Source organism: Oncorhynchus kisutch, linkage group LG30, assembly GCF_002021735.2.
Source record: "Oncorhynchus kisutch isolate 150728-3 linkage group LG30, Okis_V2, whole genome shotgun sequence".
Lineage (NCBI taxonomy): Eukaryota > Metazoa > Chordata > Actinopteri > Salmoniformes > Salmonidae > Oncorhynchus > Oncorhynchus kisutch.
The window spans coordinates 1,233,931-1,306,019 of NC_034203.2; the positions used below are offsets into that span (position 1 = coordinate 1,233,931).

Consider the following 72,089-nt stretch of genomic DNA (forward strand, 5'->3'; position numbering starts at 1 on the left):
TCCTGTAAAATGTAGGGTAGGTGAAACATAAGAAAATAATTAAGGGTTTGAGTGAGAGTACTAACTGGTGTCTCCAAGTGGGACACACACCTCAAGTGTGCACAATTCCTAAGTCATAAAAGTGGATTGAAATTACTTGAGTCTTCAACTATTTGGTGCTTTTTTGAACTCTCCTAGCTGTGCCGTTGAAATAGAGCAAGCACACATGCAGTTGTTTTGTTTGGGCAACGACCCTGCATCACAATTACTGTTATTTTCGCAATCGAAAAACGGTGCCTTATAAATCCAGTCTGGGACAGGTGGGCATCATATGAAAGCTTGTTCTATTGCCAACATTACCAACAAATGTATAAAATACAATATTACTGTTACATGCTGACTAGACTGGACACGTTGCGTGCGCGAGTGTCGCAAAATACATTTAGGAATCCATGTTATTTAATTTTTGCACCCACACTACTCGCGCGCGCCAACAAGCATCTGCGATGCCAAGGGCTAAAATAGAAGTCATTCCTATTTGACGCAGATCGCGCTGCAAGTCCTGCCTCTCCCATCTCCTCATTGGTTTCTAGAAGCGGGTACCCACGTGCCATCTCATTGGTTATACCCACGTGGGGTGATTGAAAGAAAATGTTTTGCCGGTTGTCAAGGTTATGCTATGAAAGTGTAGATGTCAATCACCATAGGTTCAAAGATGAAAAAGCCTGGGAGGAGAGATGACTTGAAACGTTTCAGTTGGCTGTTTTATGTGTAGATCAATTGTCGGAGTAGCGGACCTTGTGCATTTCAGGTAAAATAACAACTCAATGTTTATATCCCAGGACAAATTAGCCGGCAAGTGCAAGTTAACTAGCTAAATTGCCATACATGTTAGATGCTTTTCGACCTGTCCCCAAATTAATGTAATTGGTTTTCAGAGTTTGTTTTGATATTTTAACCTGCGTGTCGTGATCATGTTTGGTGTGGGGGGACAAAATAAAAGTATGCACGATAGTGCACACGCGCATCCGGTTTGGGTTCCATGTGTGCATAGGAGTCATGAGTGCGTGTGCTGTGTTCAGAACAACCCAGGGCATAGGACCATGTCCATCAGTTCAGAGTTACTGGGTTAAAGTTCATGTTTAGGGATAGTATCCCTGATTTCTGGATCCACTCATTTGCCTTTCACCTTTGAAACCCTCTCCTTTCGCTTCTTCACGTGTTTTGGTACTTAGTTTTTTCCTCTTGCCATTTTCTCATTTTCCTAAAATGCCTAAACAAGTTTGGATATAGCTAGAATATTAGATTAAAGATGTGTGTGATTTAAGGTAACCCAAGTTCAGCCTGGAAGAAATCCAAATATTTTGGACATTTGAATGATAAATGCTGAACATTTTTCAAATTAGTTTAATTTCGTATAGACCATGTTATAACCTAAGACAGTAGAGGCCAGTCCTATTAAAATGTATTCAGATTACAGTCACAATATCCACTGGAGGTCAATTTGTCTATTTTCATTTCATCCAAAGTGATACTTATCCCTCCAAAGCAATAACATAAAAGGTCTGTTAAATAGCAGTTAAATATTGCAAGATTAATTGACAAACGCATTCTTGTCGTTAACAGTCACAACCCTAATGGAAACGTACCTTCTTGGCGATCTGCTCGTTCCTTGCATCAGATTGGCTCTGGACTTGAGGGCAGCATGCAGCCTGGAAGACGGGGTTGCCTGTCAGGCGTTGTTCATGGCTTAAATGTCCCACGAGCGCTGCAGGCCAGGTACTTCTGTGCATGCTCAGGCGCACAAGCTCCCTCAACATTAATTTCATATGGCTGCAGGGGCAGTTGAGGAGCTTGGATGAATAAGGTGCCAAGAGTAAACGGCCTGCTCCTCAGTCACAGTTGCTAATATATGCATATTATTAGTACATTTGGATAGAAAAAACTCAAGTTTCTAAAACTGTTTGAATGATGTCAGTGAGTATAACAGAACTCATATGGCAGGCAAAAACCAAACGAAGTGGGAAATCTGAGGTTTGTCGTTTTTGGACTCAGCACCTATCGAATACACAGTGGGATATTAGTTGTTGCACTTCCTAGGGCTTTCACTAGATGTCAACCGTCTTTTAGAAAATGTAATGAGGCTTCTACTGTGGTGTAGGGCCGGATGAGAGCTCTTTGAGTCAGTGGTCTGGCAGAGAGCCAGGTCCTGGTCACGCGCATTTCACATGAGACCGACCTGCGTTCCATGGCTTTTCTACAGACAATGGAATTCTCCTGTTGCAACGTTATTGAAGATTAATGATAAAAACATCCTAAAGATTGATTCTATACTTAGTATGAAATGTTTCTACGACCTGTAATATAACTTTTTGAACTTTTCGTCCGACGACCTGCACGAGCCTTTGGATTTGTGTACTAAACGCCCTAACCAAAGTAGCTACTTGGACATAAATAATGGACATTATCGAACAAATCAAACATTTGTGGAATTAGGATTCCTGGGAGTGCATTCTGATGAAGATCATCAAAGGTAAGGGAATATTTATAATGTTCTGATTTATGTTGAATCCAACATGGCGGATAATTATTTTTTCTTTTCTTAGGGCCATTCTCAGATTGCATGGTTTGCTTTTTCCGAAATCTGACACAGCGGTTGCATTGAGAGGTATATCTATAATTCCATGTGGAACACTTGTATTTATCAATATTTCTGTAAAATTGATGTGGCTATTCAAAATCACTGGATGTTTTTGGAACTAGTGAACGTAACACGCCAATGTAAACTCAGATTTTCTTTACATAAATATGAACTTTATCAAACAAAACATACATCTATTGTGTAACATGAAGTCCTATGAGTGTCATCTGATGAAGATCAAAGGTTAGTGATTCATTTCTCTAGTTGTGCTTTTTGTGACTCGTCTTTGGCTGGAAAAATGTCTGTTTTTCTGTGGCTTGGTGGTGACCTAACATAATCGTTTGTGGTGCTTTCGCTGTAAAGCCTATTTGAAATCGTACACTGGTGGGATTAACAACAATATTACCTTTAAAACGGTATAAGATACATGTATGTTTGAGGAATTTTAATTATGAGATTTCTGTTTTAAATTTGGCGCCCTGCACTTTCACTGGCTGTTGTCATATCGATCCTGTTAACGAGATTGCAGCCCCAAGTTTTAACAAGACAGAGAAACCAGACATGCTCGAAGGTTTCCGTTTTTGGAGGTCTCTCGGTTGGCCGGGCACGGTGGCGTGTGCCCTGTAATCCAAGTCACTGGCAGGCTGAGGTTGGTTTTAGTCTATTCAGATGTGGGTCGAAGTTCCAGAGTTTAGAATGTTGAGATGTGGGTAGAGGTTATGTTAGAATTTAGACGAGTATCGTATCAAATAATGTAATGCAGATCGGCTGTGAATGGCCTCACACACCAGTACGATAGGTGGTGGTGTATGCACCTAAAAATTGGATGCGCTCAGACAACCAAATCCCAAAGAAGAAGACTCACTCATTGCTCACATGGAGCACTCCAAACATAAGACTATGAAAAAAATGTCATAACTCATAAATGGTTATGAAATAAACCAAAACTTGTTTTTCACAAGTGTAGCAAGTTGTGAATTCTGCAAAAAAACATTCCCACCCCGAAACTGAGAACAGTAATAGAGTTGAGTCTAAAGAGTCTACCGTGCCGGAAGCAACTTCAGCATACATTTTCAGGACCCAGGTTCACTCAAACATCTTTACTCTTGACAGTTGCAGCTGATTTCAGGATTGTATATTGATTCGTTAAATAGTTATCATCTTATGTATTAGTTTGCCTCTGAATTGTTTGATTGAACTTTGCCACAAGTTCCTGATATCAGAGCATAAAAACGAGTTTGTCGTGAATTAGTCCAGGGTGCATGTGCGCCCAGCTATATCCTGTCCCTGGCTAAAAGGGCAAGCTCATTGCCAAACTACTTAAATACTGCACCCTCAACTTAAACTCCTTTGCTCGTTATACAATCATGTAACTAAGAAATTCGCTGTAAAGAAACTTGAAAATTAGTTATTGTTTTGTTGAAGTCATGACTAGTTCGAGCAATATGTAGTGGCATAAAACAACGGTGGCGAAGGATATCATTGCTACTTAACGCGGATCCAAGTTCAGTTTTGAGATCCACCGGTGTCACTGGCGTAGGGTTAGCTGGATGTTTCTAACTGGTTTTGGAACAGTGAAAACGGGCCACCTCTCCCCGCTTGGCTGGATGGGATATGTAGTGATTTTGCCAACACAGCCAGAAACAATAACTTCTCCCTTGTTTAATGCTTCTCTCATGCAGAAAGCTGGTGATGTTTGTTGTTTAGTCAGCAGCCAGCTTCCTTTCGACATGTCTATCCAGAGCCCCAAACACCAGTGAGCCAAGCCCTGCTGCTGCCCGAAGACATCTACTCACTGCTGAAGGAACTGGGGTAAGTTCACGTTCTGCAACATATCTGAATGTATCCGTCAAACAAAAGGCAGTATTTGTAATTCAATTTTGGTGAGACAAAAAAAGTTGTCCGAAAAGGGAGAACAATACCGATAGTACAATGAGTGCAAATTTATACACTTGACCCCTAAAACACCATCTTAATTATCTGATTTAGTGAAGACATTTAGCAAAGTCCCAGGTCATCATTGACAGCGTCCTACAGAGTTCGAACCTGCAAAGCCGCACAGTCTAGGGACAGCAGTCTACGACTTGATAACATTTGTGGTCTCTGAATAAAGCTCGTCTCTGAATTAAGCTTGTCAACTGTATTGCACCAAAAATTGCTCTTTTGGTTTTGTTCAGTGTTTGGAAATTCACTTATATGAAATATATTTTTCAAAAATCAAGTCTTAAATATATACTCATTTACTCTGGTCTTAGGCGGTACTTTGACGAGCCCAAATTCACATGCTGGCTGTCTCTGATTGCGCACAGCTTCAGGGACAGTCTCGTTTCCTGGAGACACAGAACACAGGTTCCACAAGGGAGGCAAGAACTTTTATAATCTCATCCTCTTCAAAAACCTGCTGCACATGGGAACAGGCTCCCATGATGACTTGTTTTCAGATTCGTTTTATACGTTTGGAGAAGGTATTGTCCAAAACAGTTCACAAAATGGAGTTCTCCATATTTTTTTAAATTTAAAAAGTCATTTACGTGATCTTTTTCCTCTCATCTTGAATAAAACAATTGAATCCCACTGAAGTACTCATAGTATAATATACATTTTAGGAAACAAGACCACTGCAGACACCAACACTAGAGTAAATTAAATTAAGGGATTAAATTGAAATTCAATTAAGGAGTAGAGAATTGCTTGTTATGTTTATGGTAGATATGTCCTGAAAAGACTGACCCCAACTCCGACTAACACACAATAAAAGGGATTAACAAGTTCTAACAGTTTATTTTCATAGCGAGTATAGATTTCAGCATCTATATAAAAACAACTTTACAGATAGTAAATATTATACTTACTGTACAACAAAATAGGTCCCTTGTACTGTATGCAAAAATACTGTACCAGGATTTCAGTCTAAAGGCAGTTCACACAGTACATACTGTAGTTCTTCAGCCTGAAAAATTGGAAGGGTGAGGGTTATACAATTCAGACTTAGTAAAATATTTTGCTGCTGTACCAAAATAGGGTCAATTTCAACAGAGTGAATTCTGTGTGACTAGACAAGCCTCTTGGCATCATGCTGTGTTAACATAAGACACATTGTTTAAATAATCTCTTGCACTTTTTGTCAACAAGAAAAATGCTTAAAACTTTGGGTTGAGGAGGTGCAGTATGGGTGATCTTATGTATACATTAACTAAGCTACTCTGGTCCAAGTGTTAAATGGCTGCTAATATTTCTAATCAGCCTTCAGTGATACAAATGTTTAATGAAACAAGATAAAACAAGGAGATGACATGCTTATCAGGCACAATATTTGGGGGCAGATTGCATCTTTCCTGGAGAGGGTATAGGTCAAAGACAAAAAAAAAAACAAGTCTCTTTAAATGTTATCCAGCCCTTAATCTGTAATGTGAATGAAATGTGCAGTGGTAACAATCGGATACCTCTACAGTGCATTCGGAAAGTATTCAGACCCCTTGACTTTTTCCACATTTTGTTACTTTACAGCCTTATTCTCAAATTGATGAAATACATTGTTCTTCCTCAATCTACACACAATACCCCATAATGAGACAAAGCAAAAACAGTTTTTTTAGAAATGTTTGCAAATGTATTAAAAGGAGTAAAGGACAAATATTCAGACCCTTTGCTACGAGACTCGAAATTGAGCACAGGTGCATCCTGTTTCCATTGATCATCCTTGAGAAGTTTCTACAACTTGATTGGTGCCCACCTGTGGTAAATTCAATTGATTCAACATGATTTGGAAAGGCACAAACATGTCTATATAAGGTCCCACAGTTGACAGTGCATGTCAGAGCAAAAACCAAGCCATAAGGTCAAAGGAATGGTCCGTAGAGGCCAGAGACAGGAAGGATTGTGTCAAGTCACAGATCTGTGGAAGGGTACCAAAAAATCATTCTTAAATGAAGTTTGGAACCACCAAGACTCTTCCTAAAGCTGAAAAACATCCCCACAGCATGATGCTGCCACCACTATGCTTCACCGTAGGGATGGTGCATTCAGGCCAAAGTATTCATTCTTGGTTTCATCAGACCAGAGAATATGATATTTATCATGATCAGAGTCCTTTAAGTGCCTTTTGGCAAACTCCAAGTGGGCTGTCGTGCCTTTTACTGAGTGGTTCTATCGGGCCACTCTACCATAAAGGCCTGATTGGTGGAGTGCTGCTGAGATGGTTGTCGTTCTGGAAGATCTTCCCATCTCCACAGAGGAACTCTGGAGCTCTGTCAGTGACCAGCAGGTTCACCTTCTAACAGGACAAACACCTCAAGCACCCAGCCAAGACAACGCAGGAGTGGCTTCATGACAAGTCTCAATGTCCTTGAGTGGCCCGGTATTGAACAAATTCTTATTTTCAATGACGGCCTAGGAACAGTGGGTTAACTGCCTGTTCAGGGGCAGAACGACAGATTTGTACCTTGTCAGCTCGGGGGTTTGAACTTGCAACCTTCCGGTTACTAGTCCACCGCTCTAACCACTAGGCTACCCTGCCGCCCCAAAATGGTTGTGCATCGACACTCCCCATCCAACCTGACAAGAGCTTGAGGATCTGCAGAGAAGAATGGGAGAAACTCCCCAAATACAGGTGTGCCAAGCTAGTAGCGTCAGAACCAAGACTCAAGGTTGTAAACGCTGCCAAAGGTGCTTCAACAGTCTGAATACTTATGTAAATGTGAATTATGTTTATTTGTAATAAATTAAGAAATTCTAAACCTGTTTTTGCTTTTTCATTATGAGGTGTGTAGATTGGGGGGGACTTTTAAATGCATTTTAGAACAAGGCTGTAATGTAACAAATGTGGAGAAAGTCAAGGTCTGATTACCCTTGGAGTGCACAGTATGTATGAATGCCAAAACTGAATTCTGACGTGGATAGTGAGACTGACCCAAGAAGATATATTTTTTTTTAAATGTGAAGTAACAGCAATTACAAACCATGAGCAATGACTCAAAAACAAACTACTTTGTCCAAACCAGCTGCACTTTAAATATTTAAATACTTCATATACTTTCAGACAATATAAATAATTACATTTTCCACCATTTTAAAATCAGTACCATGAATATTAACTATCCAAAAGGCTCACATGCCAAGACATGTTTAACAACTACATCAGGGTCATGTGCCTGATGTAGTTATGGTACTATATTCATGGTACTGAGAAATGACATGTTTTCCCTGATGTATTTATTAAACATGTCTTAGCATGGGCCTTTTTTTGGATAATTTTCATAAACTATCACATCACACTGCATTGGCCCGATTTCACTGCAATAACATTAGGCTATTCTCACTGATAATCGCGTCAGATCAGAACCCACAATTTGTGAAGTCATGGAAAAATAAGTAAAGGACAAGGCACTGCTTTGGAGCTTAGCTAGAGCCTTAATGTGTATCCTAGCCTCATCACAACTGCATACAAATATTGCATTAGAATCTTGTAATTGTCTCTCCCTTGCGGGCATGTTTCATGGAAGGAATAATTCAGAAGCTGCAGAATATTTAATTATAATATTCTAATAAAAGTCTTAACTTAAAACAAAATAATTTACCATAGAAACTGTTTGGTAGCACATACCGTCCCCAAAGCCAAATAAGATAAATAAAAAGACTACCTGGGTGAAATATCTAGAGACTATATCAGTTAGACAAACCTAAATACAGTCGAGAGCTTTAAAAGTTCGTCTGAGACAGACTTTGGACCGGATTCAATTAAAAGGCGTGTTGTTAAGGCACTACACTGTTGACAAACTTCCCTGACGTTCGAAGATCGCTCAGGCGTAAATTACCTTCAAAAGTGAAGTGCTCTACGCTTATCAACAACGGGCCTTTGATTGAATCCTAGGCGCTATTCAACTTAATAGCAATAAGTCCTGTTTTGTATGGAAAGTCTTACAGGAGTCTAAAGAAAAAAGTTAATGTAGAGAATCCAATAAGCCATCAATCCACTGGGCTACACTGTTTTCCCAAGAGTTAGTTCCAACACAGCTTAATTGAGTTCAGAGCATCACATGTTAGTGCAAAGCTCCACAATGGAAGTCGCTTGGGTTTTTGTTGAATGTTTACATTTGCTCTTTCGTTACGTCATAAATAAATGCTGATCCATGTTGATACAACATCCAACCCAAATCAATCCCGAGCTGAGTAGGACAGATACCCTGCTATGTAAGACACATTGTGTATTCAATGTCTTCTCCTCCTCCAATCCCTTCAATTTAGTTGAACCTGTAATGCAGCATGGGAAATTGTATTTCGTAAGTCAGGGTTATTGGGTAAAGGGTCAACACAAGGTTATCAGGATGCTAGGAAGGCGGGATTTAAAGGTCTAGCAGGAACGTCTACAAATGTTATTTTTAGCTGGTCCCCTTCAATGTGTGCACATACAATTCATTACATACAGTTCCTTCTGAAAATATTTAGACCCCTTGACTTTCCACATTTTGTTACAGCCTTATTCTAAAAATTGATTAAATAAAATGTTTCTCAGCAATCGACAATACCCCATAATGACGAAGCAAAAACAGGTTTAGAAATGTTTACATTTATTCAAAATAAAAATCGGATTTACATAAGTATTCAGACCTTTTGCTATGAGACTCAATTGAGCTCAGGTGCATCCCGTTTCCATTGATAATCCTTGAGATGTTTCTTCAACTTGGAGTCCACCGGTTGTAAGTTCACTCGATTGGACATGATTTGGAAAGGCACACCCGTCTATATAAAAGGTCCTACAGTTGACAGTGCATGTCAGAGCAAAAGCCAAGCCATGAGGTCGAAGGAATTGTCCGTTGAGCTCAGAGACAGGATTGTGTCTAGGCACAGATTAGGGGAAGGGTACCAAAACATTTCTGCAGCATTTTTTTTATTTTATTTAACTAGGCAAGTCAGTTAAGAATACATTCTTATTTACAATGTCTGCCTACCCCGGCCAAACCTGGACCAATTGTGCGCTGCCCTATGAGACTCCCAATCACAGCCAGTTGTGATATAGCCTGGAATCAAACCAGGGTCTGTAGTGACGCCTCTAGCTCGGAGAAGCAGAGAACCCATTGAAGGTCCAAGAACATAGTGGCCGCCATCATTCTTAAATGGAAGAAGTTTGGAACCACCAAGACTCTTCCTAAAGCTGGCCACCCGGCCAACCTGAGCAATCGGGAGAGAAGGGCCTTGGTCAGGGAGGTGACCAAGAACACAATGTTCACTGACAGAGCTCCACAGTTCCTCTGTGAAGCTGGGAGAACCTTTCAGAAGGACAGCCATCACTGCACTACTCCACCAATCAGACCTTTATGGTAGAGTGGCCAGACAGAAGCCACTCCTCAGTAAAAGGCACACGACAGCCTGCTATGGAGTTTGCTAAAAGGCACCTAGACTCTCAGACCATGAGAAACAATATTCTATGGTCTGATGAAACCAAGGTTTAACTCTTTGGCCTGAATTCCAAGCATCACATCTGGAAAGTACTGAGTAAAGGGTCTGAATACTTACGTAAATGGGATATTTCAGTAGTTTATTTGTAATAAATGTGCAAAAATGTCTAAACTAGTTTTTGCTTTGTGGTTATGGGGTATTGTTTGTAGATTGAGGATTTTTTTATTTTTAAATCGATGTATTTTAGAATAAGGTTGTAACGTAACAAAACGTGGAAAAGGTCAAGGGGTCTGAATACTTTCCGAATGCACTGTACTCTCATACATGCAAGAGGGATGGTGGGATATTGAGAGGCTACAGATTGAACGCCATGCACTGCTAGTGCCATGTTTTTCTGGTTATTTGGGAACGTAGGGGGAATACGTGCTTTCCTTAAAACTCATCAATCTTCTTCTGCAGGTATTTGAGGATGGAGTCCACCCCTTGCGAAGAGCCCCACACTCTCTTCAGCGCCTCGCACTCACGTTCATTGGCCTGCTCCAGGGCGGCCCGGTTTGTGTTTCGCACCAGTGCTTTGGACTCCCGCAGGACCTACAAACAGAGCCCCCCCCCCCCCCCCCCCCCACCCGGCAAAAAAAAAGCAAAAGGAAAGGAATATGACTTATGGATATGGATATTGGCATAGATTTGTTTAACATTTAACTCTGGGACATGACACAAGATCCCCTTTTGTCAACAATGAAAAGATTCTGGAGAAATTCCATAAAATCCAGATATTGGTGACATGATCTCAATTTAATGTATTGCTAAAAGCATTATATTAATTTAAAAACACACTCTTGGTTAGGGCCAGGATGATACCAGTATCGCAATACTAATTTGTATCATGGCAAGGAAACAAAACAAAGCATATTTAACTTCTTTAGGAAAACAGCCCTAATGTTGGAAACAAATCATTATGTTGTCATCCAGTCACATGTATTTATTTTCCAAGTTTGACACACAATATTTGACATACGGAAGGTTTTTAAAAAAGGACCAAAGAGTTTGGACTGCGTTTTGTTGAATTTTTTTGCCATGGACAAAAAAAATTGTGATACTGGTATCCCGGGAGACTAAAATATAACAATTCAAGCGAACACTACGGCTAGGAGAGTGTGTGTGCGCAGTGCATTTGGAAACTATTCAGACCCCTTGTTACGTTAGCCTTATTCTAAAATCGATTAAATAATAAAAATCCTCAATCTACACACAAAATACCCCATAATGACAAAAGCTAAAATACATGTATACAGAAATACCTTATTAGTATTCAAACCCTTTGCTATTAGAATCCAAGTTGAGCTCAGGTGCATCCAACTTCCTTTGATCATCCTTGATGTCCCGACAACTTGGAGTCCACCTGTGGCCAATTCATTTGATTGGACATGATTTAGAAAGACACCTGTCTATATAAGGTCCCACAGTTGACAGTGCATGTCAGAGCAAAAATCAAGTCATGAGGTCGAAGGAATTGTCCTTCGAGACAGGATTGTTGTCGATCAGATCTGGGGAAGGACACCAAAAAATTTCTGCAGCATTGAAGGTCCCCAAGAACACATTCTTAAATGGAAGTTTGGAACCTAAAGGCTCGTTCTATAGCTGGCCGCACGGCCAAACTGAGCAATTGGGAGAGAAGGGCCTTAGTCAGGGAGGTGACCAAGAACCTGATGGCCACCGACAGAGCTCCAGAGTTTCCTCTTTTGAGATGGGAGAACCTTCCAGAAGAACAACCATCTCTGCAGCACTCCACCAATCAGGCCTTTATGGTAGAGTGGCCAGATAGAAGCCAATTCTCAGTAAAAGGCACGACAGACCGCTTGGAGCTTACCAAAAGGCACCTAAAAGACTCAAGACCATGAGAAACAAGATTCTCTGGTCTGATGAAACCAAGATTGAATGCCAAGCATCTGGAGGAAACCTGGCGGTGGCAGCATCATGCTGTGGGGATGTTTTTCAGCGGCAGGGACTGAGGGACGAGTCAGGATCAAGGGAAAGATGAATGGAGCAAAGTACAAAAATCCTTGATGAAAACTTGCTCAGGTCCTCAGACTGGGGCAAAGATTCACCTTACAACAGGACAAACACCCTAAGCACACAGTCAAGACAACGCAGGAGTGGCTTCGGGACAAACCTCTGAGCCCGAGCCCGGACTTGAACCCGATCTAACATCTTTTGAGAGACCTAAAAATAGCTGTGCAGCGACGATCCCCATCCAGCTTGAGAGAATCATGGGAGAAACTCCCCCAATACAGGTGGCCAAGCTTATAGCGTCATGCCCAAGAAGGCTTGAGGCTGTAATCGCTGACAAAGGTGCTTCAACAAAGTACTGAGTAAAGGGTCTGAATACGTATGTAAATGTGACTGCTTTTCATTATGGGGTATTGTTTGTAGGTTGCAGGGAATAAAAAAACAAAACAATTTTAGAATAAAACTAACGTAACAATGTGCGGTCTGAATTCTTTCCGAAGGCACTGTAAATGAGTGTCGGTGGGAAAATGTTTTTTGATGAGACAAAAAAAGCAAGAGAACAAAAGACCAAAGTGAGGGAGAGGGGCAGGGTCGTACTGTGTGGAAAAGAGACGCCACAAAATATAAAAACAATTCAAAATAAAATGAAAAGGATGACTTACAACTGAATTACAAGTGACTAGCTCCCTAATGCGAACCATCACCTCCTGAGTGAAAGTCCCAGGCCACAGCACCTGGGACACGAGACCTTTAGCGCAGGCCTCCTGGGCTGTCAGCTTCCGCCCACTCAGCAACATCTCATTGGCCTGGGAGAAGAGGGGGAGGGAGAGAGAAGACGGGAGAGGACGGGGTGAGGTTAAGCAGGAAAAAGTACTGGTATGGTAATAGTATTAATAGTTGTCTTTTTTAAATAAATAAAAACATTTAAAAAGGAGTGGGGCTGTCCCACTCCATTCTTATTTTTTGTATTGGACAGGATATTCCCCATCGCAGGAAAACCAGCCCGGTGAGTGCTACACTTAAATAGTTCCCCACACTACATCTGGACTACTCCCCCTCGGAGGAGGATTTTAGGACAATGCCGTATGAACTCACGGAGGCCACGCCCATGATGCGAGGGAAGGTGAGGGAGGCGCAAGCGTCGGGTGTCTGTCCGTAGGTGGTATAGGGTGTCTGAAACCAGGATTTCTCGTTGGCCCAGACAACGTCACACAGCGGGAGGATAGATGCTCCGAGGCCCACCGCCGGTCCATTCACGGCTACGATGATGGGCTTCTTGAATTGGATGAATGTGTTCACGAATGTCCTGAGGATGGAGATGACAGACTGTCTGCATAACCGTCTTCTGTGGCATCATTACAAAGACTAAACTAAAGCTAAATAAAGTGGCGCACACTCCATATACAGTTGAAGTCGGAAGTTTACATACACCTTAGCCAAACACATTTAAACTCAAGTTTTACAATTCCTGACATTTAATCCATGTAAAAATTCCCTGTCTTAGGTCAGTTAGGCTCACCACTTTATTTTAAGAATGTGAAATGTCAGAATAATAGGAGAGAGTTATTTATTTCAGCTTTTATTTCTTTCATCACATTCTGGGTCAGAAGATTACATACACTCAATTAATATTTGGTAGCATTGCCATTCAATTGTTTAACTTGGGTCAAACGTTTCAGGTAGCCTTCCACAAGCTTCCCACAATAAGTTGGGTGAATTTTGGCCCATTCCTCCTGACAGAGCTGGTGTAAGTAACTGAGTCAGGTTTGTAGGCCTCCTTGCTTGCACACACCTTTTCAGTTCTGCCCACAAATTTTCTATAGGATTGAGGTCAGGGTTTTGTGATGGCCACTCAAATACCTTGGCTTTGTTATCCTTAAGCCATTTTGCCACAACTTTGGAAGTATGATTGGGGTCATTGTCCATATGGAAACACATTTGCGAACAAGCTTTCAATTCCTGACTGAGGTCTTGAGATGTTGCTTCAATATATCCACATAATTTCATCTATTTTGTAAGTGCACCAGTCCCTCCTGCAGCAAAGCACCCCCATAACATGATGCTGCCACCCCCGTGCTTCACGGTTGGGATGGTGTTCTTCGGCTTGCTAGCCCCCCCCACAAATTTTTTTCGGGGGTCTTGGATATCTTTTGATTTCCCCATGATGTCAAGCAAAGAGGCACCGAGTTTGAAGGTAGGCCTTGAAATACATCCACAGATACACCTCCAATTGCCTCAAATGATGTCAATTAGCCTATCAGAAGCTTCTAAAGCCATGACATAATTTTCTGGAATTCTCCAAGCTGTTTAAAAGGCACAGTCAACTTCTGACCCACTGGAATTGTGATACATTGAATTATAAGTGAAATAAATCTGTCTGTAAACAATTGTTGGAAAAATGACTTGTGTCATGCACGAAGTAGATGTCCTAACCGGCTTGCCAAAACTATAGTTTGTTTACAAGAAATTTGTGGAGTGGTTGAAAAACGAGTTTTAATGATTCCAACCTAAGTGTATGTAAACTCCCAAACTTCAACTGTATAAACTCCCAGTAATTTCATTCGGCATCACAATGCCTTATGTTTTTCATTACAAAGACTGCCCCTACAACACACAGCTAACGTTCTACTCATTTGTTCCACCTGATCAAAATAACCGATGATTCGAGACAATTGTCTACAAATCTGTCACTTGCACTGATCTGAAAGAACTGACCAGAGATGAAATCAACCATTCCACCATTTTGTTTTCTCCAATCAGTGCAGATGATGTAAGAGGGACAAGGACAGGACACATTTTTGGACAATCGAGAAAGGGCCAAGGTGAGCCTTCAAACGTCAGTAAGGGACAGAAAGTTTTTTTGTTTTCATCATTTTTTTTCTTCTCTGAAAACAATCCACATACAAAATATAAAACAAAAGTACACCCTTCTGACCTACCTAATGGTCTCAGCCATCTTGATGCTCTCCTTCTTGCGGTCGTCGGTGAGCAGTCTAATGAAGTAGATGAAGTCCAGGCCGAAGCAGAAGATGCTACCCACGGCGCTCAGCAGGACCAGCTTGCTGTCGTCTGCCGCCGCCGTGGCCATGGCACTCTGCATCTCCTTCATCACCTGAGGTAGCCATGAGGGAGACAATTATTATTGTCCAATTACCTAGACACAGATGAAGCCTAGTCTGAGATTAAGAAGCACTTTAAATGGAGTTAATATTGGAAATACGTTTTAGTACAGTACTAGGCTTAATCCAGGACACCAACCCAATATTTTTTATAGGACCAGTATTTGACTTTCGTTTCAGATAGTTTGCATACATTTATATTTGACTACCAATTGTTTGGAAAAGTTGGCATAACTAAACGATGAAGTACTACTATTTTTGGCCTGTCATGCAGTGTAACAATTGTTTTGTTAGGGAAAAGACAAGACAGGCATGACTCACATCGGGGTTAAGTGAGTTGTTCTCCGAGGACTTGGTGGAGAGGAGGATGTGGGTGAAGCCATCCTGCTTCTTGACGACAAGGTCCCTGTAGCGGTAGGCACTCTCAGTCTGCCGGACGCTGAACCGAAGGCGCTTGTCGAAGACTGAGCGCTGCTCCTCGAAGCGCCGTTTCCCTGCCACCCCGGAGACTGCAGTGACTCCTGACACTGCACTCTGCAGGCCAGCTGTCCCATTGGCCGCCAGAGCCTCCATGAGTGTTGATGTACCTGGTGGATAAAAAAAAAATGGTGACAAAATATAATGGTGACACAGCCTTTAACATTGTCTGTTCAAATAACCAGGTAAATTAAATATTTGGTACTGCCTGAATGGTTTACTTAGGTTCTAGTCAACAGCAGATGAACAGTCTACCAACTGACTTAACTGTGTACTCATTCGTTTGTGGAGAAGGGGGAGAAACAACATTGTAAAGAACTCTGTTTGCATGGCAATGTCCACAATCACTCACCTCTGCAATTGTGGTCTACTTAGACCAGAGCGAGAAGTTTGTAGGCTACATTTTTTTTTTTTTTATCCTCAAACTACTTCTAACATCTTAATTCACAGAGACCTAGGTTCAGTATACATCACAACAACAGTTATTGAAGTCTATTGAAAAAGCCTAGAGGACGATTACATGCCAGCGGGAACAGAAAATATATTTTTGGCATCTCAGATTGTTCTGGCAATTCTCAGAAACTTCATTGGGAGGAAGGATTTTACACATGCTTTTTACATTTGTATAAATTTTTTTTTCTATGAAATCATGATGAAAGTGGCCATTTTAGGCCCTTTCCAGACCTACAGTGTCTTCTGAAAACTAGTCACACCCCCGGGACTTCTTCCACATTTTCTTGCGTTAGAGCCGGAATTTGAAATGGAATCAATTGACATGTTTTCACTGGCCTACACACAATACTCCATAATATCAAAGTGGAATTGTTTAATTAATTTGTCAAATTTCCTAAAAAAGGAAATGCTGAAATGTCTTCAGTCAATAAGTATTCAAACCCTTTAATGGCAACAATACCCCATTGTTGCCATGACTTGCAAATGTATATAAATAAAATGGATTAAAATGTCCCCCCCCCCCAATCTACAAACAATACCCCATAATGAAAAAGCAATGTTTTTTTTTATTAAAAAGCTTGCTATTTTGTTTTAAAAGTATCACATTTACATAGGTATTCAGACCCTTTACTCAGTACTTTTGAAGCACCTTTGTCAGTGATTACAGCCTAGAGTCTTCTTGGCTAGTTTAGTTTATTAATTCAACCATAAAAAAAAAAATATATATATATATATATCAAATTTCAATTATGATCTTGTCTCATCGCTGCAACTCTCCAATGGGCTCGGGAGAGGTGAAGGTCGAGTCATGACCCACCAAACCGCAGTCCTTAACACCACCTGCTTAACCCGGAAGCCAGCCTGCAGGCGCCCGGCCCGCCACAAGCAGTTGCTAGAGCGCAATGAGCCAAATAAAGCCCCCCCAAAGTCTATTTTCAGGTCTCTCCAAAGATGTTCGGCCGGGTTCTAGTTCGGGCTCTGGCTGGACCACTCAAGGACATTATGATACTTGTTCCAAAGCCACTCCTTTGTCTTGGCTGTGTACTTAGGGTTGTTGTCCTGTTGGAAAGTGAACCTTCGTCCCGGTCTGAGGCCCTGAGCGCTCTGGGGCAGGTTTTCATCAAGGATCTCCCTGTGCTTTGCTCCATTCATCTTTCCCTCGATCCTGACTAGTCTCCCAGTCCCTGCCATTGAAAAACATCCCCACAGCATGATGCTGCCACCAACATGAGTCACTGTAGGGATGGTATTGGCCTGGTTTCCTCCAGACGTGACACTTGGCATTCAGGCCAAAGAGTTCAATTTTGGTTTCATCAGACCAGAGAATGTTTCTCATGGCCTGAGAGTCCTTTAGGAGCCGTGCCGTTTGGCAACTCCAAGCAGGCTGTGCCTTTTACTGAGAAGCAGCTTCCATCTGGCCACTCTACCATAAAGGCCTGATTGGTGGAGTGCTGCATAGATCCGTAGTTCCCAAACTTTTTATAGTTCCGTACCCCTTCAAACATTCAACCTCCAGCTGCGTACCACCTCTAGCTCCAGGGTCAGCGCACTCTCAAATATTGTTTGTTTGCCATCATTGTAAGCCTGCCACACACACTATATTAATTAAACATAAGAAGTTTGTCACTTAGTCACAGCCCGGCTCGTGGGAAGAGCTCTTATTGGACCAGGGCACAAATAATAATTTTGCTCTTTATTTAGTTAATCTTACATAAAACCTTATTTTCTCATCAAATTGTGAAAGGATGCACATACCTCTGCAATGTTGGGTTGTATTGGAGTCTCTGTCTTAAATTATTTTCCACACAGTCTGTGCCTGGATTTCGTTTTCATGCTAGTCAGTGCCAAGAATCCACTATCATATAGGTACATGGTTGCAAAGGGCATCAGTGTTTTAACAGCGAGATTTGCGAAAGCAGGAAACTCAGCGCAGCCATATCGGGCAGTAAATTCAGATAAAATTTTCACAGAACCGCTTGTTGCAATTTTGATGAGGCTCTCTTGTTCAGATATCGGTAAGTGGACTGGAGGCAGGGCATGTAAGGGATAACGAATCCAGTTCTTTGGGTCATCCGTTATGGGAAAGTACCTGCGTAATTGCACATCCAACTCACTCAGGTACTACGCTATATCACATTTGACATTGTTCGTAAGCTTGAGAAATCATACAATGATAGAAAGACCTGTGTGTTGTCCTTGTTAATGCAGACAGAAGAGCTCCAACTTCTTAATCATGGCCTCAATTTTGTCCAGCACATAGAATATATATAGTTGCGGAGAGTCTCTAATCCTAGATTCAGATCATTCAGGCAAGAAAAAACATCACCCAGATAGGACAGTTGCGTGAGAAACTCGTCATCATGCAAGCGGTCAGACAAGTGAAAATTATGGTCAGTAAAATGAGCTCGTCTCTCAATAAAAAATTTTTAAAAGTACCCCTTGATAACCAGCGCACTTCTGTATGTTGTAAAAGCGTTACATGGTTGCTGCCCATATTGCATAGTGCAGAAAAAAGTTTACCGTTTTCACTGTAGTGTCCAAACGTCTTTCAAGCTGTCCGGCATTCCTTTGACAGCAAGCGCCTCTCGGTGGATACTGCCGTGTACCCAAGTGGCGTCGGGAGCAACTGCTTGCACGCGCATTACCACTCCACTGTCTCCCTGTCATGGCTTTTGCACCATCAATACAGACACCAACACATCTTAACCACCAAAGTCCATTTGATGTCACAAAGCTGTCCATTATAAAAATATTTTAGTTATAGTTTCCAGTGGATTGCAGAAGAGGAAGTCTTCCTTAATTGACCCCCCATGAACGTAACGGACATATACCAGGAACTGTGCCAGGACCGCCATGTCTGTTGACTCATCCAGCTGTAATGCATATCATTCACTGGCTTGTATGCGAAGCAGTAATTGTTTCAAAACATCTCCTGCCATGTCACTGATGCGTCGTGAAACAGTGTTTGATGAAGTCATTGTCTGTATAGTTTTTTGGGGCCTTTTCCCCAGCCATATCTGCGGCATCAGGAAGAATTAAGTCCTCCACAATAGGCGCTTCTAGCCCCTTCTTATTAAGAGTATCTGTTGCTTTTATACATGTCTTACTACTCAAAAGTAATCTTAATTCTCGCTCAAAAAACAGTGGCATGTTTTGTTTCTAAATGCTTGTGCAAGAGTGAAGGTTTCATCGAGTTGTGAGATAGTGTGTTATATGTGCAAAAGTACAGTGGCTGAGGAAAGGCACTACTCCCAATATAAGTGAACCCCAAATCAATGTAGTCATCATATTTGCAACTCTTCGATGGTCCAACATCCCTGTCCGTTTGGTGCTTTCCCGGGTAAGGGGGCAGTAGCTCTTCGGCTGCATCCATTTCACAACTGTCAGTGTCCATGCTAGCTGGGCTAACAACAAATGTAGAGTTACTGATGCTAGCATTGGATGTGCTCGTGGAAGCAGAACAACTTGTGTCATCGACAGGTGCAGTGCTGCTGGTCGTAGCAGTACTACCAGTAGAGCTGGTATGTGTTTCTATGGACATGGGCCTTACATTTTTTTAACCATTAGTTCATTTTCGAGCAAAAGGAATGAGCAGCAGCAACGTTGGCTACATATGGACCGTTAGTGGAATTCCCGCAAGAGTAACGGTTAATGTGACTGGATGTATTTGACTAGGCTACCTGAATTTGACATTGTGTTATCTCGCTGAACACTAGATTATTACATTTTTTGGCAGTGAAATGAGGCTAATCAGGTGAGAGAAGAAAAAAAACTTGCCCTATAGCCCCGTTGGAAAATCTGGACTGTTTGAAAATGTGAATCACATTTGTATTTAGCGTATCCCCGACGGCATCGGGTTCTTGGTCACCTCCCTGACCAAGGCCCTTCTCCCCCGATTGCTTAGTTTGGCCAGGCAGCCAGCTCTAGAAAGAGTCTTGGTTGCTCTAAACTTCTTCCATTTAAGAATGATGGAGGCAAATGTGTTCTTGGGGACCTTCAATGCTGCAGACATTTTTCGGTTATTTTCGCCATATCTGTGCCTCGACGCAATCCTCTACGGACCATTCCTTCGACCTCATTGCCTGGTTTTTGCTCTGATGTGCACGGTCAACTGTGGGACCTTATATAGACAGTTGTGTGCCTTTCCATATCATGTCCAATCAATTGAATTTACCACAGGTGGACACCAATCAAGTTGTAGAAACATCAATGATTATTAATGGAAACAGGATGCACCTGAGCTCAATTTCGAGTCGAATAGCAAAGGGGCTGAATACTCGTATGTGAATATGGTATTTGTTTAAAAATGTTTATACATTTGCAAACATTTCTAAAAACCTGTTAACGCTTTGTTATTATGGGGTATTGTGTAGATTGAGGGGGACATTTTAAAAAATATATTTTTTTAGAATAGGCTTTTAATGTCACAAAATGTGGAAAAGGTGAAGGGGTCTGAATTACATTCCAAATGCACTGTAGTTACTCCACAATACTAACAAATAACAGAGTGAAAAGAAGGAAGCCTGTACAGAATAAAAACATATTCCAAAGACATGCATCCTGTTTGTAATAAGAAACTAAAGTAAAACTGCCAATCATTTGGAAAATAAATTAACTATGTCCAGAATAAAAAGCATTGTTTGAACCAAATCCAACAACACATCACTGAGTACCACTCTTCATATTTTCAGTTATGATGGTGGCTGCACAAGGACAAATATAGACTGGAGTTGCTTACCAAGACGACATTGAATGTTCCGGAGTGGCCAGTTTAGACTTTAAATCAGTTTGAAAATATACAGCGGCTGAAATGACTGCAACACTCAACAAAGAGCTGCAGTTAGTTTCAGAGTGGTTGGCAAGGAATAAGTTAGCCCTAAATATTTGTAAAACTAAAAGCATTGTATTTGGAACAAAACACTCACTAAACCTCAACGAAATCTTGTAATAAATTATGTGGAAATTGAGCAAGTTGAGATGACTAAACTGCTTGGAGTAACACTAGAATGTAAACTGCCATGGTCAAAATATATTGATGCAGTAGTAGCTAAGATGGGGAGAAGTCTGTCTATAATAAAGTGATGCTCTGCCTTAACACTATCAACAAGGCAGGTCCTACAGGCACAAGTTGTCACACCTTGACTACTGTTCAGTCGTGTGGTCAGGTGCCACAAAAAAGGAATTAGGAAAATTGGAATTGGCTCAGAACAGAGCAGCACGGCTGGCCCTTGGATGTACACAGAGAGCTAATATTAATGTCAATCTCTCCTGGCTGAAAGTGGAGAAGAGATTGACTTCTTCACTGAGAGGTATTGACATGTTGAATGCACCGAGCTGTCTGTCTAAACTACTGGCACACAGCTCGGACACCCATGCATACCCCACAAAAGGTCTCTTCACAGTTCCCAAGTCCGAAACAGACTATGTGAGGCACACAGTACTACATAAAGCCATGACTACACTGAAGTCTATTATTCCACATCAAGTAACTCATACAAGCAGTAAAATTTGAACTTGAACAGTAAAAAAAACTTATGGAACAACAGGGACTGTGAAGCAACAAACATTGGCACAGACATGCATACACACATGATAACATACGTACTATACATACACATGGATGTAGTACTGTAGACATGTGGTAGTGGTGGAGAAGGGGCCTGCGGGCACACAGTGTGGTGTGAAATCTGTGAATGTATTGTAATGTTTTAAAATTGTATAAACTGCCTTAAATTTTGCTGGAACCAGTAAGAGTAGCTGCTGCTTTGGCATCAGCTAATGGGGATCCATAATAAATACAAAAAAATTGTCAAGACTTAGAAATGGCTGTCTAGCAATGATCAACAAACAACTTGACAGACCTTGAATAATTTTTTAAGAATAATGTGCAAAAATTATACAATCCAGGTGTGTAAAGCTCTTACTCTTAGAGACTTACCCAGAAAGACGCTCAGCTGTAATCACTGCCAAAGGTGATTTTAACATGTATTGACTGTGAATTCTTATGTAAATTAGATATTTCTGTATTTCGTTTTCAATCAATTATCTAACATTTGTAAAAACATGTTTTCAGTTTGTTATTATGGGGTTGTGTGTAGATGGGTGAGATGTATTTATTTAATCAATTTTGAATTCAGGCTGTAACACAATTGGGAATAAGTCAGGGGGTACGAATACATGCCTCTTGTAAGACCTTATGATCTGTGAACCGTACATAGAGCACACTATAAGGAGTATGTTAGATTTTGAAATACACTTTCATTTATTTAACATTAATCTCTCAACAACCCTTTTTGATTTTGTTCATTTTAAAAGACATATAGTTTGGAACGATGTACTTGTAGAGTATATCACTTTTCCAGAGTGGGCTCTCCGCCTATTCTGAAGTTCTGATCAATTTTATGGGCACCACCAACACAGCGAATGGATTACAAGGAATGCCCTCTGCTGGTGATTGCTGAATGTGCAATCCTAAAGGAGGGCTGAGATTGGTTAATGACCTATAATGTAAATGTTCATGTATAAAAAATGGGTCACATTGTTACAAGTACCAAGAGAGCCCACTCTGAAAATGCGATGCGTTTGAAGAGTATATTGTTCCAAACAGTATATCTAAAAAAATAAGCTAAATCAAAATGGGTAGTTTTGATATCCATTAAATAGTTAATGTTGAATAAATGAATGTGAAAATTTGTATTTCAGAATCTAGACATACTGCATGTTAGAGCACACTATTAGGAGTATAATGACAAAGATGTCTGTATCATGTACAGTTTACAGATCATAGGGTCTTATAGGATGCATGTACAGTGGGGAGATTTGATAACCTGCTAAATCAGCAGGTTTTCCTACTTACAAAGCATATAGAGGTCTGTAATTTTTATCATAGGTACACTTCAACTGTGAGAGGCAGAATATAAAACAAAAATCCAGAAAATCACATTGTATGATTTTTAAGTAATTAATTAGCATTTTATTGCATGGCATAAGTATTTGATCCCCTACCAATCAGTAAGAATTCCAGCTCTCACAGACCTGTTAGTTTTTCTTTAAGAAGCCCTCCTGTTCTCCACTCATTACCTGTATAAACTGCACCTGTTTGAACTCGTTACCTGTATAAAAGACACATGTACACACACTCAAACAGACTCCAACCTCTCCACAATGGCCAAGACCAGAGAGCCGTGTAAGGACATCAGGGATAAAATTGTAGACCTGCACAAGGCTGGGATGGGCTACAGGACAATAGGCAAGCAGCTTGGTGAGAAGGCAACAACTGTTGGCGCAATTATTCGAAAATGGAAGAAGTTCAAGATGACGGTCAATCACGCTCGGTCTGGGGCTCCATGCAAGATCTCACCTTGTGGGGCATCAATGATCATGAGGAAGGTGAGGGACTACACGGCAGGAACCTGGTCAATGACCTGAAGAGAGCTGGGACCACAGTATCAAATAAAACCATTAGTAACACACTACACCGTCATGGATTAAAATCATGCAGTGCACGCAAGGTCCCCCTGCTCAAGCCAGCGCATGTCCAGGCCCGTCTGAAGTTTGCCAATGACCATCTGGATGATCCAGAGGAGGAATGGGAGAAGGTCATGTGGTCTGATGAGACAAAAATAGAGCTTTTTGGTCTAAACTCCACTCGCCGTGTTTGGAGGAAGAAGAAGGATGAGTACAACCCCAAGAACACCATCCCAACCGTGAAGCATGGAGGTGGAAACATCATTCTTTGGGGATGCTTTTCTGCAAAGGGGGCAGGACGACTGCACCGTATTGAGGGGAGGATGGATGGGGCCATGTATCGCGAGATCTTGGCCAACAACCTCCTTCCCTCAGTAAGAGCATTGAAGATGGGTCGTGGCTGGGTCTTCCAGCATGACAACGACCCGAAACACACAGCCAGGGCAACTAAGGAGTGGCTCCATAAGAAGCATCTCAAGGTCCTGGAGTGGCCTAGCCAGTCTCCAGACCTGAACCCAATAGAAAATCTTTGAAGGAAGCTGAAAGTCCGTATTGTCCAGCGACAGCCCCGAAACCTGAAGGATCTGGAGAAGGTCTATACAGAGGAGTGGCCCAAAATCCCTGCTGCAGTGTGTGCAAACCTGGTCAAGAACTGCAGGAAACGTATGATCTCTGTAATTGCAAACAAAGGTTTCTGTACCAAATATTAGGTTCTGCTTTTCTGATGTATCAAATACTTATGTCATGCAATAAAATGCTAATTAATTACTTAAAAATCATACAATGTGATTTTCAGGATTTTTGTTTTAGATTCCGTCTCTCACCGTTTAAGTGTACCTATGATAAAAATGACAGACCTCTCCATGCTTTGTAAGGAGGAAAACCTGCAAAATCGGTAGTGTATCAAATAATTATTCTCCCCACTGTATAGGTCTAAAAAGGGCCTAAAATGGCTACTTTCATCATGATAAATGTAAAAAACTTTTCAAACAGCTTTCCTCCTAGTGGAGAATTGCGATACCAAAAAATATTTTCCGCTGGCGTGGAATCGCCCTAGAGCCTTACCTTTCCCATTGAGTGTGCGTATTGATGCGGGGGTGATGGGGACTTGCTGAGGAATTAATGGGCTTTGGCTTTGAATCCTGGGCCGGGTCCCCATGCGCGCTCTTTCTTCCCCAGGCCCCAGCAACAACCCTGGAGGCTTTTCCAAAAGGGCTACCTCTGGGGGCACAGAGTCCTGCTCCTGACCCCCTTGCTCCAGACAGTGGGCCGCCTCGCTAGGCGACGACTCAGAGTCCGCCCGGCTGCTCATGGGGCTTTTGGGTACTAGGATTTTGATCCCGGACTTCGCCAGGTCCATGCTCCGACGCACCGTGCCCACCGGAGAAGCCGCAGGCCCGCTTGTGAAGCAAGGTCTACAAATGTCACCGGTGGCCGAAACACTGTACTTTTGGCTCAAGTTAAGCTGCATATTCGTTCTAGTGTGTGCCACGCCAGGGTCAAGTGGTGGCAACGGTTTCGAGATGGCCGTAGCTGCTGCGGTGGGGGAAGAGGAATTCCCGGGTTTTACTAGAGCATGGCTTCCTGCTCCACTGTGTGGCTGAGGCCTGCAGATCTGTTTGCGGGCGTTGTTTCTCGAACTGTGGGTCGTGCTGGGAGTGCTTCGAGTGGAGCGCAGTAAAGTACTGTCCCTCTGTTTTTCGCCGTGTTGCCGATTAAAATCGTGAATGAACTCCACACAGGCAGAGAGGTGCGTCTCGGGCTCCCAGGTGTCCCCCTCATAGCCATAGCCCCTCCAGCGCACCAGGTACTCAATCTTTCCTTTCTTGTTCTTCCGTTTGTCCACAATTCTCTCAACCTGTAACAGAATTTTAAAAATAGTTGGCAGTGGCAATGACTGGATTTAGGGCAGTCACTAAGTCACATCATGAGACTAAAATGTAACGGCTATAGCATACAATGGACTACGTGACGTGAGAAACAATCAGCCATATGGTGAAATCCTCTGTGATATTCCAGGGTCGTATTCACCAGGCACCCAAATGGACAAAAAAGGACAAACAGGGCAGGACTCCCTAAACTGTCCAATAAGAAATGCTTGTTTTTGCTATCCGTTTGCACTAATGAATATGACCCTGCTATAGCTTCTTCTAACACCCTCAGATCTCCAGTAGGATGTTTCTAACTCAGGGTAGACCTTAAAAATAAGGCAGCCCCACATATATTGACCTAGCCTAGAAGGAGGCACCTAGGAACAGAGTTGCCATCTATCAAGGACATTAACCACTGCCGCCCTCTGTATCATCAAGGACCCCAGCCACATAAGTCATGAACTGTTTTCATCCCAATGGTCCTAGCCATAGTATTAGACCTAGACCACCAACTCCAAAAAGGCTGTTTATATCCACAGGCAGTGACTAATGAATAGAAGATTTCATGGCTAATTGGGCCAGATTTTTTTGTATTGGCCTACTTTATGATATTCCTCCTATACGTTTTGATTTCATAGATATATTGCTGATTAGTGTAGTTATTTGTGTGTTTAACCCGAACTGTCTGTGTGTAAGATTGTCAATGTAGGCAATTTAACTACAGGTAAATGGCAAACTTGAACAAAAGACAACATCAGCATATTGAGTTTGAAACTAAAATGTTCAATGTAACTTTAATCCATTACCTCATATAGTAGAGAGGATAGGCTGGCAACTTGTAACAGTTCACCTATCGTCCAGGCCATATGTGAAAATTAATGTTCACCTTTTCATAAAAGCATGAAAAACTTTCAGATATGGAGCTATCCCAAAAACAGCTCATGGCTGCCATTTCCCATTACAAAAATGTACACTGAACAAAACTATAAAATGCAACAGTTACAGTTCATATAAGGAAATCAGTCAATTGAAATGAATGAATTAGGCCCTAATCCATGGATATCACAAGACTGGGCAGGGGCGCAGTCACTTGGGAGCCAGGCCAAGCCAATCAGAATGTTTTCCCCCCTATAAAATGGCATTATGAAAGACAGAAATACTCCTCAGTTTCATCAGCTGTCCAGTTGGCTGGTCTCAGACGATCCCACAGGGGAAGAAGCCGGATGTGGAGGTCCTGGGCTGACGTGGTTACACGTGGTCACACGTGGTCTGCGGTTGTGAGGCCGGTTGGACGTACTGCCAAATTCTCTAAAACGACGGTGGAGGTGGCTTATGGTAGAATGAACATTCAATTCTCTGGCAACAGCCCTGGTGGACATTCCTGCAGTCAGCATGCCAATTGCATGCTCCCTCAAAACATCTGTGGCATTGTGTGACAAAACTGCACATTTTAGTGGCCTTTTATTGCCCCCAGCACAAGGTGCACTTATGTAATAATCATGCCATTTAATATGCCACACCTGTCAGATGGCTGGATTATCTTGGCAAAGGATAAATGCTCACCAATGGGATATTAACAAAGATTTTTGAGAAATACGCTTTTTGTGCTTATGGAACATTTCTGGGATCTTTTATTTCAGCTCATGAAACATGGGACCAAGACTTCATGTTGCGTTTATATTTTGTTCAGTAGGTAGCCTAGTGGTTAGAGCGTTGAACTAGTAACCGAAAGGTTGCAAGAGCAAATCCCCGAAATGACAAGGTAAAAATCTGTTTTTTCAGCCCCTGAACAAGGCAGTTAAACCCCTGTTCCTAGGCCATCATTGAAAATAAGAATTTGTTCTTAACTGAATTGTCAAGTAAAATAAAAAAAAAGGTACAAAATATATATATATATAATAATATTTTGCGTCATATCTCCTGTACCAAACATAACATGGAAAATGTTATTTCTACCCCTATGTTTCGATGGTCAAGGATTACAATCACAAACAGTTCAGACTATTATATAAAACGATGGACTGCCAGGGTAAGAAAGCAAATGCCACTCGCCAAATTATTTTTCAGAAGAGAACATGTCCATTTTGGAGCAATTCACAATTTTACTTTATGGACTAAAGCGCATGTTGAAATGTCCATGAAGAAAAAAACTGAAAATGAGCAAATCCTCCCACAAATTATGCATTGGTGCAGCATTTCAAACTCACTGAATACTAATGTTCTTTATATAGCCCTTTTCACAACAACAATTATCAACACCCCGGCCTAGACTCCCAAAGACCAAGCAGCAGCAAAGGAAATAAAGACAAGATGGAAGGAACCTCCTTCAGCTGTACCAAGTAGAAGGTTGGAATGCATATGACCATCTAGGCCAGACAAATTGTCAATTTAGGCAAGAGAGTATGGTAGAGTATGTGATGAAGATTCATTGCATGGATGACCGACAGGGTCATAGAAGATGACTCTCTAGCCAGAGGAGCTGTCCACATAGGCCGACAAAGATCTAATATTCTATACTTCAATCCACTTCATCTCCATATGGACATAATTCGATAATGAGTCTATATATGGGCATTCTGAGAATGTGGCCATGTCATCAAAATCAGTCTCTTGATAGGCTGTGTGACATATTGTCTTCTTGTATAGCTTACTGTTGTGCATTTTATTCGGCCAGAAGATGCAGCAGATTCTGTTGCGACATCAACTGCTGAAAGACTCCATCCTCCTTATGTCATTCTTGGGGTTAGCAGTGTGCAGTTGCTCCTGCCTTAGCTTGGTATCAATGGTTGACTCCATTCATACATTTTCAGTAAAGCAGAATCCGAAATGGTTGATTCTGCATTACCCCAAACCCGAGCTTCATTTTCAAGCATTATGTATGATTTAAAAAGTGTAATCCAATTTTCAAATCAACATAAATAATATTATATTGCGTACCAGTGGTGAGGCAGACAGTGGTGAAGCTGAGGCAGGCTGCAATGCAGGAGGTGAAGGAGACAGAGAGAGGAAGCAAGCCGAGAGAAAGGTTAGTAGTACAGTGGTTCCAAAACTTGGGATCCCCTGAAATTGAAATAGGGTCCCATGAGAGAATCTTTAATCTTATCAAACGCATGAATAACTTCCTTCTCTTCAAATTGTCATAAAATACACAAGAGCCAACTAAGGGCCTTTTACAGTGTTAGAATGCACTGTCATGTTGGTGCGAGTGACTCTGAACTTAGAATGGCTAGCCCCAAGTTGTTATATATATAGATTTTCTTTTTCTTGTGCATTTTGCCCCATTACTCCTGTATACTTTGTTGACTACAAACTTTCTTTACCCAACCATGGGACAGACTGTTTGTTCCCACACTCGGGACTCTGACTATTGTTTACACAGACTTTTGGCCTCTCATCCTATTCTAAACACCTCTCGCCAGCTTTGTATTCGTGTTACCTGATGAAATTGCTGTACAATATGATCTTGTTGCCATCAAATGCACATTCAAATGTCATGAATCAGCACTGCAGAGCTCTCCCTGTCCTCTGCCGTGCCTTGATTGTATTACTGTTGATGATATCTGGAAATATGCATGTACACCCTGGCCCATCTACTGTTGCTAGCGCCAATTCTGACTCTGCTTCACGGATTTCTGCTCTCGTAAAAGCCTGGGTTCTCTGCACATTAGAAGCTTATTACCTAAAATGGATCAATTGAAAGTGTGGGTTCACGGCTCCAATCCAGATGTGTTGGTCCGGTCCTTACTGAGACGTGGTTAAGGAAGAGTGTTTTGAATACTGATGTTAACCTTTCTGGTTTTAACCTTTTTCGATTTGCTGGTTTTAAGCATTAAACTTTCAAATAGCTCTTTGTTGACTGTTGCTGGGTGTTATCGTCCTCCATCTGCACCCTACCTGCCCTAAACTCTCTCCTGGCCCCTTACACGAAGTCTACATTTGTCCTGCTTGGTGACCTAAACTGGGACATGCTTAAAAACAACCTGACCAAGTTCTAAAGCAATGGGACTCTCTAAATCTTTCTCAGATTATTACAAATCCCACAAGGTATGACTCCAAACACCCAGAAAAGGCTACTCTCCTCAATGTTATCCTCACAAATAATCCTGATAGGTCATTACAGAAAACACCATACTGATACCTTAGTGATCACTGTTTTACAGCCAGTGTTCGTAATGGCTGCTCAGTGAAACGACCTGTCCTGATTTGTCATAGATGCTTGCAATCGTTCAGGCAAATGAGAAATAAGTGCACTCAGGATATCCGGAAGGCCAATGTTAATTACTTTAAGGAGCAGTTCTCTCTCTGTTGGTCTAATCCCAAGAAGTTCTGGAAAACAGTTAAATACCTGGAGTATAAACCCTCCTCACAGCTGCCCATGTCCCTTAATGTTGATGATGTGGTTGTTACTGACAATAAGCACATAGCTGAGCTCTTTAATCACCACTTCATCAAGTCTGGATTCCTATTCGACTCAGCCATGCCTCCTTGCCCGTCCAACACTTCCTCATCTCCCACCCCTTTAATGCGACCAACCCTGATACTTATCCCTCTGCCCCGCTACAAAGTTTCTCCCTGCAGGCAGTCTCTGAGTCCAAGGTGCTAAAGGAGCTTCTTAAACTTGACCCCCAAAAAACAACTGGGTCAGATGGTTTAGACCCTTTCTTTAAGGTTGCTCCCCCTATTATAACCAAGCCTGTCTCTCCTTTATGGGGAGGTTACCATTGCTTGGAAGGCAGCCACGCTTCATCCTTTATTTAAAAGGGGGAGATCAAGCTGATCCTAACTGTTATAGGCCTATTTCTAATCAACTGAATGGCTTCCTTGAGGGCTATAGTATTCTCTCGGGTATGCAATCCATCTGGATTCCGCTCAGATTATGGACATGTCACTGCAACCTTAAAGGTCCTCAATGATGTCACCACTGCACTTGATTCTAAGCTATATTGTGCTGCTATTTTTATTGACTTGGCCAAAGCTTTTGATACGGTAGACCATTCCATTCTTGTGGGCCGGCTAAGGAGTATTGGTGTCGGAGGGGTCTTTGGGCTGGTTTGCTAACTACCTCTCTCAAAGAGTGCAGTGTATAAAGTCAGAAAATCTGCAGTCTCAGCCACTGCCCGTCACCCAAGGCTTGATCCTAAGCCCCACTCTCTCAATTTAGATCAACAACATAGCTCAGGCAGTAGGAAGCTCTCCTCCATTTATATGCAGATGATACAGTCTTATACTCAGCTGGCCCCTCACCAGAAGTTGTGTTAAATGCTCTACAACAAAGCTTTCTTAGTGTCCAACAAGCTTTCTCTACCATTTACATTTATTTTGGAGGTGCTCAGAACAAGGTCATGTGGTTTGGTAAGAAGAATGCCCCTCCTCCCACGTGTGATTACTACCTCTGAGGGTTTAGATCTTGAGGTAGTCATCTCATACAAGTACCTAGGAGTACGGCTAGACGGTACACTGTTCTTCTCTCAGAACATATTAAAGCTGCAGGCTAAAGTTATATCTAGACTTGGTATCCTGTATCGTAATCACTCCTCTTTCACCCAGCTGCCAAAATAACCCAGAATCAGATGACCATCCTACCCATGCTAGATTACGGAGACATAATTTATAGAACGGCAGGTAAGGGTGCTCTCGAGCGGCTAGATGTTCTTTACCATTCGGCCATCAGATTTTGCCACCAAAGATCCTTATAGGATACATCACTGCACTCTATACTCCTCTGTAAACTTGTCATATCTGTATACTCGTTGCAAGACCCACTGGTTGCTTATTTATAAAACCCTCTATGGCCTCACTCCCCCCTATCTGAGAAATGTACTGCAGCCCTCATCCTCCACATACAACACCCGTTCTGCCAGTCACATTCTGTTAAAGGTCCCCAAAGCACACACATCCCTGGGTCGCTCATCTTTTCAGTTCACTGCAGCTAGCGACTGAAAACACTCAAACTGGACAGTTTCTCTTCATTCAAAGAATCATGGACACTCTTACTAAATCATGGACACTCCTGCTGCTGCTTTGTGTGGATGTATCGTTGTCTCTACCTTCTTGCCCTTTGTGCTGTCGTCTGTGCCCAATATTGTTTGTACCATGTTTTGCTACCATGTTGTTGTTGTTGTTAAGTTGCTACCATGGGGTGCTGTCATGTGTTGCTGCCTTGCTATGTTGTTGTCTTAGGTCTCTCTTTATGTAGTGTTATGTGTTTTGTCCTAGATTTATTTTTTAATCCCAGGCCCCGCAGGAGGCCTTTTGGTAGGCCGTCATTGTAAATTAAATAAAACATTCATAAAATTTAGTGAAATACAGTATAAAGACCATTTAAATATGATTTAATATTATTCTCATATATATAAAAATCTATTTTTAAAACAATAGTGAGGCAGACAGTGGTAAGCAGTCTGCAATGCAGGAGCAGGAAGAGGCAAGCAGGGAGATGTTAGTAGTCAGGGGTCGCGTTAATACAGGATTTCACATTTCACGCAGAAAAGGAAAGAAAACACTGAAAACATATCTAGCTGGGTTTTGAAAGTGCAGATTTAAAGGCTTCTTTTTGTAAATTCTGCACCGCTTCAGTCAAGGTTCGCTCCAAATCATGAATGTAAAAGGACTAATTTCGTGCTTCAGTTGCACATCTCTACTCGGATGAAATATCCATGCTCTTGTCATTGGATCACCAGACAGCGCTGACTGATATGTAGGCTACTTCTCTCTGGTACGTTTCTCCAGGGTAGTTTTTCTCCGGTAGCAAGTTAAAAATGCAAGATTAACTTTAAGCAAAACATTAGGAAATGTAGCTGGCTATAGTCTCTTTATGATATACAGAAATATGATGGCCATGCATCGTTTTTGCAAAACGTTTTATTGTAAACTAATTTACTTGTGTGGCTGCTAGCCAAATAGCGTTGCACTTCTGTTGAAATTGTTTTCATCAGATGACATTTCCTGCCGAATGTGTTGCACTAACATATTTTGTGTGAAGAAAAACTAGAGTTGCACACGCCGCATCCCTCTACTGAAGATTTTTATTTTTTAAGTTCAATATGAAACGCAAGGTGAAATTGTTTAAATTGCATTGATTTGTTTGATGGTCCGCAGTTTAAAAATTGCTGCATTTTGAAAGTTAATTCGACCCCTGGTACAATAGAGAAGTATTGTAGTATATTACATTATACTGTAATCTAAATTGGGATTAAGAAAAATACAATTAAAAATCACAGTGCACATATCCCAAACGTAATTTTTCATGTTATAGCCTAACTAAACAATAGGCTATAAAAGGCCTGGGGAAAATTGTAAAATGTTAAGAAAACCAGAGGGGAAGAGGCACATTTTTCGGCTACTTTCGTGAATTTGCAAGACACAGATTACCAAGATATGCACACAATTATTTCTGCCCCGGCCGCTCGCTACCTCGTTGGCTCGCCTGCTCCTTCGCTTCTCTAATGATGCGAGTGTGTGTGCTCAGTCTTCGGTCTGTTGGACGTAGAATATCCTAGCCTATTCATTGATGATAGGCTGTACTTTACTGACTTTGCAAGCCAAGAAATTGTGAGATAAAGCATTTGATTGTATATAGATAGGCCTAATGCACGGTTTTGACTGTCTGCCTGTTGGCCGACCTGCCTATACTGTGCCCCTCCCCTCTCTCTCCGTCCCTCGCTAGTTCACTATGAAAGATGTGTGTTTGTTCTCGGAAGTATGGCAAGTAATAAGTCTCCTCCGTTCCAAAAAGCGGAATCAAATCTTGACAGTCAGAAATGGGAGTCGACACCAGGAGTTGACAGTCGAGGAATCAACCACCATGTCATCGCCGTTAACTTCTTGACGCTACTCATCCCTTTAGCATGATAATTGTCATCAAACAACCACTGAATTGTAGAGCGCCACATTCAAATAATATTACTAAAAATATTTATATTCATGAAGTCACAAGTGCAATATAGCAAAACACAGCTTAGCCTTTTGTTAATCCACCTGTCGTGTCATTTTGAAAATATGCTTTACAGCGAAAGCAATCCAAGCATTTGTGTAAGTTTATCAATCGCTCGACAAAACATTATGAACACCTAGCATCAAGTAGCTTGGTCACGAAAATCAGAAAAGCAATCAAATTAATCGTTTACCTTTGATGATTTTCAGATGTTTTCACTCACGAGACTCCCAGTTACACAATAAATGTTCCTTTTGTTCCACAACGATAATTTATATATCCAAAATACCTCCTTTTGTTTGGAGCGTTATGTTCAGAAATCCACAGGAAAGAGCGGTCACGACAACGCAGACGGAAATTCCAAATAGTATCCTTAATGTCCACAGAAACATGTCAAACTTTTTTTATAATCAATCCTCAGGTTGTTTTTCAAATATATAAATCGGTAATATATCAACCGCAACCGTCTTTTTCAGTAGGAGAGGGAGGAGAGGAAGAGACAATGGCTGCCCAAACTCTGTTGCGCTTACAAAACGCTGTTGGCACCCAGCCATACAATGACTCAATGTTATTGTTCTCGCTCATTTTTCAAAATAAAAGCCTGAAACTATGTCTAACGACTGTTGACACCTTGAGGAGGCGATAGGAAAAGGAATCTGGTTGATATCCCTTTAAAATGGAGCAAAGGCAGGCTATGGAACATCTTTTCAAAATAGAAGCCACTTCCTGGTTTTATTTTCCTCAGGGTTTCACCTGCAATATCAGTTCTGTCATCCTCACAGACAATATTTAGACAGTTTTGGAAACTTTATAGTGTTTTCTATCCTAATGTGTCAATTATATACAAATAGGCCATTTACTTTGGGAACGTTATTTTTCCAAACATAAAAATAGTGCCCCCCCAGCTGGAAAAATGTCAATGAGGAAGCGACAGCAGCGAAGTCCTACAGTATATGGCAATACTTTGAGAAGTTAAATGCGAGGTGGATGTGGAATTGCGAGGTGGAAACTTGCGAGGTGGAATTGATATACAGTAAATGGTAGTAATGGTAGTACAGGTGCAATGCTTAAGCATCTGAAAGGGACGCACCACGAGACCCAAACCGGTGCTGGCAGCTGTAGTGAATTTACCTGGAATTTTTTGATTTTTTTGTATGGTTTTAACTTTTTATTTTCTGTTTAAACATTATGAACATTTTTCCATTTCTCACATCCCTGGTGTGCTCTACTGTACTGAACTATACATCCCTTTCCTCTACTCTAACTGTGGTTTGTGACTGATATCCCCTTGTGGCCAATTCAATTGCAGTCATTCATTAGTAACAGAGTGACTCGTTTTAATCGCTTTAATAACTCAAAATTGTTATTCGTAAAAACACGAAGTAATTGGTAAGTCTACTTTTTACTCCTCGGAACGGACAATAGCCACCAGGAGGCGTTTTATATCTGAAAATGTTCTGGGCCCCAAACGAATAATAATTGTACCAAGTTTAATACTTTTATGAAAAAGTTCACATATCACCGAAAATGTGGCACATAACTGCCTGGACTACTCCGAACGTTAATAACTGGAAAGCATTCACATAATTACATATAGAATAGTACCTATGTGAAAGCATAAACCTATGTTCCATTGATTTGTTTAAAAACCTGGCCACAAGACCGAAGTTAGAGGTGAGGCAAAACCCTCTTGCTGCAGAGACTGTAGTACCCAATAGCTAGCTAGGTAGCTCACTCACTAGCTTAGCTTAAGCAAGTTGGTCGGGTAAAATAGCAAAGAACACATGACATGCATCGTCGGTATCACTGCTAACTAACGTTGGCTAACGAACAGTCAGCAAGCTAGCTATCGTTAAGGTGGCCCAATTTCGATTTAGTAGGCAACTTCCTGGGCTGAAATTTTTATGAAGCTCAAGCTAATATGAGGTGTCTTTCAAACCAGGTGGCTGGCTAAGAAGCTAATTTAGCTAGCTACACGAACAACAAAAAAATACATTTCAGCTAGCTAGCTCGCAGTAGATAGTAGCTAACTCACCTCATAAAGCTCTTCCGAGGCCATTATAAGTTGCAATTTCTCTCGCCGCTTGGCTAGCAAATCTTATTGGGTTAAAAGGACCTCCAGATTTGATGAAGCCCAGTTTACGTTAGCTGTCTTTGGCGTGCTCCCAATCCTCGTAACGTTAGCTAGGTACTCAGTGGTGGTGTTCTGTCCAGCCCAGCATGAGAACTTTTTTTCTCTGGGTCTGTGTGCGGAACTATTTATTTTGCGCTCACAGCTGCGCATGTTTTGCGCATAAGAATGCGGTTTTGTAGCCTAGCCCTAGACTGAAAGACAGACTGCTGGTAGCTCAGTGGTGCATAGTCAATGTCTTTTTTACGCTTCTGTATTGATATGGAGACAGTTTTCTGCTGTTTGATAAGTATGGAGTGAGATTTGTTTCTTTATTCTGTATATATGTCTACCACGATCCGTGGTAAAACTATGATCTGTGAATATATTGACATATTTAGTAAATAAAACCATCAACGTAAATATTAAAAAAGATATTTCACAAATTAAACCATAAACCATGAATATGTACAAATATTTCACAAATATTCACCATTTATACAAGGAGTGGGTCTAATCCTGAATGCTGATTGGTTAAAACCGTATTCCAGCGGTGTGTCTATTTAAGCAATAAGGCAGGAATGGTGTGGTATATGGCCAATATACCATGGCTAAGGGTTGTTCTTAAACATGACGCAACGCTGAGTGCCTGGATACAGCCCTTAGCCGTGGTATATAGGCCATATACCACAAACCTCCGAGGGGGCTTATTGCTATTATAAACTGGTTACCAACGTAATTAGAGCAGTACAAATAGATGTTTTATCATACCCATGGTATACAATCTGATATACCACGTCTGTCAGCCAATCAGCATTCAGGGCTCGAACCACCCAGTTTCTTAACAAGAAGTTACCACCAGCTAAATCTATGACCCTAAAATGACTATTTACTCTTTTCCATCTGACTGCAATAAAACCACCATAAATCACAAATAAATCTATGATGTGTAATAAATTCAACATAGCTCACAAATAAAACTACAATTTGAACAAATGAAGAAGGATCTGTTTCCCAACACCATCATTACTAAAGTTGCACTTAGGGTTGCAAAGGGTTGGAAACTTTCCGGTAAATTTCCGGAATTTTGGGAAGTTAATGGGAAGTTAAGCCCGGGAGTTTGAGGAATTTTGGCAATTCTAGGTCTTGTGACATATTTTGGTTAAACTGTCCCCAATTCAATGGGATTGCAACATTCTGCATGCACAGTGCGTTCTTCTATCACATGTACAGCTGATTCTCAAGATCTTGCACACTAATAAGATGCTATTGAGCCCACACTACTACACTGTCTGAGCCAAGGACTACATGCTTTCTGGTAAGTTTTGATTACAATACTGGGTGGGGTGAATATATTTTATATGACATACATATGTTTTTTGTTAACTAGTAAACAGTAGCCTACAGTAAAGTGTGTTTAAATCATTTCTAACTTGTTAACAATTTCTGTTAGTTAGTTTTTGCTACAATGTGGGTTTTAGCTTGCTTGAGCCCGCAAACTGAGGAGTGTTAATTCACCTGTTTCCATACATGTTTCATTTGAAAACATTTATCTTAAAATTCAAAAGGCACTCTTGTTGCAAGTGCATGGCAACAGTTGAACAAGATGAATGAAAAAGGAAACCGCACACTGCTCTTGATAGTATCACTGATCTTTAATAAGCTTACGTATCGGCCTCATAGCCTTCATCAGAGATTTTTGACATTTATCTTACAAAGGAGTTGTTAATCTAACTGCTTAACTATTTATCTATACACAGAATTTTATTAGGGTTTTTTAAAACCACGGGCACTATCTGATGTGTGGAGACATTTCACTGCAGCTAATGTAGAAGGAAATTTGCAAAATACTGTGCCAAATCATAAGTGAAGAATGCAACAAAGATGCAGAATCATCTGGCCAAGTGCATAAAGTTCCCTCAGCGCTCACAACAAGCAGCCAAACATCTACATTTAAATGCTATTAATATTAGTTAACTCCCCATATACTACCCACCATTGCGACCTGTACGCTCTCGTTGGCTGGCCCTCGCTTCATACTCGTCGCCAAACCCACTGGCTCCATGTCATCTACAAGACCCTGCTAGGTAAAGTCCCCCCTTATCTCAGCTCGCTGGTCACCATAGCATCTCCCACCTGTAGCACACGCTCCAGCAGGTATATCTCTCTAGTCACCCCCAAAACCAATTCTTTCTTTGGCCGCCTCTCCTTCCAGTTCTCTGCTGCCAATGACTGGAACGAACTACAAAAATCTCTGAAACTGGAAACACTTATCTCCCTCACTAGCTTTAAGCACCAACTGTCAGAGCAGCTCACAGATTACTGCACCTGTACATAGCCCACCTATAATTTAGCCCAAACAATTACCTCTTTCCCAACTGTATTTTATTTATTTATTTATTTTGCTCCTTTGCACCCCATTATTTTTATTTCTACTTTGCACATTCTTCCATTGCAAAACTACCATTCCAGTGTTTTACTTGCTATATTGTATTTACTTTGCCACCATGGCCTTTTTTGCCTTTACCTCCCTTCTCACCTCATTTGCTCACATTGTATATCGACTTGTTTATACTGTATTATTGACTGTATGTTTGTTTTACTCCACGTGTAACTCTGTGTCGTTGTATCTGTCGAACTGCTTTGCTTTATCTTGGCCAGGTCGCAATTGTAAATGAGAACTTGTTCTCAACTTGCCTACCTGGTTAAATAAAGGTAAAATAAATCAATAAAATAAAAACTCCCATATATTCCTGTTAATTCCCATATATTCTGCTAATTCCCACGGAAAGTTTCTACCTCTGAATATTCCCCAAAATGTGCAACTTTAAAACTCTCGTTATTTACCGACTGCCTCTGACCACGCGTACAACAACTACCTTATACACAGAAGAGCTCTACTAAACATAAATATTGATTCTATCTCTCTCTGTCACCGCCAATATCTTCACAACAAAGTTGAGTAGAAATACAAAGTTTCCCAACGTCTTTGCAATTGTTACAAACAAGTGAAAGATTAAACTGAAAACTGAGATGAAGGCATTAAAATATAAATAGTCTACAGTATAGGCTACATAGGCCTATATAATTTAATAACATGTAAATCAATTTCATGTACATTCAATTGAGTTCTATTTTGCTAATTGTTGGCTACTGTATGTAATTTTCTTCCTCAGTATCTTTCGTGATGTGTAACAATATGTGCAAAATGATGTGCCAAGTCTTGATTTAGTGCATTGTTATAGGGTAAGCTTCAGAATAAGCAGCCTCAATATTTGCGGCCATAGGTGATATAATCTTTCTTGGAGCTGATCCGTCATCAGTAGCCTATTGTTGAATAATTATAATTTGAAGGTCAAAATTTGAATGAATTTCGCTGATCTGAGAGCAGCATTGCCTTTCTGCCTTTGTCTCCCGGGTGGTGCAGCGTTCTAAGGCACTGCATCTCAGTGCAAGAGTCGTCACTACAGTCCCTGGTTCCAATCCAGGCTGTATCACATCCGGCCGTGATTGGGAGTCCCATAGGGCGGCGTACAATTGCCCAGCGTCGTTCGGGTTTTGCCGGGGTAGGCCATCATTGTAAATAAGAATTTGTTCTTAACTGACTTGCCTAGTTAAATAAAAAATATTTAGATCCTATCAGTATCGACATGTCTAAACGACACACTTTGTGAACGTTCTCTCTGCGTGATGTTTTGGGGAACGCATGTTACATCTTCGGCTGTTGTAGGAAAGCTGCATCATTAAAACACTGGTAAACCTAAGTTCCCTCGCTATCGGAAAACCGGGCGCAGGGCAATTAATGCTTTGGCAGGACAAATCATTCTTTCCAGACTGGTGTGGAAGAAGGAAGTGATAAAAATGTGTTATTTTCCACCATAATTTGCAAATAAATTCATTAAAAATCCTACAATGTGATTTTCTGGATTTTTTTCTCATTTTGTCTGTCATAGTTGAAGTGTACCTATGATGAAAATTACAGGCCTCTCTCATCTTTTTAAGTGGGAGAACTTGTACAATTGGTGGCTGACTGAATACTTTTTTGCCCCACTGTATATACATCACAGCAGACTGAAATGTAACAAAACCATTTGACACAGAAACACCGGATTTTCAGTAGTTAAAAAAAATATATGTTTATTAATTATGAAATTATGAAAAATATGAATAACATTCCACCAATGAGGCCACTCGATCATTTGACTGCAGGTGTGGGCTACACGGCACCGACCACCACAAAATAAAAAGCAGACATTGAATAGCCCTTTGAGCATGGTGAAGTTATTAATTACACTTTGGATGGTGTATCAATACATCCTGTCACTAAAAAAGATACAGGCGTTTTTCTTAACTCAGGTGTCCTTCCTATCTTGTCCTTCCTACTCAGGAAGGAAACCACTCAGGAATTTCACCATGAGGCCAATGGTGACTTTAAAACAGTTTAATGGCTATGAAAGGAGAAAACTGAGGATGGAACAACAACATTGTAGTTACCCCATAATACTAACCTAAGTGACAGAGTGAAAAGAATGAAGCCTGTACAGAATAAAACTATTCCAAAACATGCATCCTGTTTGCAAATAGGCACTAAAGTAATACTGGAAAAAAATAACATGGCAAAGCCATTCACTTTTTGTCCTGAATACAAAGTGTTACACATGTTTTCCATGTATTTGATGCCATTCCATTTGCTCCGTTCCAGCTATTATTATGAGCCGTCCTCCCCTCAGCAGCCTCCACTGTCCTCAATGTATCATTTTTCAAAATACATCGAGACTTGTGTCCTCTCAATTTACAGATTTTCCCTTTTCCTCACTCAGAAAACAAAACATTAGCAAAAGTTGCCCAATTAGTGGGAGGAATAGGGGCAACTTCTTGTTGCATGCGGTGTCCAAGTTCAGAACAGCTGTCAGTCTTAACCCATATACCTAACCAAAAACAAAAGAAAGGCAATAGAAAAAAGAAAAATAAGAACTCACGATCTACAGCAATCATTTAAGTGGGCCACAAAAAATATTAAATACTTAGGATGCTTAATAAGTGACAACAAACAACAAATATATAAAAATAACTTTATTCCATTACTCAACCATATGAAAGCAGATTTATTCATCTAATTTAATAATCTTCCAATAAATCTTACTCGGTCATAAAAGACTTTATATGGTCTAGTAAAATTCATAGAATAAAAATGAATGTTTTACATCTTCCTAAGTCTAAGGGTGGTTTTAATCTTCCAGAATTGTATCAACTAGCTACCCAAGGCTTTTACTTGCGACTAATAGTTAAATGCACTAAAGAGGAACTATGGGTACATATTGAATATGCACACTCTCATCTCCAGAATCTTTTGATGTGTCAGAGGATGAAGCTAATAACATGAACAACTTCATAGTTAAGAGCACCTTAACAATATGGAAGAAAATGAAACGTATTCTACAAGAACCAAAATCACTCCCAAAAACACAGCCTTACAGGGCTTCTATCTAGAACCTAAAAGGTGCTAACTAGAACCTAAAACAGTTCCACGTCTGTCCCCATAGAATAACCCTTTGAAGAACCCTTTTGGGTTCCATGTAAAACCCTTTCCACAGAGAGTTCTACATGGAACCCAAAATAGTTCTACCTTGAACCAAAAAGGGTTCGACCTGGCTGGAACCAAAAAGGTTTATCCTATGGGGACAGCCAAAGAACCCTTTTTTCAAAAGTCACCAAATAAATTGGTCCACATGGAAAACTAAAGGCATGGAAACCATAAATTACTTGGTAACAGGAAATAGATTTATTTCCATGACAGAATTAAAAAGTAATTTGGGACTGACCAGGTTAGATAGACAACATTTCTAAATGAAATATTTTAGACAGTAGAGCAACCTTGAGGGAATCTTATTTGAGTCAGAAAAGGATGTTCATATGATAGGGACGATATACAAAACCTTCCAAAGAAAATATCCAACAATGTTTTACAAAAAATATGGAACCAATACTTAAAAATAACTGATGTTAGAACAAGATGGCGTTGGAGCATAACTAATAAGTTGGAGCATAACTAATGAAATTAAAGTTAATTGAGTATATCAATTGTAGAGTATTTATTATATGAGACAAAATTCACACATTTTACAGCACAACGGTAGAGTCATATCTTAAGTGTAAAACTAACAATGATTCAATAATCCATGCATTCTAGGAAAAGTCCAAAAGTTATGGGCAGACCTGGAAAGTTGGCTGATAGAAGTATTGCAATGTAAACATACTTTTAATCTATCTGGCTGCATATTTTAAGACATTGCATATGGGGGTGTAGTGAGATACCCAATGATTTATTATTGAAATAGCATGGGCGACCGAGAAAATGTGTCAAATGTAAGACCACGTGGCAAACAATAATGCATGCACTAGGGATGGAGGTGTGATCATGCGTGTCTGGGCAGAGGAGATGTACTGTAGTCATTGTTTGTGTGTGTCTATAAGTTGTTCATATGTGTATGTTTGTATTTGGTGTAAAAAATCAAATAAAAAATGGAAATTAAACATTTACCCACACAGCCACACTATAAGAAATTATTCTGGGGTGAATTGAAATAGACACTGAAATACAAAACACTGCTGTTTCCATTACATAGACTGATCAGGTGAAAGCTATGATCCCGTATTGATGTCACTTTTTAAATTCACTTCAATCAGTGCAGATGAAGGGGGGGAGAAAGGTTAAAGAAGGATTTCTAAGCCTTGAGACAATTGAGACATGGATTGTGTATGGGCAAGACAAAACATTTAAGTGCCTTTGAACAGGGTATGGTAGTAGGTGTCAGGCGCAATGGTTTGTGTCAAGAACTGCAACGCTGCTGGGTTTTTCACACTCAACAGTTTCCGTATCAAGAATGGTCCACCACCCAAAGGACATGAAGCCAACTTGACACAACTGTGGGAAGCACTGTAGTCAGCATCCCTGTGGGGTATAGACTTCATTGACACCTTGTAGACTTCATGCCCTGATGAATTGAGGCTGTTCCGAGGTCAATTATTAGTTATTTTCATTTGACCAAAATAATGCAAATCCAATTTAATATGTTGCTCAAAATCTTTTATGGGGATAACCAATGAGAGTGACAATAGAGTGATTGGAATTATTTGATTTTAATCACCTTGCATTTGCTATCTTGCCACGTGACAGTTTTTAGAGATTTATGGGTAATTCATAACTTTTGACTTTATGATTATATATTGTAAGCATGTTTAAAGAAAGAAAATTCTACTTCTATACTAGTATTATTATTTTTTGGTATTTGTATAGAATATTAAAACACAATCTACTTGCAGTGAAGCCGCTCAACATTTACATTACATTCGGTCATCTACTGTAACAGACTCCCATCCAGAGCGACCCACAGGAGCAACCAGGGTCAACGCCCTGCTCAAGGGCACGTAGACAGAATAAAATTCAATAATTAAATGCCCCACCCCCAAGATCCCCATCCCCCAAGCCCCCATTCCCCAATGCACCAACAACCAACAAAACGAACAAAAGAGAAAAAAGAGAAAGACAAAGGTAAACAGAAAACAACAATGCAAAAAACAAAAGACATCAACGACATCAAAAATCATAACAGCAAGGCAAAATTAATACATTTGTGTCACCCTGACCTGTTTCACCTGTCTTTGTGTTGTCTCCAACCCCCTCCAGGTGTCGCCCATCTTCCCCATTATCCCCTGTGTATTTATACCTGTGTTCTCTGTCTGTCTGTTGCCAGTTTTGTTTCGTGAAACCTACCAGCGTTTTTCCCCTTGCACCTGTCTGTTCTAGTTCCTGTTTTCTAGTTTCTTCCGGTTTGGACCTTTCTGCCTTCCCTGTGCCTACCTGCCGCTCTGTACATTTCCACACCACACTGGATTATGGACCCCTGCCTGCTCCCCGAGTCCCAGCGGTCTGAGTCCCACCCGGACCCAAACCGCCTCAACACCATGGAGAGGAACTACAATGTGGGGAATTGTGAGCTTCTCACGGTGAAGATGTCGTTGAAGGAGTCTCCACTGGCTGGAGTTGCGGAACATCCTTTCATTGTGTGGACCGACCACAAGAACCTGGAATATCTCCGCTCCTCGGTCCTGGACTCTGGCTTTTGTGCGACAACGCTTTTGGTGGCCTACCATGATGCCTGACGTCTTTGCATTCGTCGCCGCTTGCACGGTCTGTGCGCAGAACAAGACTCCTCTGCAAGATCTGTCTGGTCTCCTCCTATTTACGTGTGGATGTGCACGTGTGTTCGTTTGAATGAGTGTGTATATGCATGTGTACACGCGTACAAACACCTGCGCAAAATCAGCCTCAGGCAAACAAGCATTAGATGTAACACCATTGCCCCTCAGTGTCATTCAAATGTAGTTTTTGTTCTGTTTTGACTTTATTTTTTTAAACGTTATCTTTGTATAGTTGCCTGCGAGCACTACTTTGAGCATCACGTTTAGTTTTTTTCGCTTTATTGTTTTTCTTTGAGTTTTTCTTCCTGATAAAACATACCACGCTGCATCTTGGTCCACTCCTTATAACGACCATGACATGTGGAATTGAGACAAGTGGGAGTGGAGTTGCTGGGCAGGGGATAGAATGAAGGTCAAAGATAACGTTCATTCTATCCCCTGCCCAGCAACTCCACTCCCACTTGTCTCAATTCCACATGTCATGGTCGTTATAAGGAGTGGACCAAGATGCAGCGTGGTATGTTTTATCAGGAAGAAAAACTCAAAGAAAAACAATAAAGCGAAAAAAACTAAACGTGATGCTCAAAGTAGTGCTCGCAGGCAACTATACCTTGACAAGATCCCACAAAGCACAATGGGGAAATGGCTACCTAAATATGATCCCCAATCAGAGACAATGATTAACAGCTGCCTCTGATTGGGAACTATACCAGGCAAACATAGATATAACATAGATATATAATTCACCTAGATAACCCACCCTTAATCACACCCCGACCTAACCAACATAGAGAATAAAAAGCTCTCTATAGTCAGGGCGACACCACATCCCAACCCTCAATTTCCCTCAGCTGGGGCGGCTCTAGTGGTTAGAGCGTTGGGCCAGTAACCGGACGGTTGCAAAGTTCAAATCCCCGAGCTGACAAGGTACAAATCTGTTGTTCTGCCCCTAAACAGGCAGTTAACCCACTGTTCCTAGGCCGTCATTGAAAATATGAATTTGTTCTTAACTGACTTGCCTGGTTAAATAAAGATAAAATAAATCCCATATGTCTCTGCTGTCCACCCTCTTTGGATTTCTATGCACCATATATCTTTCAACTATGTAGTGATGATTAACGTACAATTTGAATCTATATAATTGAATAGAATCAACAGAGTTGAAGCGAAATCATTTTACTAAGAGTAATTAGTAATTGACTGACAGGTCTCTCCAGATCTCCCAACAATGCTATTTCTAGGGTCAATTTAAGATTAATGTTATGCTTTTTCAGCCATTCCTGAAGCTGAGACGAGAACCAGTCTATCTGAGGGCAATACCAAAACAAATGGTCTGCAAAATCTGCAGAGATGCAATGATTGTATGCCCCACATATTTAACATTTTGTCAGTGGCAAGAATTATGTACAGTGATTTTCCTGAAAAGCACAGAGTCTTGAATCTTGTGTTGTTTAATATATCAACTCTGTACCATGGAATCAGTACATCAAAATATTTCTTCGTAACTATTTTGCAAACTGTATGGCACAGCTGTCAACATCCTGGTCCACAAATTAAACTGGTATAATTTTCTATTTAAACTATTTTTATTCCTCCACCAGTTTGGATCCTTTATATTGAGCAGACAGACCAGTTCCCTACCTACTTTTGGGGTAACACTGTAATCAATTGGTTGCAATCTTGGATTGAGCAGACCTTCCCATACAATTATGATAACTCCATGAAATAACTCTCCCATTTCAATTTACAATATAATTTAAAAAACAATACAGGTCTTTTATCAACCTGCACATTTAAGTTCAGCCAGTAAATTTGTTGTAATATTTGCTCTACAATGCCATTTGAAAAAGAGATACTTTGAAAAAGGTTTAATTTTCAATTAATCGAAAATGAGACATGGCAATCTGCAAAAAGGCAGTTTTTAAACAATGGATGAGCTTTTCTTAGTAATCTACTTGAGAACCATTTAGGGTTCAAGTAAAACTTTTGAATAAGTGAAGCTTTTAGAGGGAGGTTTAGTGCTTTTATATTTAATAATCTCAACCCACCCAGTTCATATTCATTATATAGATAGGCACGCTTTATTTTGCCTGGTTTAGTGTCCCAGATAAAGCGAAATATTTTTTGCTCATATGATTTGAAAAACTAATCATCAGGAGTAGGCAGCGCCATAAGTAAGTGAGTAAACTGAGATATGACTAAGGAGTTATTCAGGGCAATTTATCCATAAATAGACAGGTATTTACCTCTCCATGGTTACAGGAGCTTGTCTATTTTTACTAGTTTTCTATTGAAATTCATTGTGGAGAGCTCATTTATATATTTTGTGATATGAATACCAAGTATGTCTACGTCACCGTCAGTGCATTTTATAGGTAAACTGCAGGGTAATGTAAAAGTTGTATTTTTTAAAACTTCCAGTACGTAATATTGTACACTTATCCTAATTAGGTTTTAGTCCAGAGAGACCAGAAAAGTTATCTAGATCTTCAATGAGACATTGCAGGGATCTAGCTTGCGGACTTAATATAGAATTTGAGTCGTCGGCATACATTGACACTTCTGTTTTTAAGTCTTGGATTTCTAATCCTCTAATGTTGCTATTTGATCAAATTTGAATAGCTAGCATGTTGATGGCCACAACAAATAGATATGGTGACAGCGGACACACTTGTTCAACTCCTCTTGACAATTCTAAACTCTAAGAAGTAGCCTCTATTTACTATTTTACACCTGGGGTTGCTATACATTACTTTTACCCATTTTATAAGAGACTCATCGAACGCGAAAAAATACAGCCATTTATAAATAAAATCCAGTCTTACTTTATCAAAGGCCTTTTCAAAATCTGCTATAAATACCAGGCCTGGCTTCTTAGATGTTTCTAGTAGTTGTCGTATATTATATCCAATGTATCGTCCATGTAAAACCCTGTCTGATCAGGATGAACAATACCTGGTAAAACCTTTTCAATTCTGAGTTCTATGCATTTTGCTAGTATTTTTGCATCACAACATTGAAGTGTAAGAGGCTTCCATTCTTGTTTTTAGATACACTGGATCTTTATATTTGCCATCTGGGTCTTGTTTTAATAATAACGAAATCATACTTTCCTGTTGAGTACATGACAGACTACCATTTCTATACGAGTAGTTAAAACAAGCTAATAATGGAGCTTTAAGTATATCAAAAAAGGCTTGGATTTACACTACTGTTCCAAATGTCCTTGTTTTTGAAAGAAAAACACATTTTCTGTCCATTAAAATAACACCAAATTTATCAGAAATACAGTGTAGACATGGTTAATGTTGTAAATGGCTATTGTAGCTTGAAACAGCAGCTTTTTTATGGAATATCTACATAGGCCTAAAGAGGCCCATTATTAGCAACTATCACTCCTGTGTTCCAATTAAAAATCATTATTTATAACCTTGTCAACGTCTTGACTATATTTCCTATTCATTTTGCAACTCATTTCATGTATGTTTTCATACATCAAAACAAGGACATTTCTAAGTGACCCCAAACTTTTGGATGGTAGTGTACCTCTACCGGTATGCCATCAAGCCCTGGGGTTTTCCAGACTGAAAGGATTTAATAGCCTCAAAAAGTTCTCTGTTATTTGGATTTCGCACTTATCTTTTTGTATATTTGTTAATTTTCCTTTGTTTGTATTATTTGGAAAGAATTCCTTACAGTAGTCACCATTCAGAGGGTGAGGATGAGATGGAAAAGAAAATATCTGCTTAAAATATTTAACTTCTTCTTTTTTAATTTTTTAAAATTAAATTTTACCCCTTTTTAGCTACTATCTTGTCTCATCACTACAACTCCCGTACGGGCTCGGGAGAGACGAAGGTTGAGAGTCATGCGTTCTCCGATACACAACCCAACCAAGCCGCGCTGCTTCTTAACACAGCACGCATCCAACCCGGAAGCACCAATGTGTCGGAGGAAACCCCGTGCGCCCGGCAACCCCGTGCATAGGGAGGGGTGGTCATCACGAGGTTTACCTGAGTTGGAAAATTACTGAACAACACAATAGCAGGAACTGAGCAACTGTTATAACTAGGGTGTGATACCAGAACAGTAAGAATCTATATATCGACAGAGGGTGGACTCCAAGAAGCGCCAAGAGGCTGGGACTAGCCTGAGCACCTGCGATAGGCTGAGCAAGTCTAAACCACGCTCAGCCTCTACTGTGATAAGCCAACAGATGGGTTGGAACTATGTCTATCACAGTATAAGAACAGCTGTTTACTTACATCCTGTCAATTCTCGGTTAACCCTGCGTGGTGACACATTGAACCCGTATATATACGAAAATTGCATTTACCATTTATTGCTTACTTAATAAAAAGCAGACAGAATAAAATCCGTGACTTAGTGTTCTACTTGTCTTGATACCAGATTCGATTGACGCAACCTTTCAATTGGTGACCTCGACGTGATCTGGTGAAAAGGACGTCGCTGGACATTGGTGTGCCAGCCGATTGGTCAGTACTGTCGTCAGACGGTGTGTCTCACAATATCTGACCGGTCATCTAAAAAGGTAAGCAGACACCTATTGTAATAACTGAAGTTCTGCATATTGGCATTATCCAAATTTATTTTGTGAGAATACCTGTTTGACGTAAATTACCAAATTATAATTCCCTATACCTAGTATAAAAATATTATAACAATATAGACACAACTGTGGTGAATGCAATTTTAATCGATCATCCCTATTTTGCAATGTGTAAATGAAATGTACTGTATGAGTGGATAGTCAGGGACTACATGTTATGAATGCGAATACATGGAAATAGTCAGGGACTATTAGGGGTAAATTACCATATGATAATGAATGCAATGTACTAGATAGGTCAGGGACCTGTTGGTTTGCGGGTGGGTCGGCGTACCTACTAGTGTGAGTGTGGGGGAACGGCAATATAACAGATAAATACAGGTCAGGGACCTGTTGGTTTGCATGTGGGTGGGTCGGCGTACCTACTAGTGTGAGTGTGGGGGAACGGCAATATAACAGATAAATACAGGTCAGGGACCTGTTGGTTTGCATGTGGGTGGGTCGGCGTACCTACTAGTGTGAGTGTGGGGGAACGGCAATATAACAGATAAATACAGGTCAGGGACCTGTTGGTTTGCATGTGGGTGGGTCGGCGTACCTACTAGTGTGAGTGTGGGGGAACGGCAATATAACAGATAAATACAGGTCAGGGACCTGGGTTATATTGGAAGTAAGATAAGTTCGCCGAGTGACTGTGATATATTGGGTATTAAGTCAGGGTACTAATACCATGTGTTAATGACCTAAGGTGTTAAAGAAGTGTCGGGGACACAGTTCATATGGAATAATTTACCTAGCGTATGATAGTACATTGAATATTGCAGTCAGGGATGGAATATTCCTAGGGGACCCACATTGCAGATTTGAGTGTGTTGAGAAATCAGGTAGATTTATTTTGCTATTTTAATTAATTTACACGAGTATACACATAGACATATGTACTAAAATGTTATTAGAAATAGAAAAAGTACTAAAAACGTTGAAGTCCACGTATGATTGCAGGTGTGAGTGATTCGAACTGACGTATGATTGCAGGTTTGAGTGATTCGAACTGACGTATGATTGCAGGTTTGAGTGATTCGAACTGACATATGATTGCAGGTTTGAGTGATTCAAACTGACGTATGATTGCACGTTTGAGTGATTCAAACTGACGTATGTTTGCAGGTTTGAGTGATTCGAACTGACATATGTTTGTAACGTTTGAGTGATTCAACCGTGTATGTTTGCAGGTTTGAGTGATTCAAACTGATGTATGTTTGCAGGTTTGAGTGATTCGAACTGACGTATGTTTGTAACGTTTGAGTGATTCAACCGTGTATGTTTGCAGGTTTGAGTGATTCAAACTGATGTATGTTTGCAGGTTTGAGTGATTCGAACTGACGTATGATTGCAGGTTTGAGTGATTCGAACTGACGTATGATTGCAGGTTTGAGTGATTCGAACTGACATATGATTGCAGGTTTGAGTGATTCAAACTGACGTATGATTGCACGTTTGAGTGATTCAAACTGACGTATGTTTGCAGGTTTGAGTGATTCGAACTGACATATGTTTGTAACGTTTGAGTGATTCAACCGTGTATGTTTGCAGGTTTGAGTGATTCAAACTGATGTATGTTTGCAGGTTTGAGTGATTCGAACTGACGTATGTTTGTAACGTTTGAGTGATTCAACCGTGTATGTTTGCAGGTTTGAGTGATTCAAACTGATGTATGTTTGCAGGTTTGAGTGATTCGAACTGACGTATGTTTGTAAGGTTAGAGTGATTCAACCGTGTATGTTTGAAGGTTTGAGAGAGTCGAACCGTATGGTTGTAGTACATTAGGTATTAAGTCGATGTACTAATACCAAGTTTGTATGACCTTCGGGTAAATAACAGGTGTGAGACCTAGGTTATGTTTTGAAACGGTAAAGGAGAAGTGCACGGTGTTTACTAGACAGTGGCTAGATTGAGACACATTCTAAGGCAGCACACAATTGAACCTGATAATTTCTATTGTATTCAAATTAAAACAAGTAATTGAAATACATTAGACAATGGCTAGTCAGCAGGCAGAGAAGGTGTTGAAAACATTGAAATCAGCATTAGAGACCAATGGAGTAAAAATGGGAACGATTGGAAGAAACAAGGGGAAAAATTATACAGAGAATGAACAGAAGAGGGCAGTATCGCCGCGCCCCTCCCAGTCGAGGGGGAACCTGGTTGGATATTGGAGACGCTAAAACGGGAAACATATACAACCAATTCGGAGTAGATAGAGAGAATAAGGAGAATCCTCGCTGGGGAAAAGCTTGGACCTTTGAATTGTCATATTTTCTGGGAATTGTCTCGATCCTGGAGTTTGCGAATACAGACAATTATAATAATATCCTTGTTGGCGGGGAAACTCAATCATTTCAATAATGTTGGTGGTTCAGTGGTAAAGTTTTTGCCTTCGACGCGGGAGACTGGGATTCGTATCCCTGCCTTGACATCGATAGACTAAAATTAATTTGGATTGTAAATTCAAATATTTATAGGTTTTCCCCGGAAAGATACGGTTGTTACTGTTTGTTCAAGATATGAACTGAATGTTTTAATAGGTTGTTTGGGTTGAATTGAGAGACTAATTCATTCAAAATAATGGCGAGGCAATTTATATGTAGTACGTTGTGTTTCCCAAATGATCTGCTGGAATAATTATTGAGATTGGAGTCGTATTTAAATAAATGTATCATAGAAGAGAAAGTTACCTAAACCTGATGAATTCTAAGGAATAACGGAGAGATACGATAAAGTTTTGTGCCCATCAGGATGTTATATTTTTTATGAATCGACTGACATACGATATAATTTAGCAAAGTACATGGTACGTTTCAATTTTGGGGAATAGAAAGTTGGGAAGTTCGTTTGGTTTTACTTTTTCGATAGAATTTAAAGCAGAACTCAATCTGAATAAGGGATATATCTTTGACTAGAGGCAGGTTGACTCATTACATTGATTCATTACATTGAATACACAATAACGTTCCTCAAATTATGACAGAGAAAATTGGTTGTGTCATTTAGAGGGAAAACGTGTGCATTATAGCTTTGAGTCACTTTTCAAAATTGGCTAAAGGTTCCAAATACATTTTTAAAAAGTAGCTGAATATCGTCAGGATAGTCTGAAAACATGCTAAAAATAGCAACAAAATTGCTAGGCGTTTCATTGGGCTATATTTGGCTATAAGAGAGGGAGGTCGTAAAAAGTTGTGGTAGTTCCCGGTTATTGATTTTTGGTTTGATTGTTTAGGTAACACCAGTGAATTTGAACAAGAAGTTAACGTATTCTAAACATTATCTGTAAACATGACCTGTTTTCATTATGGGGAACAATGAAAGGCCCGCAAAGTGGTATTGCTGGCTGGGAGTGTTTTATTTTAAAGGGACAGTGCATGTTTATCACAGTTGTGTGAGTGTAATGGCAGGGTAAAAAGCATTTTGGGGAGACAATTTGGAGAAAGACTGAATGAGTTACATGAAACATCGAGGAAATTTAAAACTATTGATTTGAGGGTATTATTATAATTATTAGGTTTTATTTGTAGTAAATGTTTTGGGTTTAAGGGGATTTCCATGTTCCCAGAGACAAGATATCTTAAAGGGGTACACTCACATATGGAATATTGGGAGTTTTATTTTCTGGGTTTTAATTAAACACGTGAATTCTTTAGATAAAGGGTTCTTTAATATGTCTAATATAGTATGGAACACGACTGTAAAAGGTTGGTACAACCTTTGACCACTATCATGGCATTCCCTTGTGGTCATATCAGCCTCAGGGGAGGGCCATTTGGATAATGAATTTGTGGTCATTTGTGATACGGATTTCAAGGTAAATTAATTATGATGGAGTTTATAGCTCTTGGACATAATTGTAGTTTGAACCACAGAGGAGAAAGTGGAATTGAGACAGGACAAATTATGGGGAGCGGAGGAATAGACTCTAGTGAGGATAAGAAAGAGGTTCAGGATTCTGTTGTAAACACTGTGAAGGTTTCGAATTGGCTACTATTGATTTGGTATTACAACAGGAACAGAAATCCTACTTATCATCGATAATAAATAGGGGAAGACATGGTACATTGAGGTTTGGACAGGACAAATTTTAAGCAAATAGGGCAGGAAAATACATAGAAAAATAGTGATTTTATAAACATTAAAATTATTTATGAAAAGAAATAGGTTGCAGTTCTTAGGGATGGTACATTACTGTAGATAAGGTATCCCACACTATGCAACATATATTAAATTATTGATGAGACTGATTTTAAGGTTAACCCATGTTATTGTTAGATAAAATACAGTGGACTCCTGAAGGAGAGAGCTCATTAGTACAGAAAGGATATGATATGGTTAGCATTCGTTTGGCTTTATTTGATCATTAGAATATTTTTTATTTAAATAGTATAAAGTGGACAGGGACATATGACATCTGTGGTGATTCAGGATTATTGATAGGTTAATTAAGGTCATCTCGATCCTATGTAAGGACTTTAGAAATTGCCACCATAGACATGTTTTCCCAAAAATCCATGAGTTTAGATAAAGCCAAACAGTGAGACATTTAGTTAATATTTGGAAACAACACATAGTTGTTACTGACTGTTATGAGAAAAAGAGCTACAGACAGATAGGGGAAAAGGCAGACGGAGGAGCCCTCCCTGCACTGCTGAGACCTTGAAGGTTTGAGAGCAGAGAGGAGAAGGGGAGCCAGGAAATGAGCAAGATAGGCGTGACATAGAATGGGTAGATAACTGTTACTGAGTGGAGTAAAAAGGGGAATGAATGCTTAGTTGGTTACAGGAACTAAGGTGTTAAACACAGAAGCATTGCCCAGAAATTATTCTGCACAATCAGGCCGAAATAGTAGCATCAACTAGTGTCTGTGAAATAAGAAATGAAAGAAAGGTTACTGTTTAAACAGACAAACACATCTACAGGAAGAACATACAAAGCAGCACAGATAACTCTTAAAGTAGATAAGACACTTGACAAAGAATTGATACAGGATAGACATGAATGGACGCCCGAGGGAGAATTGGACATGTGGAGAATGAAAGGGGCGCTCCTACATGATAATGTCAGACAAGGATAATTTACTAATCTTACCTAAGTCATTGTTTAGATATTGCCACAAAGTTGTTACCTGGGCAAAGCCAGGTATCAAAGGGGGGATGGGTAAGTTGTGGTCTAGGATAGGACACTTTGTGGCCTATTGGATAATAAACTAATAAATAAATACAATTCTAGCTAACAAGTAGGCATAGAAGTTGAAGATATAATCAGATAGAACAAATGAGAAACTGTTTGTTAACCAAACCTGTATGTCCAAGATTTTATGCACTACAGGTGAACTACAGGAGAAGGTGATTCACTCAATCCAGCCCCTGGGGAGAATAGATGGGAAGCAGCCCCGTTGGGAGGGGCTATACCAAGTACTCCTGGTGACAGCCTTCGCGGTGAGAATAGCTGAAAGAGTTACCTGGGTTCATATCACACACTGCAAAAGGCTAAGACACTCTGACACTGTCGAACAATCACAGTGTTAGAGAGGAGAACCGTAACCAACAGGGTTCGGCTGTCATCTCTCTAATGAAGGTTCCCTGATCCAGTCTTTTCCCCACTGTGAGCGTTCATAGAAGTGAAAGTGTGGGCTGGCCTCTGGCTGATGATATGTTCTCTGGGAGGGTTTGGAGCTTTACAGGAGTGCTGATTGCTCTGAGCTGTCTTATTGTGGGAGCAATATTCCTTGATATACCAGGACCCATCCGAGAATTTAGAAGGTAGTAACGTGATCCATAGTTAGACGATGAGGATTTTGTATTAACCAAGCATAAAAGATCACTTGATCTGGATAAACAGGGAGTGTAGTGAAGGTAAAGGTTTCGGTTGACACCCTAGTGCCATTCCGGGTAGAAGAAGTTAGGGCAGATGATAGCTCTATAGTCAGCCAGAATACAAGCAGAGCCCCTGATAAAGCAGATACTGACCGTGGAGTCGTCCAGAGCCAAGGGCCGGTGAGGATAGTGCAGACGAAAGATCTTAAGGAAGTGATTGAGGTGGAAACGGGTTATGGGGATTCTAACCTATGGTTAGAATGGATTCAGTATAAAGCCAGATCAGTAGCGAAAGAAGAATGTTAGGCCTGCGCCACAGCAAAACCTCAGTTGACAACCATTCCCTTTCCATTTGATGGAATTGACATAGCCAGGGGAATGGCCTGTATGGTAAAGCTGTTCATGAGGGCAGGGAAGCCGGACAATGACAGTTGCATTGATCTGTGTTATCTGTATCCACATGTGCCCATTGCATCCAGACTTCCCCCTTTCATAGATTACAGGAGGACATTATTATTGTATGGCTCGCTGCATCACACACATATGGGACATAGGGGAAGTAAGAACATGCAATAGGACAGAGAATGTTACAACCGACAAGACAATGAGGGACATGACTGGCAGATGAAAGGCCTAGAGTGGAGGTCTACTGGTTTTTGGAGGTGTAAGACTATACCCTAACCTACCAATTGGACCAGTAGTTGTGCACTAGTGCAGCAAGGCATGCTCTTTACCCTTGCCAGGTAGAAGAGAGAGAAGGAGTGCTCCGTTAGGATTTTACCTGATGAGTTCTGGATTGGAATCAAGCATCTTCTGGTGATAACAGTTACAACTAGGTTGATGGGATGTCAGGATAGAATAGCCTTGGATATGTTACTGGCTGAAAAGGGTGGCAGGTATGTGAGGTTTCCCCCTGGAATAACACAGCTCCAGATGGATCAGTGACCAAGGCCCTGGCAGAGAACTCTGGGGTAGATGTTTTATTTTTTTATTTAACCTTTATTTAAACAGGCAAGTCAGTTAAGAACAAATTCTTATTCTGCCCCTGAACTGCCTGTTCAGGGGCAGAACAACAGATCTGTACCTTGTCAGCTCAGGGGTTTGAACTTGCAACCTTCCGGTTACTAGTCCAACACTCTAACCACTAGGCTACCCTGCCACTAATGCTCTAAGAAATTGGTTTGATAGTGTGTTTGGGAAATGAATAAACGTCATGATCACTGTGTTTTGTGCAACCTTCACCTGTGTGACAAAGTTAGTTTTGTGCGGCTGTTGTCTTATTCCTTGTGTGGGAGGTCTCATTTCTAGGACTCTGGAGAAAGCGATGACACAACAGATGGTGAGATACGGACCGATTCCAAGCTCTGACCAGTGGAATGATGAATACATGCCCACAGACCTAGCGGCTGGATCCGGCTCCTTCACATACGAGGAGCCTGAGTTGGATGGGGCCATTTTTGATGTTTAGGCATTTTAGGTTGTTTCTTGTTTTGATGTTTAGACTGTTTCTTTGATGAAGATTATAATGAAAATCCTGATAAGAAGAGTTATGATTCTGATGTAGGCCTGGAACAGTCAATGTAATACATATGTTGGTCTTTGTTCGGTTGTATTTGGATAACAAGTTCTAGATAGTTCTAATAAAAATAGATGTGTGCTTTTGAATATTTTAATAAAAATAGATGTGTGCTTTTTAACATTCTAATAAAAATAGAGGTGTAATTGGATGTATAATATTTAATAATAGGGTGGATATGTTATGGGATTTTTATGAATAATGACTAAATTATGTATACATTTAACTTAGAACTATAACTAAACAGAATACTACTATGTTACTGTATGAATATTATTATAATCATAATACTGAATATAATGTGTGTAGTTTTACTCAAGAATTAGAACAAGGACTTTCTGTTCCTTGTTAGAAACGAATGGAGCCATCGTCAGACCGGCTGGAATACTGTGTTCCTTACAGGACATTCTGTCCCTACCCAGGGAGGGGAGAGACCTTGGGCTTGTAGTCGAGTGTATAACAGGTGGCAGACAATGTGAGAAGGCTTGAGAACTATATTGCCATTGTATCTGAGTGGAGGAGAGAGATTTATGATGAAATGTGAGGTATATAAACCAATGTACATGGTATTATGACCAGAGCTCTCGGGAATAAATGCTATTGATTAATTTTGAGACTGATCTTTGTCTATTTTATCCAAATAAGAACCTTACAAATTCTTAGAAATGGACAAAGTGTTTTGCTTTGTAAAAATGTTAATGAACATATAGGAATTAAATTCATGACCAGAGGCCTCGGGAATAAACGCTATTGATTAATTTGGAGACGGATCTTTGTCTATTTTATGCAAATAAGAATAAGAATTCTTAGAAACAGACCAAGTGTTTTGCTTTGTTACAATTTAATTGGTTAATGAACATATAGGAATTAAATTCATCTGACAGATCATCAAGGACAACAACCACCCGAGCCACTGCCTGATCACCCCGCTATCATCCAGAAGGTGAGGTCAGTACAGGTGCATCAAAGCAGGGACCGAGAGACTGAAAAACAGCTTCTATCTCAAGGCCATCAGACTGTTAACTTCTTATGGCTGCAGGGGCAGTATTGAGTAGCTTGGATGAAAAGGTGCCCATTGTCAACGGCCAGCTCCTCAGTCTCAGTTGCTAATATATGCACATTATTAGTAGTATTGGATAGAAAACACTCTAAACGTTCCAAAACTGTCAAAATATTGTCTGTGAGTATAACAGAACTGATATTGCAGTTGAGGAAAATCTGAGGAAAATCAAACCAGGAAGTGGCTTCTATTTTGAAAACTCAATGTTCCATAGCCTCCCTTTGCTCCATTTAAAGGGATATCAACCAGATTCCTTTTCCTATCGCTTCCTCAAGGTGTCAACAGTCTTCAGACATAGTTTCAGGCTTTTATTTTGAAAAATGAGCCAGAAAGATAACATCGCGTCAAGTGGTCGCATGAGTTTTGCTCGCGCAACAGAGTTTGGACAGCCATTACTTTTCCCTCTCCTACTGATAAAGACATTTGCGGTTGATATATTATCGATTATATATTTTAAAAACAACCTGAGGATTGAATATAAAAAACGTTTGACATGTTTCTGTGGACATTACGGAAACTATTTTTAATTTGTCTGCGTTGTGGTGACCTCTCTTTCCTGTGGATTTCTGAACATAATGCGCCAAACAAATGGAGGTATTTTGGATATAAAAATAATCTTTATATAACAAAAGGAACATTTATTGTGTATCTGGGAGTCTCGTGAGCGAAAAAACATCCAAAGATCATCGAAGGTAAAAGATTAATTTGATTGCTTTTCTGATTTTCGTGACCAAGCAACTTGATGCTAAGTGTACATAATATGTTGTTGAGCGATCGATAAACTTACACAAACGCTTGGACTGCTTTCGCTGTAAAGCATATTTTCAAAATCTGACACGACAGGTGGATTAACAAAAGGCTAAGATGTGTTTTCCTATATTGCACTTGTGATTTCATTAATATAAATATTTTTAGTAATATTCATTGAATGTAGCGCTATGCAATTCAGCGGTTGTTGATGACAATTATCAGATTGCAGCCATAACAAGTTAAACAGCCACCACTAACATTGAGTGGCTGCTGCCAACATACTGACTCAACTCCAGCCACTTTAATAATGGAAAATTGATGTAAAAAATGTATCACTAGCCACTTTAAACAATGCCACTTAATATAATGTTTATATACCCTACATTACTCATCTCATATGTATATACTGTACTCTATTCCATCTACTGCATCTTGCCATCTTTATGTAATACATGTATCACTAGCCACTAAACAATGCCACTTTTATGTTTACATACCCTACATTACTCATCTCATATGTATATACTGCACTCGATACCATCTACTGCATCTTGCCTACGCCGTTCTGTACCATCACTCATTCATATATCTTTATGTACATATTCTTTATCCCTTTACACTTGTGTGTATAAGGTCATTGTTGTGGAATTATTAGGTTAGATTACTCGTTGGTTATTACTGCATTGTCGGAACTAGAAGCACAAGCATTTCGCTACACTCACATTAACATCTGCTAACCATGTGTATGTGACAAATAAAATTTGATTTGATTTGATTTGACTCTGAACCTGACAGGGAAACTGGCTCTGGACATACCAGAGAAACTAACTCTGTACCTGACAGGGAAACTGGCTGAGAGCTGGAGAGCAGTCGAGCTCTGGGCCTACTAGAGGAACTGGTAACTCTGGGCCTAGCCGGGCAGGAGCCTGATGACCAAACTGGGCTAGGGACTGAGGGCAGTCTAGTGCTGGAGACAGCAGACTCAGTATAGCTGGAGACTGAGGACCTAATGCTAGGGACTGAGGGCCGACTACTGCTGGAGACAGCAGACCCAGTACAGTTGGAGACTGACAACCAGTTGGAGACTGTCCATCGGGTCCCCCATGGAGAGGACTGAAGGGTCCTCTGAGGCGAGGTCTGGAAGTCTTTGAGTTTTCGGGGCTGGAGTTAGCAGGGTGCTAGTGTAGCAGTGTGATGTTGTTCCCCTAGATTATGCACCAAGTTGCACACAAGGACCAATTCAAATAAGCCAGGTCAAGAGGGGATGTTAATAGTTTGATAATAATAATAATAATTCAGTGTATTTTTAAAATTTAATTACAGCTGCATAGCTAATGTTTTTCTTTGGTGTACAAACACTTTTTCATATCAATATTGTACATACATGTAATTGTAAAATTTTTGTTTATTTTGGTTTGGTCCATTTCCATACCCCCTTATTGTTCTCTTTTGCCTGACCTTCAGCTAGCAAGGTGCCTGAGAGATAAGACCGCGCCAAGGGTTAACATAATGTGTGTTGTCTCTTCGTGTGCACAGCAAATAAAAATAATTCAACTAGCAGACCTCCAATGGTGGCAGAGTCCTAATTAAAAGTACACAACGCAGAACGAACCACGCTACAAACTGGTGCTTTATTTGTATGCAGTAAATTACATTGTATTTTAGTGCTCTATTGAGCCATGGAAGACTCAAGTCCATAAGATGAGTTATGCTGGGGATTTTAGTGTGGGTAGAGTGAGGGGTGTCCTTGCATTTACACCAATTGTACAGTCAGCTCCTGGGAGTAGAGTGTTTGCTAGTCCTGAGTTTACAAGCAATGGGAGGGGTAGGCTGTTTACTCCACCTTTTGATGTACCATCACCCCCAGTCGTCAGTAATAATGGGACACCTCCGAGTCAGTTTAGTGACCTCATTAAGCAGATTGGCTCAGAGATAGGAGAATCTATCAGAACGAATTTACTGCAGCCTGGGTCTTCAAGTCTCCTGCCCATTCCCCTCAACAACCCCAGCAGTTTCCCCTGTCTGAGCAATGTGGGTCAACTTTTATTGATGCATCCAAGCTGAATCTGGTTGTGAAGTCAGATGTTAGTGCTCCACCTTTCTTTAGGGGTGATGGCTCAGATAAGTACTCTGTCCTGGAGTGGGAGGAGCTGATGGGAGTCTACCTAGAGAAGAGGGGTTACACTGGGTCTGAGAATGTTGGGGGGGTGATGTCTAGGCTCAAGTGGAGGGCACGGGATGTGACCAAAGTCTGGATGCGTAACAACCCTGTTGTCACAGAAGTTAAGGCAGTGTTCAGTGTTCTCAAGCAACACTTTGGGGATACTGTCTGTTCAGGTATGCCATTAGCTGATTTCTACTCAATCAAACCATATGCTAAGGAGGGCCCACTAGATTTCTGGATTAGGCTTAACAAAGCTGCAGAGGCAGCTGAACAGTACCTTGTAAGTGAGGGTAGAACTTTGCCCAATCAGTGTTCAGAGTTGGCAGTCATGTTTGTACGCAACTGTCCTGATAAAGAGTTGGCCCAAGTGTTCAAATGCAAACCCCTTCGTGACTGGACAGCCAGTGAGGTACAGGATCGTTTGGATGAACTGTTAACCAGTTGGATTTAGGGGGCGCTATTTTAATTTTTGGATGAAAAACGTTCCCGTTTTAAACAAGATATTTTGTCACGAAAAGATGCTTGACTATGCATATAATTGACAGCTTTGGAAAGAAGACACTCTGACGTTTCCAAAACTGCAAAGATATCGTCTGTGAGTGCCACAGAACTGATGTTACAGGCGAAACCCAGATAAAAATCCAACCAGGAAGTGCCGCATTTTTTGAAACCGCCTCATGCCAATGACTCCTTATATGGCTGTGAATGAGCTACGAATGAGCTTACGTTTTCCACGTTTTCCCCAAGGTGTCTACAGCATTGTGACGTCTTGTTAGGCATTGGATTGTTATCTGGGTTTCGCCTGTAACATCAGTTCTGTGGCACTCACAGACAGTATCTTTGCAGTTTTGGAAACGTCAGTGTCTTCTTTCCAAAGCTGTCAATTATATGCATAGTCGAGCATCTTTTCGTGACAAAATAACTTGTTTAAAACGGGAACGTTTTTTATCCAAAAATTAAAATAGCGCCCCCTAAATCCAAGAGGTTCATTGAGAAGTATGACACAGTGTTCTCTAGAGATAGCCTGGATTGTGGAGAGGCAAAATAGTTCTGCCATCGCATACGGCTGACTGATGACTGCCCATTTCTCCAGCTTTCTCCAGCTCATTACCAAAAACTCAGGGAAACGGAAATCGTCAGAAAATCCAGCAGCGAGTATTCCTTACCATTTTTTTTACCTTTATTTTACTAGGCAAGTCAGTTAAGAACAAATTCTTATTTTCAATGACGGCCTAGGAACAGTAGGTTAACTGCCTGTTCAGGAGCAGAACTACAGATTTGTACCATGTCAGCTTGGGGATTTGAACTTGCAACCTTTCGGTTACTAGTCCAACGCTCTAACCACTAGGCTACCCTGCCACCCCATTGGTGCTGGTATGGAAAAAGAATGGGGACTTGCGTCTATGTACTGACTTTAGGTGGTTAAAATGGGCGGTCATCAGCCCGCACAGTAAAGGATGCTCATCCCCTGCCTCATCAGGCTGATGTACTGGCTGTGCTGGGATGTAATGCCTTCTTCAGTACAATGGACATGACCTCAGGGTACTACAATGTGCCACTGCATGAAGAGGATAATAAATACACTGCCTTTTCCTCTCCTTTAGGTCTGCATGAGTACAATCGTTTACCTCAAGGCCTTTGCAACAGCCCAGCTACTTTTATGAGAATGATGCTGACCATCTTTGGGGACCAAAACTTTCTAAGTCTCCTTTGCTATTTGGATGATCTGATGGTTTTTGCTAAGACGGAGGAAGAGAGTCTGCAGAGACTTGAGATGGTTTTTCAGCGTTTGCAGGAGCACAATCTTAAACTGTCTCCATCTAAGTGCAAGTTTTTGAGGAGGTCTGTTAAGAAGGAAAGAAATTCACTTTTAAGAAGGCACACCTGTTAATTGAAATGCATTCGAGGTGACTACCTCATGAAGCTGATTGAGAGAATGCCAAGAGTGTGCAAAGCTGTCATCAAGGCAAAGGGTGGCTTGCTTCTGAAGCTAAGCAGGGTTGGTCCTGGTCAGTTCCTGGATGGGAGGCCAGATGCTGCTGGAAGTAGTGTTGGAGGGCCAGTAGGAAGCACTCTTTCCTCTGGTCTAAAAAATATCCCAATGCCCCAGGGCAGTGATTGACACTGCCCTGTGTAGGGTGCTGTCTTTTGGATGGGATGTTAAATGGGTGTCCTGACTCTCTGAGGTTATTAAAGATCCCATGGCACTTATCACATAAGTGTAGGGGTGTTAACCCTGGTGTCCTGGCTAAATTCCCAATTTACCTGGTAAAATAACAGATACAAATTTAAAATATATTTTGATTCGTTTAAGTTTTTGGGCCACATAATTTCTCAGGAGGGCATAGCCACTGACCCTGCTAAGGTTCAAACCATTGTAAATGTGACAGAGTGAGATGATGGAAGCTGATGGTGTCACTCTGTCTCCTAGCAACATCCGTTCTTTCCTTGGTATGGTAGTATACTATCAACACTACATTGAGAATTGTTCCATGGTTGCTAGGCCATTGTTTCAGTTGACTACAGGTCAGAAGAAGCCTAGGAGAGGCAAGGGCAGAAAGAGGCTTGGTCCCTCTTGCAGGCTCACTGCTGCAGACTGGACTGCCAAGGGCAGAAAGATGCCTGGTCCCTCTCGCAGGATCACTGCTGCAGACTGGACTGCCAAGGGCAGAAAGAGGCCTGGTCCCTCTCGCAGGCTCACTGCTGCAGACTGGACTGCCGAAAGTCAACTCGCTTTTGAAGCTTTGAAAACAGCACTAGTTGACCAGGCACTGCTGGCTCATCCAAATGTCTCTCAGCCATTTTTACTTTCTGTTGATGCATCTACTAGTGGTTTGGGAGCTGTACTATCCCAAGTGCAAGGTAGGAAGGCCGTAGCCAGGCCAATAGCTTTTGCTAGTAAGTCTCTTAATCATGCACAATCCAAGTATACTGCTCACCTGCTGGAATTTCTAGCCATGAAATGGGCCATTCGTGATAAATTCAGCCATTGGCTGCAAGGGCATAAGTTTACTGTGGACCGACAACAATCCACTCAAATATATTCTTACAAAGCCGAGACTTGATGCATGCGAGCAGAGATGGGTTGCGAAGCTGGCACCTTTTGATTTTGATATCCAGTACATACCAGGGCCCAAGAATGTTGTTGCTGATGCTTTGAGCAGAGAGCCATTTGTCCGCTCCAAAGTTCTGCACCGACTGACAAGAATTCCATATGATGTCCTGCTGGAGGAAGCCAGAGGTCTTCGAGTGGATGATGTACAAGACATGTTCCGTCTCTCCTGTGAAAAGCCCAAGGCTGGCTGTAGAATGTATATGGCTCCTGGGAGTGAGTTGAGTCGAGCTGGAGATGATGTCAGTGGGTTGGTTTCCTGTGAAGAGGTGTCTGCTGTCCTCCATGCTCACCGCTGATGGGATGATGGTGCCACAGTGAGGGCCGTTTCACATGTGCAGCACCTTGAGAAGTTGATGTCCATGGGTCAGAGCCCTTTACCTGTCCTTACACACAAGGAGCTGTATGATAACCAGTCACTGGATCCTATCATCAGCAGAGTCATGTTCTTTGTAGATAGAGGCCAGCGCCCATCTAGGAGAGAGTGAGTCCTTGAAGCTAAAGAAACAGTTTATACTCTAAGACAGTGGGGAAAACTCACCACGCGGTTAGGGATTCTGTATCGTGTCTCAAAACACCCAGTTAGTAAGAAGAAAATATTCCAATATGTCGTACCTGTGTCTTTGAGAGGCGTTGTGTTGAAGGGAGTTCATGATGATGCTGGTCATCAGGGTCAGCAGCGCACATTGTGGCTCACGAGACAGCGGTTTTACTGGGAATCTATGGAGAAGGATGTCAAGGATTACGTGGCCCACTGTAAGAGATGTGTGTTGAGTAAAGCACCTGAGCCTGAAGCAAGAGCTCCACTGGTCTCCATTGTGACAACGGCACCTTTAGAACTTGTGTGTATTGATTTCTGGACTGCAGAAGATTCAAACAACAAGTCTGTTGATGTGTTAGTAGTGACTGATCACTTTACTAAGCTGGCCTGTGCGTATCCATGTCCAAACCAGTCTGCTAAGACTGTTGCTCATGTTCTCTGTAATAATTTATTCTGCATTTATGGGTTCGCTGATTGTATCCATTCTGACAGGGGTGCCCTACCACTGGAGGCATCAAAACTGTGCATAGGAACCTGATTATGCCAGTCAACTTTCTGCCTTTGCCTTCGTGGGAGGAACCTGAGGGTCACAGATCTCTATCGAGTGGTGACGTGACCTCTGAGATGTCGGCAGAGTCCAGCCAAATGGATGGGAGTGACGCCAGGACTGTCCACTGGGTAGCAGGCCTTGCTGAGTTTTCTGGGAGGATACTCCAAGAGGATGGTGAAGTCCCAGCTGATGGAAGTGAGGTGGAACAACCATATGAAGTCCAGCTATCAAGGTGCCTGAGAGCTAGGACCGCGCCAAGAGTTAACATAATGTGTGTTGTCTCTTCGTGTGCAGGGCAAATAAAAATAATTCAACTAGCAGACCTCCAGTTGTGGCAGCGTCCTAATTAAAAGTACACAACGCAGAACGAACCACGCTACACTAGCAGGCGGGGACTGCAGGGACCACAGGCCTGGGACCGGTATGTCCCACCAGGCAGGGGTTGGCAGGGCCAGGCCAGCAGGAGCAGGCTGAGTCCTTGTGGCGCAGGCTGAACTTGAAAGACTGGAAGGGGTTGATCCAACCAGGCTGTGACTGGAGGAGCCCCAACGTCTGGGCTGTACTTTACCTCTGCAGTAGCTGTAGGCTGTGACTCCATGTTAGGAGAGGGCGAAGAATCCATCACAGGCTTGGGCTCTGGGCCAGGAACAGGGAGAGGCTCGTGAGGGAGAGCAGGTGGAGTCTTTGTGGTTGAAGTTTCCAGGGTAGCAGACAGTTGAACCTTGGGCACCCAAGCATCTGGCTCGAGCAGCAGGGGGTCCCTACTGGGAGGAGAGGACGACTCTGCAACGGCAACCAGTTCAGGACCAATGGCAGCAGCTGGTTGTCTCCACAACTGGAGTGGGAGGCTATGGCTAGTCGAGGCTCTGGCTGAGGGGGGTGCAGACCTTGGTGTGGTGGACTGTCCACTCTGGAGTTGTGTTGATTTGATGGAAAGCCGGACATCTCTGGAGAGCAGAAGCTGACCAGGTGCTCAAGTGTCTTAGACTGGTGGGGTGGGGGAGCAGCTGGGCCACGACGATTTGGTTTATAGCTGGGCAAGCTCAGGATGTAGTGGAAGTCCCAACGGTCCTGTGGATGTGGCAAATACTCTATCCGGGGATGCCTGGAGTAGTGTCTCTCAGGGGAGTAACCGGGCCAACTAAGGGAGTATCGGCTGTGGTGGCACTTCCGCGACGATGACGATGGCTCTAGCCAAGGGGGCCTAGAGAGGTGACAGTCAGGAGAGTAGCGGTGGAAATGGTGCTCCCACGGTGGTTACTCAGGCCGCGAGGGCCTAGAGTACGCCCTCGTGAGCTCTTCCTGCTTATGACGCAGGTCCTCGTATTCCTTCTGCAGCTTCGAACTAGAGAAGGCCTGGTAGTCTATTAGAGGAGAGAGGTGTCTAGGGCCTTCCTCAGGTGCATGATGGGTTTGTGTGGTGGTGTGGGCTGAGGCGGGTGGTTACAGTTGTTTCTTGACTCTTCTTTGGGGCACCTCAACATATCAATTATAGCAGGTCAGAATCCGACGATACAAAGGACCATGAAAAAACTGTTGGTCGCTAAATCCGGCAAGACCTAGGACCATGAAAAACAACGGCTAGCTGGAGCTCGTCTGAGCAGTTGGCTGGATATTCCCTCACCCACTATATAATTAATGCTGATTGGTTTGGTTCTGCCCACTATAGTGTTGTTCGGTTAGAACATGATGTTGAGGCCCATCACTGTACTTTTGATAGTCACCACCACACACACCCACCCACCCACCCACACACACACACACACACACACACACACATCTGTTTCCATTTGAAGATGTTTCTTATGATTGTGGTTATGTTTGATGGATGCACAACACTTCAAGATAGAAAACCACCATGTGAGAGTCCATCACTACACAATTTGCATCTTCTTGAGGTGTGTGGGGTGGAGCCCTGGTGTGCGTCAAAGCACCCTGATTGGTTGGGATTTTGATAAGTGATTGATAGGTTTAAAGGCCAGTCAGGTTAAGAGAGCCTGCCTTGTTTTACAGCTTTCAAGAACCTTAACTCTGTTCTTTTGGAAGCTCCTTCCTTGTCATATTTGGATCTTTGCTGGAAATTCACTTCATGAAGGTGGGACCATCGAGAGAGAGCTTGTTTCTTTTCCTTGATGTATTTAATTGGTTTGAACCACAGTGATTGGACACGGGGAGTCCAAAGCTGTGTTCACACTGCAGGCCTTAATGCTCAAATCAGTTTTGTTTTTCAAATCTGTATTTGGAATACTGACTGTCCAAACAGCAAGCTACAAGTGAACAAATTAAATAGTCTATAGGGAACTATCAAAATAAAGTGTGACCAACTTAGCAACCTAAGGCTTTCCTCTTGCCAACTTTTTCAGACCAGTGATTACTTAATGGAAAGAAGGATTCATTTCTCATCGGGCTCAAAAACCATGTGGACAAGCATCAGGAACTGAAAAACATATGATTCACAAGAAAGTTTTGGGGCATTTAAAATGTTTATTGCATAATCTTTTCACTGTGAGTCGGATACCTTCAGGCTATGTTCTGATATACACACTAGCATACCACTTACAACTCATACACAGCACATCACTTCATTCTAAGTGGTATGTTAATGTGGATATTGGAACACAGGGATTTTATTTATGGTACAGAGTGTGAGTAGTCATCTTCCTTGATGACCCTTAGGACAGAGCCAGTTGAGGTCAGGACATTCACTGCTTGTGGCCCTTGGAGGAAGAAGAGTTCCACATTTCTTCTCCGTCCTTCTCAACGACCAGGTTGCCGTCGTTGCGCAGGTACATGCGGCACATCTTGAACCCTTGACCCTGGCTCTTGGTTTGCCACATCATCTTGTTATCCCTCTTGTACATGACAAAGTTGCAGTCGTCCTGCATGCACAGGCGGTAGGCGTCACACTGGCCGGCGGTGTCAGAGGACCACATCTGCCTCCAGCCATAGATGACAAAGTTACCGTCCTCCTGTGTTGACGAGAGATAAACGATTGTGGTATGCACAGCAATTTGAAAGGTTTTAGGTAGGTGCAAACACACAAACCGTTTGGGAGACACTACCCTAGTTCAGCTGACTGCAGATGACACATTGTCTGTCTATCCGTAAATGTATTCATATAGCACCTTTTAAGACACTTTAAACCTACCTGGAAAACTCCCTTGTATTCCTTGTTATTGGACCATATGATGTCTCCCTTACGCATCTCATCATACTTGGACATGTAATTCCTGCTCATGATTCTGAAATAAAGAAGTAAGTAAATAAACCCTGCTTAGCAAAAAATGTAATACATACCTTTGCATTTTCTAAATTCCCTTAGCAAATATTTCCATGGCAAAAATGTATAAATGAACAGCTTTTGAAATAGTACAATAATGGGCCATTCGGTGGAACACCTTTCAAAAGGTGAATAGCACCCTTCACATGAGGCATTTTGACAGTTGGCAAGAATTTAAGTGGCCTTCAAAGACATTTCTGTTTTTAGATGATTGAAATCACTGCTTGGAGTTATCTCCCGTAATACAACATTTAGCAGGATACATGCTATACCCAGATACTTAAGTTGGTAAACCCCCGTTATGATACTCACAGGCCGTGTGTGGTTCAGTAGTTTGGATTGATAAGGCTGGAGGTTCCAGATGAAGTGAAGCTGGTAAAGAACTGTCCTTTTTATACCCACGGAGAAGAGGGCAAGATGGAGAGAGTGGAGGAGGAGATTGAAGCAGAATACAGGTTTCTTTCATGGCTGAATGGACACTGAGATGCATAAGACACCCATGAACCCAGTAAAACGTGTGGTAATTAATTGGACTGGAATCTTGAAAAATAAGATGCTTTCATAGTTTGGATTAGATTGCCTGGATTAGACTTTAATCATCTTCAGCTGGTGGATCTGGCTGGACACATTGAGGGTGCTAAATACTTGTTTTGAACTGGTCTTGTGATAATCCTTTAAAAGATCAAATCGGTTTTAAAGTTACATTTGATTTTTGGTGGCCAAGTGTTCCTCTGAATTTCGTTCATAGTAGTGACTAATTAGCCCCTACATTTTTGGGGAATTACTTAGCTACTGAAAAAGTGTTAGCTGGTAGGCATGCTTTGCATTCTAGATAAGTATTGAATGTTGTTTTAACACCATCTACCTTTAGCCGATCATTACAGTATAGTGCTACTTTGATGTGTCCTATTTAGTTTTTCGAGGTACCAGTACTGGTCGTGCTTCAGATTGGATAAGGAATATCACTAACGGTGTGGCCTTCAGCAAGCACATTAATGCTGTCTTCAAATGCTCATCGGAACTGGGAAATCTCCCAGTTATGAGTCATAAATTTGACGTGATTGTGTTCAAGTTTTAAAAAATGATTCAACCAAAGAGATTTTAGCTCGGTAGATGAGCTATCTAATGTTGCTCATGATAAAGTTAGCTAACATTGAGAGTATGGTCACACTAGCTACATTATCCACATTGATAAGTTTGACACTGTCAATGGATTTGCTTGATCATCTTTTGGTTGAAAAGGTGAAAGGTCAGTGATGAAATGTCACAACTTGTAAACTCGGGGTATCAACGTTATCTCTTACTTTCCCCCTTGGAATTCCAACTTGGGACAGTTGTTCAAGTGGTTATTTTCCAGTTGGAACCTTGTATTTCACACTTCCAAGGAGTTGTTGGAAATGTTGGAAAGTTTCCCTTCAATCATTCAATTTTATTTTATTTTTTATTTATTTTTTAATCTTTTAATGTTTGAAAACAGCTTCCATCAGAACCTGACCTTTTTGATGAAGGTGCACTTTCCCCTACAGTAAAACAATCTGTTGGAGAAGATAAAAACACATTTTTTATTTATTTTATTTCACCTTTATTTAACCAGGTAGGCTAGTTGAGAACAAGTTCTCATTTGCAACTGCGACCTGGCCAAGATAAAGCATAGCAGTGTGAACAGACAACACAGAGTTACACATGGAGTAAACAATTAACAAGTCAATAACACAGTAGAAAAAAAAGGGGGAGTCTATATACAATGTGTGCAAAAGGCATGAGGAGGTAGGCGAATGATTACAGTTTTGCAGATTAACACTGGAGTGATAAATGATCAGATGGTCATGTACAGGTAGAGATATTGGTGTGCAAAAGAGCAGAAAAGTAAATAAATAAAAACAGTATGGGGATGAGGTAGGTGAAAATGGGTGGGCTATTAACCAAATAATCACAAGTATTTCTTTGTGATTGAAGATGTGGGTGAAGACCAAATAAAAGTATCAGTTTTCACTGATAACATCATTTTGTATGAAGGCCTTTCACATCTGTTTCTTCTTTGAAAGAGATACTTTAATGTAATGTGTCGAACGATCACCAAGCAAGTAAGAGCGCACATTTTCAATTTCCAATAAACTCTGAAGGGTTAGGTATGAAAGCATAGGCTACTGTAAAATGAAATGTTGTGTTACTACAAAATAGCTAAGTCGTTCATTCTTTCCCTCTGAGTAAGGGCCAGCATTTAACTGTCAACATCAATAATAATATTTGACCACGTAATAATATTTGCCCACGATTAACATGAAATCAAATGAAAACTGTAGCTCTCCCTTTATTTGAGAAATGCTGTTGCTCTTCTGCTGAAGTCAGCATTCCTTCCAGACTAATAGACAAGCTTCTCTCAGGGTGTAATTTAAAATAATCTGATTAGATTTGCGAGAGGCGTCTGACCTGTTTGTGAATATGATTAGATCCAACATGCACAAGGTTTTTATCTGTGAAAATGGAAAGAAAACTGTACCTGTTCTCTGCATTGAGATCCAGATCTAGCTATCTGTTAATTTACTGAAGTGTAATCAAAAGGGACATTATGAGAGCATCACTATCTGTGCAAATTCAGTTAGAATGGGGTGAGGGGGAAACATGGGATTATGACTCTGGCAGGCTGTAGTCGGTTAACCTATCTGCAAATCTGAAGATGGACTTCAGTTGAAATTGTATTTATAGAGATGATATAAACTAATACTCTACTACACCGTGTACATTGTTGTTAATTTTCACATTCAGGTGTGAAGTGTCAGATCGAACAATGATGTGAAGACGATAATAGAATAATGTAACAGCAAAGTACAATGTGTTGAAGAAATGCTTGGGCACATAATGTATCATTTTATTTGCTTATGATGGTGTAATAATGACAATCCATAACACTCTGTCCTTCATATTTTGGAGATAGTGCTATTGTTTTTTCCTTCAAGGGATGTTCTTAACCTTGAAGGCTGGCACCAGGGCAGTCTAATCAATCAAATTTCAATCAAAAGTATAAAGCCGTTTTCACATCAGCAGATGTCACAAAGTGCTCCACAGAAATACAGCCTAAAACCCCAAACAGTGAGCAATGCAGATGTAGAAGGTGGCTAGGAAAACTTGACTATAGCAGATGTTTTATTAGTCTATTTATATACTCAATATTTTCGGTGTAACATTATATGCTTTATTACCTGCATATATCCAATTGCATGTTTTACAAATGACTTCATTATCAAGTAAAAGATAAAGACCCCAGGAAACAAACACAAGCACACAGAAAATATACTTTTGAACATTCTCTTTACTGAATGAGCTCTGTCGACAGTGTTGAGACCACTCCTCTAAAATGTAAATTGAAGGTTTGTTTCGCTGAATCTCTGGAGGAGCTGCAGTCAACCACTTCACTTCTGACCCTTGGAGGAGGCAGAGTTCCACACCTCCTCACCATCCTTCTCGATGACCAGGTAGCTGTCGTTGCGCAGCCACATGCGGAAGAATTAAGTCCTCCACAATAGTATGGGGCTTGCCTGTCCTAGCTGCTCGCTCACAATATAAGACGCTTCTAGCCCCTTCTTATTAATGGTATATGTTGCTTTTATACATGTCTTACTACTCGAAAGTCGTCTTAATTCCTGCAAAAAAAACTCCTGTGACTTATTTTTCAAATTGGCGTGCTTCGTTTCTAAATGTCTGCACAACAGTGAAGGTTTACCACGAGAGAGTTACGGTTAATGTGATTGGATGTTAATTATTTGACTCGGCTACCTGCATTTGACATTGTGTTGTTATTTCGCTGAACACTAGATGGTTTAATTTAATTTTAGGCTGTGAAACAAAATAAACATTACCCAAATGTATAGCCCCGTTGGAAAATCTAAAAGGACTGATTGAAAATGTGAATCAGATTTGTATTTGGCATACCCCCGGTGGCATTGCGTGTACCCCAGTTTGGGATTAGCCATGCTAGGGCAACAAGGACATGAACCAAAATAGCAAATTAAACTGTAAAACACTTGCAATTCTTTTAAGAAAAACTGTGTATGTAAATGCACATAAATAATTAGCCTAAATGTCAAGGTGTAGGTGATAGCCTATGGGTATTGAGTACAGTCTGTCATGTCCAGATCGATGCTGACAGGAGGGAGGCGCCAGAAAATGTAGCCAAACTTTAATGACATTTATATATATATATATAGGTTAAATGTCAGTCATGTTTAACAAATATAATGTAGGATAATTAATATTAGCGTCTAAAAGCTTGATTCTTTCATACTCGAGGCACTGTAAATTCAGATTGGAGAGAAATGTCAGTACCTGTTGCACACAGCAACATCACCCATCTTGCAATCTGAGCGGAGACAGTCAACATTTTGAAACTCTTTAACCATAAATTGAATTGTTTAAATCCTGGATGTTTTTTGGGTCATTTTATGAGGCATGTCTTACCGTGTTCCAACCACAGGAACGTTAAGGGGATTCTTTTATAAAAATATATATATAATGTTCTCAACTTTCTTTCGTTATCCAGCAGACACAATCCTAGTCATATTAAAAACTCATGCTAGTTGTTGCATCTTCCCTCATTCTAAATTTCTAAAGGATATTTTCATCTGTCATATGAAACCGCTTGCATTTGCAGGGGGACTTTGGGAGAACAGTGTTTTCCAGCAAATTGTATTTTAGAAGAAAAAAAAAGAACATTCACACTTATAGCCTTCGGCTTACTGCCATGTGCGCATTGCTGCACTTATAATGTGAAGAAATAACATAATAATGATCAAACTTTAAGATAAAAGTTCTCACATGATGTACAGTGGTTGTATTCATTTGGAATCTATCGTCCCAGAGTCTGTTTGGAATATTCATTTCTAGCACAGAACGACAAACTGACCAATAGAATAAGTCAACTTTTGTACTATGGGGGATAGTAGATTGACATATGCTAGTGCTTTTGTT

At 41.0% G+C, this 72,089-nt stretch overlaps 2 protein-coding genes across 4 annotated transcripts; both read right to left on the reverse strand.

Annotated features, from left to right (window-relative positions):
• Positions 1 to 5,381: 5,381 nt before the first annotated feature.
• LOC109875032 (chromodomain Y-like protein) lies at positions 5,382 to 35,657 on the reverse strand. 3 transcript variants are annotated; one of them, XM_031809716.1, is made up of 7 exons: positions 35,381 to 35,657; positions 24,607 to 25,399; positions 15,466 to 15,731; positions 14,965 to 15,137; positions 13,121 to 13,331; positions 12,688 to 12,831; positions 5,382 to 8,869 (listed from the first exon to the last, which is right to left on the reverse strand). In XM_031809716.1, exons 1-7 carry the CDS (start codon positions 35,402 to 35,404, stop codon positions 8,855 to 8,857), a joined length of 1,626 nt encoding a protein of 541 aa, XP_031665576.1. In that variant the 5' UTR covers positions 35,405 to 35,657; the 3' UTR covers positions 5,382 to 8,854. The 3 variants fall into 3 exon arrangements, with proteins under 3 accessions (XP_031665576.1, XP_020322761.1, XP_031665577.1); XM_020467172.2 differs by having other exon boundaries at positions 5,382 to 10,606; positions 35,381 to 35,655; XM_031809717.1 differs by lacking the exons at positions 5,382 to 8,869; positions 24,607 to 25,399 and adding an exon at positions 10,233 to 10,606 and having other exon boundaries at positions 35,381 to 35,648.
• Positions 35,658 to 66,314: 30,657 nt separating this feature from the next.
• LOC109874524 (mannose-specific lectin-like) lies at positions 66,315 to 67,626 on the reverse strand. Its single transcript, XM_020466460.2, has 3 exons — positions 67,437 to 67,626; positions 66,993 to 67,086; positions 66,315 to 66,813 (listed from the first exon to the last, which is right to left on the reverse strand). The coding sequence occupies exons 2-3, from the start codon at positions 67,080 to 67,082 to the stop codon at positions 66,547 to 66,549; spliced, it is 357 nt and encodes a 118-aa protein (XP_020322049.1). The 5' UTR covers positions 67,083 to 67,086; positions 67,437 to 67,626; the 3' UTR covers positions 66,315 to 66,546.
• Positions 67,627 to 72,089: the final 4,463 nt, after the last annotated feature.

Bases quoted from the DNA above. Each gene is read 5' to 3' on its own strand.
- LOC109875032 (XM_020467172.2), bottom strand. From the start codon at position 35,404: ATGGCCTCGGAAGAGCTTTATGAG. The intron at 15,138-15,465 runs GTGAGTCATGCC...TGGCTACCTCAG, and splicing joins ACAACTCACTTAACCCCGAT to GTGATGAAGGAGATGCAGAG. The intron at 12,832-13,120 runs GTGAGTTCATAC...CTCTTCTCCCAG, and splicing joins GCATCATGGGCGTGGCCTCC to GCCAATGAGATGTTGCTGAG.
- LOC109874524 (XM_020466460.2), bottom strand. From the start codon at position 67,082: ATGAGCAGGAATTACATGTCCAAGTATGATGAGATGCGTAAGGGAGAC. The intron at 66,814-66,992 runs GTAGGTTTAAAG...TCGTCAACACAG, and splicing joins AATACAAGGGAGTTTTCCAG to GAGGACGGTAACTTTGTCAT.